Source organism: Denticeps clupeoides, chromosome 1, assembly GCF_900700375.1.
Source record: "Denticeps clupeoides chromosome 1, fDenClu1.1, whole genome shotgun sequence".
Taxonomy (NCBI): Eukaryota; Metazoa; Chordata; class Actinopteri; order Clupeiformes; family Denticipitidae; genus Denticeps; species Denticeps clupeoides.
In genome coordinates this window covers 243,902-315,990 of record NC_041707.1, presented here as the reverse complement: position 1 = coordinate 315,990, position 72,089 = coordinate 243,902, and the positions used below count along the sequence as shown (strand labels likewise).

At 45.4% G+C, this 72,089-nt stretch overlaps 3 protein-coding genes and 1 long non-coding RNA gene across 5 annotated transcripts in view; 2 read left to right on the top strand and 2 right to left on the bottom strand.

The window, feature by feature from the left end:
* LOC114788421 (FERM domain-containing protein 6-like) overlaps positions 1-3,042 on the bottom strand; it is a 13,775-nt gene extending 10,733 nt beyond the window's left edge. The window contains exon 1 of one of the 2 annotated variants that reach the window (XM_028976982.1): positions 2,911-3,042. The gene's annotated coding sequence lies outside the window, so the exon portion shown is untranslated. The other variant, XM_028976992.1, reaches the window with a different exon arrangement.
* Positions 3,043-23,378: 20,336 nt separating this feature from the next.
* On the top strand, positions 23,379-45,362 carry LOC114791042 (uncharacterized). The gene is made up of 3 exons (XR_003749896.1): positions 23,379-23,504; positions 23,653-23,893; positions 45,251-45,362. It is a non-coding gene; the product is annotated as an uncharacterized LOC114791042 (long non-coding RNA).
* Positions 24,917-31,432, bottom strand: LOC114791036 (thioredoxin-related transmembrane protein 1-like). Its single transcript, XM_028981543.1, has 8 exons — positions 31,195-31,432; positions 26,911-27,026; positions 26,784-26,829; positions 26,578-26,706; positions 26,380-26,425; positions 26,200-26,301; positions 26,060-26,123; positions 24,917-25,884 (listed from the first exon to the last, which is right to left on the bottom strand). The coding sequence occupies exons 1-8, from the start codon at positions 31,341-31,343 to the stop codon at positions 25,676-25,678; spliced, it is 861 nt and encodes a 286-aa protein (XP_028837376.1). The 5' UTR covers positions 31,344-31,432; the 3' UTR covers positions 24,917-25,675.
* A 1,545-nt stretch (positions 45,363-46,907) lies between the features above and the next one.
* LOC114797420 (E3 ubiquitin-protein ligase TRIM9-like) lies at positions 46,908-71,661 on the top strand. The gene is given in 12 exon segments (XM_028992381.1): positions 46,908-47,821; positions 59,588-59,683; positions 61,039-61,161; positions 66,423-66,533; positions 66,616-66,769; positions 66,953-67,059; positions 67,061-67,099; positions 67,762-67,900; positions 68,718-68,756; positions 69,164-69,467; positions 69,572-69,734; positions 70,772-71,661. Coding segments are annotated over 12 exon segments (2,160 nt in total). The 5' UTR covers positions 46,908-47,014; the 3' UTR covers positions 70,850-71,661.
* The last annotated feature ends 428 nt before the right edge of the window (positions 71,662-72,089 follow it).

Here is a 72,089-nt window from a genome sequence, read left to right as displayed (position 1 = left end):
CCATGAGGGTCCCCGGCTGGACGCCCCACAACTGTGGCAGCTGAACACTGACCAGGACTCGGTGGTATTATTAGGTGGCCTGGCGGGTTCCACACTCGCCTGAGAACCAGAAGACCCAGGTTCAAAACCCACTTACTACCATCGTGTCCCTGAGCAAGACACTTTACCCTGAGTGTCTCCAGGGGGGGACTGTCCCTGTAACTACTGACTGTAAGTCGCTCTGGATAAGGGAGTCTGGTAAATGCTGGAAATGTAAATATAATTACAAAAATACAGATATTTAAAGGACATAATCTAGAAGAAAAAATCCAAAAGTATACCAGGACATACCGGCTCAAACCTGCCACAAACACCAACTCCGACGGAGGACATCTCCGAGGGACACAATCTGGCTCAGTCAAACTAATTACAGGCTAATTATGTAATGAGGTTATTACCGTTTTACATCATTATACATTTATACTGATTCTGAAGCTGGCTGCGCGCACCGGGAATTCTGGCTTGGAATGTTGGGAAACCTGTTGGCCAGATTGTGGAAAGCTCCTTCCTGTTGAAATGAATCGTATAATCGGTGAACCGCGCCGCGGACGATTCTGCATGGATGCAGTGCAGAACATCATGGATTACATCGTACCGGCGTTGCTCGGCGGTTTTCTAGATAAAAGTAGTGCCGGTAGGGCCTGATCTGAGAACAGTTCGGCGAGTCTTAACGGCATTCCACTGGCGTTTAACACTCGTGGCGATTTTGGCAGAAATGAACGCCGTCCGTTCACCTGAACATCCGGGTGAACGAGACCAAGACTCATGAAACCGTAACACCAGTGAAGGTTCACGCCACCGAAACGTGAGCACTCCGGTCTGACTGCAGCGCGGCTCCAGTGGGCGAGGAAGGCCGTGGTAACCGTGGACGCGACCGCCGCGGGGGCGCTCGATCGGAAGGTACGAAGAAGCTGCTACAAGGAGTAAATAGCCGCAGAGTGCTGCCGGGCCCATAACCCAGAGGTCGGTGGATCGAAACCATCCTCGGCAGTGGTGGCCTAGCGGTTAAGGAAGCGGCCCCGTAATCAGAAGGTTGCCGGATCGAATGCCGAGTCGCCAAGGTGCCACAGAGCAAAGCACCGTCCCCACACACTGCTCCCCGGCGCCGGTCATGGTGCCCACTGCTCACTCAGGGTGATGGTTAAATGCAGAGGACACATTTCACGCTGGACATCTGGACAACATGTAGGGCACAAAGTCAGAGGGACAAAAACACGGCCTGGCATGTTGGAACAGAGCTGCGGTTCTGCGCACACGTGTGCGCGCACACACACACACACACACACACACCGAGAGAAACCTGCCGAAAACCGGCCTAATCTGTTTCATCCAGCTAATCCAACTGAAAACTCCTCTACTTACTCGACTTGGGAGGATTTAGACGAGGTCAACTGCTGCTTAGCCAGGAAAACCGAGCGAACGCCCCAAACCCGGCGTAACACGGCGGTTTAGCCGACCTTTCTTTATCAAGCACCGTAACCGCTGCACGAATTTCATACTAAATCTGCCCATTTCGCACGTTCCGTTTTTTTCTAATATTTTCCTGGTTGTATTTGTATATTTAAAATCACTCATATATATATATATATATATATATATATCTCCCTTGTTAACACACACACTGTGTGTGAGGAAAGCAGCTGGGATATTCCACAAAAAGCAGATACACAGACCACGTTATTCCCTGTCCCCGCCTCCCACGTGAGAGGGACAGAGAGATAGAGTCTTACATATACTCAGAGCTGCTTGGATATTTAAGTGAAAAATGACAGATGACCGGAGGGAAAAAAAAAAAAAATCACCAAAAAACAGATCTTCACCCAACATCAGCCACAGAGTTCTGAATCCCGGTATGAAACGTCCCTCCTTCCTTCAGGCAGGAAATGACTGCCGTATGAGGAATTTCAGGATACTGGCCAGAAAATATGAATCTCCCCTCCTGATGCAACAAGTCAAACCCGCACATGCGGCCTCGAACCTGCGACCGGGCCTGGTCTGGTATTAAAGCCTCGAACCCGCACACGCGGCCTTGAACCTGCGACCGGGCCTGGTATCCTCGAACCCGCGGCCTCGAACCTGCGACCGGGCCTGGTCTGGTATTAAAGCCTCGAACCCGCACACGCGGCCTCGAACCCGCGACCGGGCCTGGTCTGGTATCCTCGAACCCGCGGCCTCGAACCTGCGACCGGGCCTGGTCTGGTATCCTCGAACCCGCGGCCTCGAACCCGCAACCGGGCCTGGTCTGGTATCCTCGAACCTGCGACCGGGCCTGGTCTGGTATCCTCGAACCTGCGACCGGGCCTGGTCTGGTTTTAAAGCCAAGAAAGCAGGAAAAGGCCAGCATTCCGGGATCCCGAGACGTCCGTCCGGATGCAGGAGGACTGATGACAGGTCGCTCCCACACTTTCTAGAGGAAACCCAGCGGTCAATAATACCTAATATGAAAAATTATTTATTAATAACACGCAGCAGTTGCCTTTCTGGAGGTCCTGATTTTAAATATATATTTATCAAAACTACTGGGAAAAATATTAAAGAAACTATTCCACAAATATTTAATCATTTTGCATGAAGTGGCCAAATGAGATGTAACCAGTAAGCTCGACACAGTTGAAATGTATTATTCCACTGCGCCATGTGGGAAATGAAGCGGCTGCTGGAACACCGTTTTCCGGCTAAAAACGACACGATTATCGGGCACCTGAAGCCGCTTCTGCACCCGTCCTGACTTTTCCCGACTTTCCGGACGCTGGTTTGAATATTCCCGGCGGAGAATCGTCTGTATTCTGCGGTTCTGGTAAAAGTCTCCTGTGCGGCCCGGATCTTTTTAAAAAAGTTGCTCCGTCTGGTCCTCAGGAGAAAAAAACTCACCTCCGGCAGCCCGCAGTGCGGCGTAATCCGTGCGAAGCGCTTTTCTCGCCGATATTCCGCTAGTTTTAAAAATTCGCAGCGTGGCGCAGGGGCAGCGCGGCGCCTCGACTGAACTGGACGCGGCGCTGCGTGTGGAGCTGGCCGCCGGGTCCGACCATTCTGCCCGGAGAGAGGGGTGGCTCCGCGTCCAGACCAGTAAACGTTCACCGCTCCGCTTAATACGAACACACTCGCACGTTATTATTACAGTTTACTTCACACGCCGAGCAGTTATAAACAGTCGGTCCGCGTCGTCTCGGCGCTTCCGATCGAGCCCCCCCGCGGCGTCCGCGGTGGTCGCGTCCACGCCTGCCTGTCATGCCTTCCTCGCCCGCTGGAGCCGCGCCGCAGTCATTTTGGGAAGCGGCCTGGAAGAGGCGAGTGCGGTTTTAAATGCAGCGTTTATTTATGATTTGTTCCCAGGAAAGGTGACGAAAGACGTCGTTATTAATAGTGTGGACATTTCAGGAGACGATGATGTGCTGACTCCCTGATTCTTTCATTTTAGTAACAGATTAACTGTCTCGACAACTTTTTTAGTGTTCCTAAAATATTCAGTAAATGTCGAAATACAGTAGGCTGCATTGTAAATATGAGGAGCTGAGAAACATCAGTGTAGACTAATCCACAGAAACATGGAGGCACGGAGCGGAAAGTCCTATAAACGCACATAAACGCTCCCATATTGAGGCTTATTGTGGTTCATCTGGTCTGAGAACCTCGTCCCCCCACGTACGTGAGATGGCAGATGAAGGTGGGACGAGGAGAACAGTGTCCAGCTCTGCTGAAGAAGTCTCTGTTGACCACACTGGGCCTGGTGCAGGGAGGCTTTCTTTTGAAAGATAACCCCGTGGTTATCTTTTCTAAAAGGTTCCAAGATAGACAGAACAGGAACACACATCTGTGGCTCCTTCAGACGCCATACGCAACCAATAAATCTCACTAATTGCTCCTGAAGATGTTTGCCGCGTGCAGCCAGGAAGGACACAGCAGCCTTTTGGGATTTTTAAAAACGTGGAACGGCCATCTTTTGTCCCGGCAAGCGGCATGTGTCGCGATCCGGTTTCAGCGTGTGTGTGCGGCGCTCTGGTTACACATCTCTTGGGAAACGTGATCTGCTGCAGGAACTCCTCCAGCGTGTTCCCATGTTCTGAGCAGAGAACAGAAACAGAGAACTTTTCTTCGTGGCCCCCACAGGATCCATGTAAACTAGGAAAACCGGCCGCAGAGGCATGCGCACGAACCCCAATATTCCAGTCTGTGAACAGCAGGACCGAGTGGAAGCAGTTCGTCAGAAGGACCGTGGGGAATGGCAGGAATTTTAAAGGACTGCGTTCTGCTCCAAATCACCTTTGACCCCATTGTTGTCGTTCTGATATGTGACAAACTGGAAGGATCTTGTAAAAATGCGGTGTCCCCTAAAGCAGCAATTTGTAAATGGGGAATGGACGTTAGCGAAAGTTAATCTGGATTAGACAGAGACGGGGCTCAGAAGATCTTTCTCTGCTTACATCCCTCCCTCTAATTCTCACCCCGTCCAGCATTCGTTACAGAGCCAAACATGAAGTCGCAGGTTCAAACCCCGCTAACTACCAACGTGTCCCTGAGCAGTGTCTCCTGGGGGACTGTCCCAGTAACTACTGGATAAGGGCGTCCAGTAAATGCTGTAAATCTGCATATTTAGCATGTTTTACACCCACCTCTGCGCCCATTAACACATCAATATATTGAGATTGTCGCCGTTAACGGGTTCATTAAAATGGTTATTTGTAGAATTAACGCGTCCGGGTTCCTGGTACCACTCCTGCAACCCTGCTGCAGTTCTGGGTTCCGTTCTTTGTCTGCGTCCCATCCCCCCTTGCCACATACTGTCAGCCTGTTCCTCCTGACCTTTTGTCACAACCTCTGTTTGATTGTCCCCAACCTGTTTGTTCTCCACTGTGTCCCCCTCCTTGTCTGCAGTTGACCAGTCCGCTGGTCTTTATTGTTAATGGACTCAACAGATTCGACAGATCCTGTCCACCATCTATCAGGCTGGTGTGACATTCTCCGTCCACAGTAATGTCCCATGTGAGGACAGGAAAGAGTTCTGGGTTTCAGGAAGGATATGGACACAAATGCTGGTAACTACAGAGAACCTTCGTTATACGGCGCTCAACTCTCGTCTGACCAGGTTTACTGGTCTTACTTTAACAAGTAGGTGGTAGTAGCCTAGTGGGTAACACACTCGCCTATGAACCAGAAGACCCGGGTTCGAATCCCGCTTACTACCATTGTGTCCCTGAGCAAGACACTTAACCCTAAAATTGCTCCAGGGAGACTGTCCCTGTAATACTGATTGTAAGTCGCTCTGGATAAGGGCGTCTGATAAATGCTGTAAATGTAAATGTAAACAAGTTAATTCATTTTCTGTTCAATTATAATATTTACGACTGTTCAGACATACAGGATACGTTCTTTCCAGATGTTCCTTGCCAGTATCACTGCTTCATGGCTTTCTGCAGACTTGGATGAGGGTCTTCAGAGACAGAAGGCAAGTTCTGTAAAAAGGGTTGCATTAAAATGCAATTCCTCGACTATGGCTCACCATGAGGCTTCGTAATTCCTCTTCCCTTTTTCTGGATCATGGGGTGACCCTCTGGATCCGCTCCTTACCGTCATCCACCGAGAGAGGTATGGGAGGTCATCAACATTCCCACAACCGGAATTATAATGCAGACTGTCTACATGAAACTTCCAAACTCCACCAGGATTTCTTTTTTTATGATCTTGTAATCTAAAAAGATAAAAAAGAAACTCAGCCTTTAATAAATGTGTTTACTGATTTTAAGAGTATAAGATGAGCAGTGGAGACCTTCAGAGTCAGTGATTAGACACACTGGACTTATCCACTTACCACAGCAACACATTTATTTCATTACTTGTGTGTGTGTGTGTGTGTGTGTGTGTGTGTGTGAGAGAGAGAGAGGAAGCACTTTGTCCGGGTGGGACGAGTCTAATTGAAATGAGCCTCCTCCATCTCCCCAGAGAGGCGGTGGATCGAAGCTGAAGACCCCAACCCACCCACATCTCACTCCATCAATACACGTGCATCATTTATTACAACCAGAGAGAGACATACAGAGGTAAAAAAGAGAGAGGGGAGTGAAAGAATGGATGTTGGGGTCAGAGGTTAAAATCACGCCACTGCTGTTCCATCATGTTCTAGAAGCAGAAAAAAAACATATAGTTGGCTGATGGTGGTGAAGAAGAGATGTTCTCTTGATCAGACATACTGTTGCCCGCCACCCATGCAACACGGTTCAAATAAAACCTCTGAATATTCGATTGAAAAGTTTGAGATGTGAAAATGAAATTGTGAAATGTGAAATGTGATTGTTTAATATTAAGTGAGACAGGGACCAGATGAAAGTCCAACCAATGTTACTGTTGTGGTGCTGCTTTTACACAAGACTGTTCCTGATCCGTATCGCCCCTCGCTTTGAAATGGGATCCGTGGAGTCTGGGGGAGTCAGATGGTGGAATAATTACAGCTTGCTCATCCTCCATCTACCTTCCCGCGTCTCTGAATCTGAAGAAGAACCGTGAGAAAGCCAGACAGCGGTGCGAGGGCAGAGGTCACACGCTTTTACACTCTGTTCGCGTTCATGGTGGTCCTTCAAACGCAGATACCGGCCAGATGAACCCAACACAGACCTGTATATTATCTCATCACATCATGACTGCTCCTCTTCTATCTGCAAGCGTTCGGTTATTGTGCTGCACCGTCATAAAAAGGAGGAAAAAGGAGTCGTACCTCTGAAAGCCCGTCTGCCGAGATGATGTGGCAGGCGCCACCAGCCTCGGAGGAGGATGATGGATACCAAGCAGTGAGCCCAATGCACCATGGAGGATCTGAGGAGGCCTGAGATGTCTCTGTTCTGAAGGAGGAGTATTGGAACTTTTTGTTTGTGGGATACACTGTCATTTGGGGACAGATTTTTATTTTGAGGGCTTTCAGGATTTCCACAAATCATCTACACCTAATCGAAGAAATGTTCAAATGTAATGTTCCACAAAATAATTCAGTTTACACCCCTACCTTCTTTACATGTTTGTGTGTTGTTGTTGTTTTGAAAAGGACCACGCAGGACTGGAGGGCGGGGCTGCGTCTCCATGGCAACCCGTCTCTGCCCCATCGACCAGCTGTCACGCCTGGCACAGGTACCCGGTGTCCATCTCAGGCCTCTCCCAGCATGCACTGGGACGTGCCAGGCGCTTGGTGGGTCATGTGACCGGCTGGCGCTGCTGGCTTGTGTTTGGCCACCCAGCGATTGTTGTGGCTGCGACTCGGGGTCCCCAAATTACAACCGCTCCGAAAGACATGTACATTTACAGCATTTACCAGACACCCTTATCCAGAGTGACTTACAGTCAGTAATTACAGGGACAGTCCCCCCCTGGAGACACTCAGGGTTACGTGATCTGCTCAGGGACACGATGGCAGTAAGTGGGATTTGAACCTGGGTCTCCTGGTTCAGAGGCGAGTGTGTTACCCGCTAGGCTACTACCCCCCTAGGACATGTGGTGGCCTAGCGGGGGGCAGTGGTGGCCTAGCGGTTAAGGAAGCGGCCCCGTAATCAGAAGGTTGCCGGGTCGAATCCCGATCCGCCAAGGTGCCACTGAGGTGCCACTGAGCAAAGCACCGTCCCCACACACTGCTCCCCGGGCGCCGGTCATGGTGCCCACTGCTCACTCAGGGTGATGGGTTAAATGCAGAGGACAAATTTCACTGTGTGCACCGTGTGCTGTGCTGCTGTGTATCACATGTGACAATCACTTCACTTTAAACATGTTACTGACTCAGTTTTTAAACTGATGAATCAATGAAACGAAGAAAGATTACACAGTTACACCAAAAATGATGGCATTTATGGTAAAGGAGTTTGCTTGTATGACTGGATTCATGTTCTGCTGATGTGGAAGTTGTGTTTCTCTGGGAGCTGGAAGGAGGACATTGTGCCACCAGTCATTTCTGCCGTCCTGCAAAAATCCTGCCAGCAGCCGCTGGCGAGACGCCCCGGTGTGAGACATGCAGGCTGCACGCACACACACACACACACACACACAAACACACGCATGTCTAAGCAGGGCGTGTGCTGCAAAATTCACATTAGAGTCCCGCCCGCAGCCGCAGTCCGGGCCCGGATCATCGCGGCGTCCGCCGCATCCTCAGGCTCCTCCCACACCGACCTGCTTCAGGAAAAATATGAACCTGCGCCCATGCTGTGGGTGGGGCGGCTGCATTCATCCCCCTGTGAAAACGGAAACTCCCTTCTGGCACCACAGGGGTTTTCTGGGGGGAGGGAAGTGTGTGTTTGGTTAACCACAGTGTGTGTGTGTGAGTGTGTGTGTGTGTGTATACAAGAGAGAAGTCCAGAGAGAGTGTGTGTTTGTGGGTTTGAGGGTATTTTAAGATCTTCAGACAAGTCAATGTACACAGGACCCAGGGAGGGGTCACATACACACACTCACACACTCACACTGAATAGTAGTGTGCAGAAATGTCAGTGTCCAGGCAGTGTGTGTATGTTGTGTGTGTGCGTGTACGTTCAGGGGAAATGCTGTATGTCAGTGGTCATTGTGAAGACTAATCTTTCCCTGCCATGCAGGCCACACACTCACACTCACACCCCGGACAGGAATGTGTGTGTTTGTTTTCTTTGCTCCTCATTGTCAGAGCCTGAGGAAACACACACACGACGGGACACACAATTCAGCACAAACACACATATGCATGTATCCTGAGAGAGAGCAACATTAACCCTTCATACGCCATTCAAAGCAAATGTTTTTTTAAATGTAGAGGACATTATTTATTGATTAAAACATAACATTTTGTAAGCATTTAGACTTAAAATATATTGTCCATGGTAACAATGTAGGATGTGTGTATTTCCATTCAGATCAATAACTCAGATGGCAATCTGATTATTTATTACTAATCTACATAAAATCATATAAATCAATAAATCTTTACATTTACAGCATTTACCAGGCGTCCTTATCCAAAGCGACCTACAGTCAGTAGTTACAGGGACAGTCCCCCCAGGAGACACTCAGGCTTAAGTGTCTTGCTCAGGGACACGATGGTAGTAAGTGGGGTTTGAACCCAAGTCTTCTGGTTCATAGGCGAGTGTGTTACCCCACTAGGCTACTACCACCCAACTATTACATTACATTATGTATGTTAGAGCTAATTATTTCAATTAATTTTATATTATTTAATGCGTTATTAAAAATGCATCTTGTGTTCAACACTCACACGTACACGTCTTATCAGCAGCAGACTTATTGGCCAACACTTTCAGGAAAGTTGCATGAATTGATTTGATTGGCCGACACGTTCAGCCGCAAGCAATGCAAAGCTATGCAGCCACAATTCCGTTCAGAATTCTATTCAAAGTTCCAGAACAGCCTGAGCCTCTTTCTGGAATCCTGTTCAATAATATAATCAGCTTCAGTCTTAAGAATTAATTGTGATTCACTCTTTGCTAAATACTAGTTGGGTTTAAATACATGAAACCCAGTAAAAAACGGAATGTCATCATCAATTTGATAGCTGCCTTCACACACACATACAATCCTCTAGTGTCAGAAGAACTGAGAGAGACAGATGAGGCAGGTGCCTGCTGGTGAACGTCTTTATGTTCGGTGAAGGTGACAGGCCAAAGGACCTCAGCAGGTGATAACTGGCAGCTACACTTCCTCCAGCGTAGCATGGGATTAGAAGCAGCAGTAATACACATTCTCTCTCTCACACACACACACGAACAACCTCACACCCTTGACCCTCACGGGGTGTTGTGGTGAGGGACAAATGAACACTCCAGGATATTTTCCTTCTGAACCGACAGTCTGGCCTTCAGAGATTACAGTGTCCTCCAAAACTCACTCTACGCTGCTTTAAATGGGCTTTTAGAAAAAAAAGTGATAAATGAACATGTGACTCAGCGGACACTAAACTGGGAGAGTCAACCTTCACTAACTAACTCCAGGAACCTGGCAGCATGTCCAGATACCCAGGTGCTGCTTGAAAAATTGCCTAATGTCACAATTACATGCTGGAATTAAAGCGCCTGATAACCTGCATGTTGGTGTTGGTAGTGGGCGTGGTCACGTTGTCTGGAATTAAAGTGCCTGATAACCTGCGTGTTGATGAAAGTGAAGTGACTGTCATTTTGAAACACTGCAGCACAGCACACGGTGACACGTGTCCTCTGCATGAACGCAGTCCCACACTTCCAGAAATTATGCAGTTGAGATTCCCACATTTGGGGAATTCGCAGGGCTCAGGTAGTGGGCCATTTTGGTACAACTTTTGGAAGTGGGCGAGGTCACTTTTGTGTACAAGGATATTAGGAGTGAAGAAAACGGAGTTGGATGCTGTGCTACACCTGGGCATGTCACATATTGACAGGAGGGGTTAAATCCTCCAGAATGAGGAAGCACCATTAAACACCATTAAAGTTCATATTCTGGAAATAATTACACACCAACAAAAAAGTTCTCTAAACACATGGCCTGTTTCTATCTGTTTATTTCTACAGATGGAGAAGACAGCAGCAGACCTCCATGTGGCTGGACTGAGAAGGTCCTCTTCCTACATGACGTTCAGCGGTATGTGAGCGGCTGGAACTCTTGACGACTTTTTCACCTTTACGTGGGTTATATTTAGGAGAGGAAGAGAGAGGAGCTGCAGAGGGACTTTGGGTAAATATTTGACTTTGCAGCGTCAGTGTTTGGGTTTCGGTATTCGTTCCAGAGTCCAGGGAGCAAACGGGGGACATTGAAGTTCTACGTCACGCAATATCTTCAATGTTCTCAAAAAAAGCCAACATTTTAATTTACTAGTTAACTCGTTGTAAGCTGGGTTTGCAGCAGTAATACAATTTTTTACAAATGTACTACATGCTTTCCAGTCGCTAAAATTTACAATGAAAGTAATTATTAATGTAAAATTTTTATAATACAAAAGCAACAAGACAGAAAAGGCTCAACAGTATACGTAAAAAAGAACATGCTTCTCCAGAGCATTAACGCAATAACATCTCAAAACTTGCACCTCTATATTCCGATCTAAACATACCGCCCCAAATTGCAATAAGATCATATACTTTAATATCTTTCTCTATATCTTCAGCCATATGGTGAGAAATTAGTGCATGACAGTTGAAAAAAGATGGGATAAAAAGTTTTATCACTGTCACAGTGAAATGTGTCCTCTGTATTTAACCATCACCCTTGGTGAACAGGGGACCTCAGTGGCACCTTGGTGGTTCGGGATTCAAACCCACAACCTTCTGATTACAGGTCCGCTTCCCTACCTGCTAGGCCACCACTGGCTAAAGCATTGAACTCATGGAGGTGAGATGTTGAATTCCCTGCACAATCTTCAATGGGAGTAAATTATATCTGGCATTTACTGAACTACATGTTTTGTATCTAAACCATCCAGACACGATCCGTAATCTCCATCCCTAATTCATCCCTGTGCCTGTTAGAATGAATCTGCGGGAAATTGTATAGTTGTGGCCAAAAATATTGAGAAAGACACAAATCCTGGTTTTCACAAAGTTTGCTGCTTCCGTTTCTATTTGGCAAGTTGGATTTAGTCCAGAATGTACTGAAGAGCGATCAGATGATTGTAAAGTTCCTATTTTCCCATTTCCCCCTTCATTCCAGCCCTGCCATAAAAGGACCTGCTGAGATCGTTTCAGTGCTCCTCTTCTTAACACAGGTGAGAGTGTTGAGGAACACAAGTCTGGAGATCATTCTGTCCTGCTGACTGAGTTAGAATAGCAGACTGGATGCTTTAACTACTAATATTATGCAATTTCCCACTTGTGGGACTAATAAAAGGTTTTCTTATCTCTTATCCTATCTTTCCATAAACTTGATGTATTTGAAATAATTATACTTTAATACATCACAGAAGCAACTGACAAAAAGATCTAAAAACACTGAAGCAGCAAACTGCTTGCAGGACGGCAGAAAACCTGGATTTGTGTCGTCCTCAAAATGTTTGGCCACGACGGTAAATGAGTGAAACACTGACTGTGTCATATGGATTTATCGAAATCAGTCTGTCCATAGTCACATATTTAGGCTTCAACTCACATTGGTGAGTTTTCAACTTCAAAAAGCAAAAGGAAAGCTAAATGTAAAAACGTAAACCCTAACGAACCAACGACTGGTGAACAGTGAGATGTGTAACGCGCCCTCAGCCACGCGGCGTCGGGCGCGGCCTGTCGGGACAGGAGTGAGCAGATCAGGATCGGGCCCCCTCCTCTGAGTGTGTGAGACACCGTACGCAGCTGCTTTCCCAGGAGTCCACACCGCTGCCTGCTGCCGTGTCCCGTGTACGGAGTCCAACCTTGACAGATAGGAGTCCAGACTAAACAAAAAACATCCAGCAGCACTGATCTTAATTCTCAGATGACCTGAAAACAAGGTTCCACCAGCACACACACACACGAAACATGGAGGTCCTCGTGAGGCTTACCCCCGGCAAGACCTCTGTTATCTCCTGACCCGGTGTGGTGCCTGAGAACAAGATGTCAGCAGCAGATCCTTTAAGTCTTGTAAATTGTGTGGTGGTGCAAGTCAACAAGCTGAAGCTTTTATCGTTTTTATGCGGTGCGGTAGGGAGGATTGTCCAATGAAGGCATGTAGGTGGTATGAGAACAAAATCTATCTGTTTTACGGCAAACGAGAACATTTTCTGTTTTTTTTTCACTTGTGCTCTGAAAGAAGACAGACCTTAGAAGATGGACATGAAGATGGGCGTCTTATAACCTTCATATGTCAGTGCTGAGCTGAACTGTCTTTCATATGTTGTTCAGTTATTGATAAGATTATTGATCAGATTATTGATTCAGTTACTGATGCTTATAGTAGATCCAGAAGATCGACACCAGATATACGTTTTACGGCCTGAGCAGATTGTCGATGAGATGCAGCTCCGTGGTGGAAATCTCGTAATTGTACACGAGCGTTTCTCAGCCCAGACGTCTGGAATCACTGCAGCACCGTCTGGGGGTGGTAGTAGCCTAGTGGTTAAGACGCTCGCCTGAGAACCAGAAGACCCAGGTTCAAATCCCGCTTACTACCATTGTGTCCCTGAGCAAGACACTTAACCCTAAGTTGCTCCAGGGGGACTGTCCCTGTCACTACTGATTGTAAGCCGCTCTGGATAAGGGCGTCTGATAAATGCTGTAAATGTAAATGATGTTCGACCTCGGCAGAGGGATTTGTCAAATACAAAAATAAGGATAATCTTCTTAATGCTGAAGACACACACACTCGCTTCTCTTGAGTTTATCTGCTGTTTAAATGTAAATGCCTGAGAGGCACAAAGCAGCAGAGAAAGAAGAACAAACGTTTATTAAAACCTGGAATCACATGGAAGAAGCAGGAATGAGTTAAAAACGAGGTCCCCAAAGTGAAGTGAAGTGAAGTGAAACACAGAAGCACAGCACACGGTGACACAGTGAAATGTGTCCTCTTTATTTAACCATCACCCTTGGTGAGCAATGGGCACCATGTCAGACGCCCGGGGGATCGGGATTCGAACTTCTGATTACGGGGCTGCTTCCTTAACTGCTAGGCCCCCACTGACCCATATCTACATGCATATATGACTCATGAAAAGGTCTCCATGCGGTGCTCATGGTGCGGGGAACGTTGCTTCATTTAAACCCCATGGAGATGTTCCAGAAGATTCTTCCTCCCTCCGCGCCTCGCTGGCTGTTCCTCGCTGGCTGTCTGCGGTCCCGCACCGTAAACAACGCTCTCTGTATAATGACAGTGCAGATATGAATAATGCAGGGGGGTGCATGGGACGGGCTGATGCTGACTGGCACGGATCGCCGCATATCTTGTGGTTCTTTGTTGACACAATGATGCATTGTGGGGGATACTGGCAGCAGAAGGAGACACGGGAGCGGGAAAAAAAGAGTTTTTATGGCAGGCAGCGAGTCTTCCAGCCCCTTTGTTTCTTTGTTGGTTCAGGCAGGGTGAACAGAACGGCATTTGTCTGTATGTGTGTGTGTTCTCTTGGTACATTTTAATGTAAGAACAGCCACCTCTCTATTCTGCTCTACTGATGTCATGGTGTGTGTGTGTGTGTGTGTGTGTGTGTGTGTGTTAAATGGTTCAACATTGCATGGTTCAATCTGTGTATGTTTGTGCATTAATTACCTGTGCGTTCAGATACAAATCTTTCACCATCACAATTAGTTTACTTGATGCCAATTATACAGCACATACCTAACAAAGCAAATCAATTCTGAAATATCATATTTCACCAGGACGATTAAATTAATTTAACAAGATTCATCAGTACATGACTACACCTTACTCTGCTCAGCTCATTTCAAGTAGGACCACAAGCAGTCATATCAACCAGGACTTTTCCAGTTCTTGGACAGAAGACCTCCCAGGTCTGTGTTGTGTGAAATTTGCTTGCTCTATACTTTGGAAACTTAAGCAACACAAAGCAATGGACCCACAATTCACCATCCCACACTTGTCTCTGTCACAATTAATTAGTAAAAATAATGATTAATTAGTATCTATCTATCTGAAAGAAAGTGAAATTTGGCCTCTGTATTTAACCATCACCCTGACTGAGCAGTGGGCACCATGACAGGCGCCCGGGGAGCAGTGTGTGGGGACGGTGCTTTGCTCAGAGGCTCTATCTATCTATCTATCTATCTATCTGTCTGTCTGTCTGTCTGTCCGTCCGTCCGTCCGTCCGTCCGTCCGTCCGTCCGTCCGTCCGTCCGTCCGTCCGTCCGTCCGTCCGTCCACACTACTAATCAATGTTTGAACTAATTATTTTTTTTTTGTTTTGTTTACAGGAAATGACGTGAAAGAAGATGTGAAAAATATCACACAAAGCAAAAAGTTTCTGTCTCTCCAGATCAGGGAGTTTTTTCTGTGATGCAGGATTTCACATTCTCGTCTTCTCTCCACCACGAGGACGGTTTCCAACAGTCATGAAGGTTTCTGCTGAACACTTTTTTATCATTTACTCAAGACACTGCAGCACAGCACACAGTGACACAGTGAAATGTGTCCTCTGTATTTATCCATCACCCTTGGTGAGCAGTGGGCACCATGACAGGCATGAAATGGATTCCCTCTGCTTTACTTTATTTGTGTTTCTGTAGGATGAAAAATACACTCAGCTATCAAGTAAGTAATGTAGAAACGTGCTGCTGCTTCCACTGAAAGAATCGTCCCTCGTCCAGGGCGTCGATAGTCCAGCCCTCCCACAGCGCACTGCAGCAGCTGCTCTAATCGAAAAGCAGTCATTTAAACAAATGGGCTGTGAGAACATCCACACACACACACATTTCACCAGAAACACGGCCATGGGAGGTTTTCAGAAGGCTGCTCGCAGCTGTTTCTAGAACAGCCCAACTCAGAAAAGAAGACTTTTTTTTTACCCGTAAGAGAATTCTGTACAGATTTGCTCCTCATAAAACAAAAAAAATATCATAACCTGAAAGAAAATCAAATATCGAAGAACCCTGGTTCCGTAAACCTGAAGGAAAGCAGTTTTAGAACAGGTCTACACAGCCTGGAGACATCTGGGTCAGCGAAATTTAAACAGGAAGTGATGTCATGTGTACAACCTGCAGCCTGCAGCACATCAGTGGTGTCTGGAAAGAGAAAGAGCCTACATTTTTCCTCTGTCGCCTTTTTTCTCCGTGGACCTTTGTCCTGTACCATTTCTGTATGTGTGCAGGAAAAATACATTCAGTTTTATGTTACAGCACGATCCATATAGACAATAAAACAAACACAATTATTCCTTATAAAGCCCATAATCACATACAGTCTGTCTCAATGGGCCCTACAGTTGAGACCCAACACACTTGACCCTTATGCACACAAGGAAAACCTCCACTAAAAACTTTCGAAGAGAGAAAAAAAGGGGGGAATAAACGTTGGGAAGGAGTGATAGAGAGAGGGACGCCCTTCCAGGGTAGAGTGAGCAAGTGGTATCAGTGCAGGGTTGGTGATGATTTGTCCAAGAAGAGAAAAAGTCCTACAGTTATAGAGGTGGACAAGTCCAAAGTGTAGTATAGAACCTTAAAAAAATGCATGTCCACATTAACTGAAAGTAAAGTGAAGTAATTGCGAGACGCTGCAGCACAGCACACGGTGAAACGTGTCCTCTGTATTTAGTGGTGTCCTAGTGGTTAAGGAAGCTGCCCCACATGGTGGTGCTTTGCTCAGTGGCACCTTGGTGGTTCGGGATTCGAACCGGCAACCTTCTGGTGACAAATCCGCTTCCTTAACTGCTGTTTTTGACGCCTTCTCTTTTCTGGTGTGTCCGTGGAGGAGGGTTCTGGTTTCCTGTGTAACATGTTCGGTGGTCACCTGATCTTCTTGGCCTGAGGTGTCTCCGTCTCTCATATCAGCTCAGGTAACGTAACGCCACATGTGATGCATGTGAAGAGACACAACACTCATTGTCTTTTAGCAAATATCACGTGGAAAAAAAATACAAAACCTTGAAAATGAGCCGCATGATTTGGAACAAGCCAGACGTCATGGCGAAACTGAAGACCGCTGGAATTGTGAAGAACATGGTGGCTTCCTCGCTGATGGGTGCGTGATTGTGTGTTCTGGTGTTTCTTAACCTTTTGGGATTTAACGTGTTTAGCCGACAGTGGAGAGAACAGGATTAATGAATCGCCGGCGACCTCCTAAAGTCCTTCAGTCCAGCACCGTTCGCTGTCTCGTTTCCTGAATTAAGGCTTTTTTGGGGGGGAAATGATTGGTTTTATTTTGTTGTGCTCTTCTGTTTTTCAGGCATCCAATCTCAGCTCTGCATCCCACTGGTAAAACGACGCAATAGCAGAATATGTGCAAAACAATGACATAAATCCAAATGCAGCCAGACATCTGAGACAAAAAGAACAAAACCAAGGAAAAAACATCATCAGCAAAACCCAAACTGTAACAGTTATACAGGAAATGAAACTTTTCAGGCCATTCATTGGTTGATTGACCTCTGACCTCTGGCACAAACACACACACACTGAACCTTTTCAGCAGAGATAATAGTAGCGCAATAATGCAGCAAATACTAATTATTACAGTGGAGTAATAAATGTATTATCGCCATGTTTGTTCCACATGTTGGATCATTTCACGAAATTCTCTTTTTCACATTCCCATGATGAAGGGCTCGAACCTCCACGTGACAAGCAGCCTCATCCTGGTGAGATGGTTGATGAGAGTTGGGGGAGATTCATGGTAAACGTACATAAATGTCTGTATCACTTACAATTCACACACGAATCTTTCATATTTCTCATATGAACTTGAACTGCGACCATTCAGCTCGTTCATGTCTTCATATGTGATCTTTTCCCACTTTCTTCCATTTCGTCCTTCTTCACCTCCCTGTACGGAGGAGTTCTGCGGTCTTTGGAACAATGTGAGATCCGATCACTGGTCCCTAAACAGAAGCAGATGTTCTACCCTGACTGAACCCAAGGACCGGAGAGATCTGCCTTCTCGCTCTGCTCTGGATGGACGTGTGCAAATGTTGTCCAAGTGACAAACAAGCCGCTGAAGGAAAAGGAAGGATGGAAGAAAGAGGATTCTGCTCCCTGCGCGCCGTGAAGTCTGTTCTCACACTGCTCTAGCCACCCTAGAACCATCATCATTCTCTTTAACCACCACCGATGGACACTACAGGTCCCGGAGACTCCTTCAGGACGTGGGTATTCCAGACACACCCTTCCCATGATGCTCTGCTGGAACACAGTGGTGGTTCTTACAGTCTGTTCCCACTCATTATTCTCCATACAAATGAAGAACACATTTCAACACAATGCCGCTTGTTCGATAACTGAATGAAGCATCCTGACAGCCAGACACCAGCAGACATTCGACCATAAACTGCTTCATCTTTTATTGGTTTTCCTGCTTTGGCTGCTGGCAGGGTGAGTTTGGGTCAAGTTCTAGAACCAGATCTGGTACGTCTCTCTCTCTCTCTCTCTCTCTCTCTCTCACTGTTACATAAGCTGATTCCTACATGACAGTCTTGAGTTACTCTAACCCAGCCCGCCACTGGGGATGCCCGGGTACATGGGGAGAGGCGTCCATCTGATGTGACAGCCCATCATAATCCCATCAAACATTTTTGTGGTATTTTTGTAGGCTTCACATTAATTAAATGATTTTCTGCTCTTAGCTGTGTTCTGGAAGTCAGAGGTCAGAAAGTCAGGGTGCTAGTAGCCTAGTGGGTAACACACTTGCCTATAGCAAGACACTTAACCCTGAGTGTCTCCAGGGGGGGACTGTCCCTGTAACTACTGACTGTAAGTTGCTCTGGATAAGGGCGTCTGGTAAATGCTGTAAATGTAAATGTAGAAGAAGATGGAGACCACGGAACCCAGCTTGAACATGGAGCTCAGATGAAATGCTCTCCTCTTAATTATTCATTAAAACATTTTACTGATGCAGGGATAAGTTGGACTTCTTCCTAACGTTCTTCCTAACTGCGCTCGTCTTGCGAAACCTGCCAATAATGTGTGGGTGTGGCCTGTTACTGGTGTCCAGGGCCACCTGCCACCATGTCTCCAGACATGGAGGGCGTAGCTCCATAATGGCCCAGCCACAAGTGGACAGGCCATAATGCCCTGGCATCTCCGTGGTGACGGCGCCAGCGTGGATGTTATAAACTGAGAGCTGCTTCCAGAGAGGAAACAACAAATTACAGCCGGAGTTTTTTATTTATAACTCTGTGCAGATTCTGAGAAACAGTGTGTGTGTATATTTGCATGAGTTGTGTGTGTAGAGGGTGTGTGTGTGTGTGTGTGTGTGTGTGTGTAGAGTCCCATTGAGACATACTGTATGTGATTTTGGGCTATAAATGGGAAATAAATGTTGTTGTTGTTGTAAAGAGTGTGTGTGTGTGTGTCGAGTGTGCGTGTTTGTGTGTAGAGTGTGTGTGTTTTGTGTGTGTCGAGTGTGTGTGTGTGTGTAGAGTGTGCGTGTTTGTGTGTGTGTAGAGAGTGTGTGTGTGTGTGTGTGTAGAGTGTGCGTGTTTGTGTGTGTGTAGAGTGTGTGTGTTTGTGTGTGTAGAGAGTGTGCGTGTTTGTGTGTGTGTAGAGTGTGTTTGTGTGTGTGTGTAGAGTGTGCGTGTTTGTGTGTGTGTAGAGAGTGTGCGTGTTTGTGTGTGTGTGTAGAGAGTGTGCGTGTTTGTGTGTAGAGTGTGCGTGTTTGTGTGTGTAGAGAGTGTGTGTGTGTAGAGTGTGCGTGTTTGTGTGTGTGTGTAGAGAGTGTGCGTGTTTGTGTGTGTGTGTAGAGTGTGCGTGTTTGTGTGTGTGTGTAGAGTGTGTTTGTGTGTGTGTGTGTAGAGAGTGCGTGTTTGTGTGTGTGTAGAGAGTGTGTGTGTGTAGAGTGTGCGTGTTTGTGTGTGTGTGTAGAGAGTGTGCGTGTTTGTGTGTGTGTGTAGAGTGTGCGTGTTTGTGTGTGTGTGTAGAGAGTGTGCGTGTTTGTGTGTGTGTGTAGAGAGTGTGCGTGTTTGTGTGTGTGTGTAGAGTGTGCGTGTTGTGTGTGTGTAGAGTGTGTTTGTGTGGTGTGGTGTGTGTAGAGTGTGCGTGTTTGTGTGTGTGTGTAGAGAGTGTGCGTGTTTGTGTGTGTGTGTAGAGTGTGCGTGTTTGTGTGTGTGTAGAGTGTGTGTTGTGTGTGTGTGTGTGTAGAGTGTGCGTGTTTGTGTGTGTGTAGAGTGTGTGTGTTGGTGTGTGTGTAGAGAGTGTGTGTGTGTGTAGAGTGTGCGTGTTTGTGTGTGTAGAGAGAGCGTGCGTGTGTGTGTGTGTAAACAGGAAGTTGAGTGGGTGGGTGTGGTTAAATGTGGTTCTCCGAGGGAGGAAGTGAGCGACTGAATGAATCTGAATCTTTGGTCAGGAGAATCACCGTCACCGTATTCCTGTCCCATCACGTCACGCCGGTGCAGAGGCTCACGCCACAACATATAAACATATAAACATAGAAATTGTTGCTGAAAATATGTCCAGAAATGTGTTTTGTTTATTTGTAAAAAATAAATGTATAAAAAAAACTGCCGTGGAAAATGTAGCCTGAACTGAATACAAGTTGTTGACTTTTATATTCTCCAAACCGTGAATTTGAATATGAATAAATACTCCTGACTGGGCCTGTGATTAATTCATCTGGTCGTTGTGTTTTTTATGTTCAGTGTGTGTTACTGTTACTGAAAACCCCATTTTCTATTGTGTCCTTTTTCAATGGAATGAACATTGCTAATTTTTAAATAATATTTCTTGTGCAGACAATTTAGTATAATTTGAAGCCCATAAACTCTCTCCACTCCCTGTTACCATCTTTGTTTAGGCAGGAGGAACAAGTGAGTCTTTATTTATTCCTCTGTAATATCAAATAAAACTCCAATAAAATGTATCAATAATTCATCTTCTGGTGGCCTGTAGAGTCTGAAATAACAGTAATTAGGCCGTAATGACGACACACACATCAGGGCGTGTCTCGTCTGGCCAGTTATACACACACACACAAACGCACACACACACCCACACACGCCAAAGTTCTCCATCTTTAACCGAGAGCGTTTTAACGCAGTAACCGGACGTAAACCGGTCTTCAGTCGGTCACAAGCCTCCCAACAGCCACCATCCTGTCTGGCGACACACACGGACGAGTCCTCACACGCTGCAGCAAGTAATGAAATAACACCCTTCATCATGCTGACACACTCACCGATGCCCTATTGTTCGTGTGTGTGTGTGTGTGTCAACTGGTGTGCTTGGTCTGCACGTCCCGGCATGTTGGGATGTTCCTTTAAGTGTGCTGGCTCATCTCTCTCTCTCTCTCTCTCTCTCTCTCTCTCTCTCACACACACACACACACACACACCATGCTCTTATTGGATTGAAATGAAGCCTGCGAGGGTGAATAATTCGGTAGAGCGTCAGACATTTAATCTGAGGGTCCAGGGTTCAAGTCCCTGTTTAGGCAAAGAAGTGTTGCGTTAACACTGAGAACAGAAAGAATTGTTGGCAATACTTAAGGTAGGCAAACTTTTGGGGGTGCAGTGGCCTAGTGGGGTATTTTTTATTTATATTTATATATTTATATTTTTATTTTTACTCTCAGCCACACTTTTTTCCACTTTTTTTATTTGTATGTTGAACGTTGATCTTATCTTATATGTTGCTGCATAAATCAGGAGCAGGGAGTCAAAACACAAACTCGGACCCACTCCTTCCTCTCACACAGCAGGTCCCTCCTCATCCTCTCACAGCATCAAGTTCTCGTCTCAAACCTCCTCTCATCAGCAAGACCTGCATCCAGAGTCTTTTCATCAATGGTGGAACCGACTTCCTGTTACGGCCGAGTCCCTTCCCATTAAATACAGGTTCTCCATTACAAAAAAACGAATAAATGGTTAATTATTTTTTTGCCTTAATCAGTTTTGTGATGGTATGTAACTCAGCGATTCAACAGCAGTTAAAGATCAGGTATGAAGATCAGATATGGACACAAAGCTCTGATGTAAGCCACTCAGCGTCTACATCAAATGTAAAATCTTAAAAGCAGATTTGAAGAAATTCCCTGAAATTTCCTTGAGTTTTCAGCATCAGTTCATTTGTAAAAGTTCCCTTCAGAAAAGTACATTTGAAAGAACGGGAAAGAAAAATGGACCAAAAACACTGGAGTCTATGTAGCATCTCCAGAAAATACTGGGACCTGAGCTGGAGTTTCAGAAAGGTCACCAACAGGTCAGGCAAAGGTCATGGGAGAGGTCAGGGTCACAGTTTCGAGAGAATCTGAGGATATGGATCAAAAGGAAATGCTGGTGAACACATGGCCCTTACAGACAGGTTCTCATAACCACACACACACACACACACACACAAGCTACTGATATGTTACAACGTGGTGTGTGTAAGTGTAGTGTTTGTTATATCAGAGCATGTTGTAATTACACACATTTCTCTCCCTTCAGCAACTGACGGCCTCTGGGCGGAGCCTCCATTCAACGCAGAGACGTTGCCATTCATCGATGGTAACTTGACTGCAAGTTGTAAGTCGCTCTGGATAAGGGCGTCTGCCAAATGTCGTAAATGTAAATGTAAATGTAAATATAAGACCTGCCGCATTGTGTGTGATTGTTATGGCTTGACTGTCCGTGGCCTAATATCTGCTGACGGAGCGCAGTGCTGCGAGGAACTGGCCCGGACGTTCAGCTGCTATAAACTGGCAGCAGGCGAGATCATGCAGGATGACAGGCACAACAAATGTGAACCGTATATTCAAGCACACTTTGGATAAAAGCGTCTGCTAAATAAAGTACGTGCACAATCGGGGCGGCGGTGGCCTAACGGATAACAGACTCATAATCAGAAGTTTTCCGGTTCGAATCCAAGGGGCCACTGAGGTCCCCTTGATGAAGGTACAGTCCCCACTGCTCCCTGGGAGCCTGGGACTGTAACAGGAAGCACGGGGACTGAGACAGGAAGTGCGGGGTCTGAGACAGGAAGTGCAGGGACTGAGACAGGAAGCTTGGGGACTGAGACAGGAAATGCAGGGATCGAGACAGGAAGTGCAGGGACTGAGACAGGAAGTGCAGGGATCGAGACAGGAAGTGCAGGGACCGAGACAGGAAGCGCATGGACTGAGGCAGGAAGTGCAGGGACAGAGACAGGAAGTGCAGGGACTGAGACAGGAAGTGCAGGGACTGAGACAGGAAGTGCAGGGACTGAGACAGGAAATGCAGGGATCGAGACAGGAAGTGCAGGGACTGAGACAGGAAGTGCAGGGATCGAGACAGGAAGTGCAGGGACCGAGACAGGAAGCGCATGGACTGAGGCAGGAAGTGCAGGGATCGAGACACTTCCTGCCTCTGTCCTTGCATCTACTCAGCAGAGCGTGGAGCAGGGTAGATAATTACAGGACCATCACCGCACCGCCACAGCTCTGTCTGCCCTAATTGCAGTGGCGATTAGCCGCGTGTATTTTGGGGCTTTGGCTGGGACGTAATGCCTGGTTACAGCACGGCTCCGTATGAAAGACGTATTTAACTCTGTGTGTGTGTCTGTGTGAGTCTTGTTTTGTGACCTGGTTATAGTTCCTGCTGTACAGCATCATGTTTATCTTCTCTTTTCCTCCGAGGTTCTGACACCCGTTCAACTCGGGTCACAGGGTGGTGCAACACACACACACACACACACACAAACTCTCTGCCAATTTATTATATAACACCATTATTACCGCTCCTGGTAATAATGGTGTAGAGATGTGCTAGAACGATCTCCTACAGATGGAGAAGAAGAAATCGTTCTCGGGTTTCATGCATGACTTTAACTGGGAGGGTTAAAGGTTAAAATGCAGGAGGAGAAGCCCCCCCCCCACCCCAGTAAACACACACACACACACACACACACCTACCTTCATGGACCCGTGACCAGGCAGCGTTCTGAGTGTTAACGGATCAACCTAAAAATGTGAGTAGTCTTTACTTTACTTAACTTTTTACTTTACTTTACTTGGCAGGCGCTTTTCTCCAAAGTGACTTACAAGAGGAAAAAAAGAACATGCTGGGAATTGTTAAGTGCTTGACGAAAAATAATATATATTTTTTTGTTAATTTAGTGCAGTTTGTGTCGAATGGAGCAGAGCAAGTTGTTCCACCAGCCAGGGACAGTTCAAAATGAACCAGCCCAGGACAGGGACAACAAAGGAGAACAGAGTCGATTGGATTGGAGACCCCTCTAATCACACACACACACACAACACACACACACACCACAAACAAGACACACCACAAACACACCACACACCACGGACCCGTGACCAGGCAGTGTTCTGAGTGTAAATGGAGCAACTTAAAAATGTGAGTAGACCCCTCTAATCACACACACACCACACTCCAACACTAACAACACACACCAACAACAGACACACACAACAACACACACACTCCAAAACATGTACACACTTACGCATCTTCACGGACCCGTGACCAGGCAGCGTTCTGAGTGTAAATGGGCCAACCTGAAAATGTGAGTAGGCCCCTCTAATCACACACACACACACACACACACACACACACACACACAGAGAGAGAGAGAGAGAGAGACTAAAATAAGTGTGTGGTGCCCATACTGAATAGCACACGATCTCAGCTGCATGAATGAGTGGACGTTGGTAATAAACACGGCACGCTGCGTAAAAAGCAGCAGAGGCAATTTTAGCCCACAAACCAGATGTTGCTACGCCGTGGTTTTGTTGTGTATTATGTTCATACATTATTCATATAACACACAGATCTGTTATTGATATTCACTCCAAGGCTGCATGTGGGTCAAATAGAGCATAATTAGCAATATATCTCATGGTAAATTATTATGTTTAAAGTTGGTGTCCTCTCCAGTGTCATGGAGAACGGATAGAGGTTAATTCGAGGAAATAATAATAATAATTTTTATTAATATTCTCTGAAACGATAAGAGCCGATGAAGTGGCCGGGTCACACAGAACAGGTTTTCATTTCTTTATTGGGGTCGTTCTTCACCAGTCCTTTTAGATGAAGACACGGCGCCCCCTGCTGGTCAGGAGGGTGGAGAACGTGTGTGACCTGGTGCAGAAAGGTGAAGCCAAGCAACCACGTGACTTCCCCTCAAAAGCAGTTTAGAAACAGAAAGAAAGAAAACAGAACATAATGAAATTATTTAAAATAAAATAATACAAGTTGCAGATTATAGAATTGAAAGGCAACTACAAAAAAAAATGACCAAGCCCGGGGCGGGGCAGGGCACCTGCTCAAAATAAACGACATCCACATGCCAAAGAACGCAAATGGTGACACAAGACCCTGTTCCATCCCGCCGGTCAAAAATTCACCAAATACACAAACTGATCCAAGCATCCGCTCTTCTGCTTTATTTCACCGCAATACACACGTCCAGAACACTTATTACTGAAAAGAGAACCAAATCTGGCCCAATCTTGACCAAAATTATAATTCATTCAAATTTGAAAAACGACTTCAAGACGTTTTGATGAGATTTGATTTTCCAGCCGGACAGAAGTAAACATCTGGATAAAAAGCCAAGCTGGACGATGGCAGATGAGGTCAGATGGGGTTCAGAGGTCACGTCAGCTGGACACAAACGGCCCTTCAACAGGCAGCAAACTCCTATAATATTATATTATTCATTATTATTATGGAGGAGAAAGGTCAGGTCAACAACCAATCCGAACATCGTTCATGTAACAGATTCCACTCCAGACGTATAAAACCAGTGCAGCTCTCTCACACTCTCACACACACACACACACACGATGCATTTAAAAAACAAAGCCGGTATTAGTTAACATATGTGGGGCAGACACATGAATATTATGTAAAGATAAAATATTAACAAACGCTCGACATCATTCCACATGGACCCTGCAGGGAAATCTGTGGGTCACACTGAAGTCAGAGATTCCGGCACATTCCGGCCGTGGCTGACGTAGACAGGGAATACTGAAAAAGTCCAGCGTTGCCATGGTATCATCAGCTGGTTGCCAGGGGTGATACCAGCTTGTTGTTTCAGGGCTAAGCTCCGCCTCTTCAGTCCCATGCTGCCGACTGGCGTTGCCGTGGTGACGAGGCATGTCCGACCCGCCTCTAGGTGTCCTCCTCTTCCTCTTGCCGGGCGGCCAGGACCCTCTTCCTCAGAGCTTCATCAGCAAAGCCCTCAGGCCGTCCTTCTCTACCCCACAAGCCATCCCTCACACCACACTCATCCTCGTCTTCATCATCGTCCTCCTCGCCGTCCGCCTCCTGCTCATCGTCCAGCTGCTGGATCGAACGCGCCTGGTCAGGTGAAGGTCTCCCTGAAACAGATGCAGCACAGTCGTCACTAAATCCTGCAGACTAGATTCATTCGGAATAAGCACAACAAGACGGCCAGCCAATCCGGATCAAGCATCAACTAGGCCACAGATTTCACCTGAATACATGATCTTTTATTCAAACTAACACACTAGAAGATGATGAGAAGCCTCTTACTCTGGTGGTAGCTGCTCTGGAAGCGTCGGGAGGGGAAGACGAAGTCTGCGACAAACACTAGGACCTAAAAAAAGATCCCATGAGCGGCTTGCACAAGTTAAATAACACACTTGGTGTCAGGGTTTTTTTGGGGGGCTCACCAGACCCAGGGCCAGTCCAGAGGACAGTGTGGCCAGAGCGAAAATCACGTACGAGCCCCAAACAGGGATCCCCAACTGCTCCGTCATGTAGTTGTGGCAATGCTGCAGAGGGCCCCGAAACACAGAACAGGGATTAATGTTGATCTTCTACACCGGGGTCACCACTGTGGAACCACCTACCCGAATAAACATGGAGAGCTTGAAGAGGGCAGACATGGTGTTCATCCTGCCAAAAAAATCAGCACAGATTCATACTCTCAACTTCCATTTCACACCAATACATCTGACCAGTCATCATTTTCATTTATTAATATTAATTTCTTTCAAACATTTAAATGGCTTGCGGTGTTCAAACCGTACTCACACACGCTCACTTACATGAAGGAGGACGGGCCGAACCAGGAGGACACCGGCTCGATGTTCTGCCACTTCTTCTCATCAATGAAACTCAAGAAGTCGTCCTTATTGCGTGGACCCTGGTACCTCCGGAACACTCCGTCTTTACAGCTGGAACACACAGGAAGTCTCTTAGACAGAGACAGTCATACATGGACTTTCAGTTCCACATCTCAGGATCTACTCACTGGTAGATGGTCGGTAGGGCCGTTATAATAAACCTGCCGCTTAACCCTACAGGAGAGAAAGAGAACAGGAAGCAGGACGACTTGCATTCTGAATATGAATAAATAAGTTGGACCAAAGGAGCGATACCTGGCTGCTCGGTGACGTCCACCTTGGCGATGTTCACACCCATGTCGTCCCCCCACTCGGCAAACTCGCTCCACACAGGCTGCAGCTGCCGGCACGCCGGGCACCAGGGAGCGAAGCTGGAAAAAACGGCGAATAATTAACGATGCGGCCTGACACGACACGACTAATACAATTTATTATTATTATTATTAACGATGCGGCCTGACACGACACGACTAATACAATTTATTATTATTATTAACGATGCGGCCTGACACGACACGACCAATACAATTTATTATTAACGATGCGGCCTGACACGACACGACCAATACAATTTATTATTATTATTAACGATGCGGCCTGACACGACACGACCAATACAATTTATTATTATTATTATTAACGATGCGGCCTGACACGACACGACTAATACAATTTATTATTATTATTAACGATGCGGCCTGACACGACACGACCAATACAATTTATTATTATTATTAACGATGCGGCCTGACACGACCAATACAATTTATTATTATTATTATTAACGATGCGGCCTGACACGACACGACCAATACAATTTATTATTATTATTAACAATGCGGCCTGACACGACACGACCAATACAATTTATTATTATTATTATTAACGATGCGGCCTGACACGACACGACTAATACAATTTATTATTATTATTAACGATGCGGCCTGACACGACACGACCAATACAATTTATTATTATTATTAACGATGCGGCCTGACACGACACGACTAATACAATTTATTATTATTATTAACGATGCGGCCTGACACGACACGACCAATACAATTTATTATTATTATTAACGATGCGGCCTGACACGACACGACTAATACAATTTATTATTAACGATGCGGCCTGACACGACACGACCAATACAATTTATTATTATTATTAACAATGCGGCCTGACACGACACGACCAATACAATTTATTATTATTATTATTAACGATGCGGCCTGACACGACACGACCAATACAATTTATTATTATTATTATTATTAACGATGCGGCCTGACACGACACGACTAATACAATTTATTATTATTATTAACGATGCGGCCTGACACGACACGACCAATACAATTTATTATTAACGATGCGGCCTGACACGACACGACGAATACAATTTATTATTATTATTAACGATGCGGCCTGACACGACACGACCAATACAATTTATTATTATTATTATTAACGATGCGGCCTGACACGACACGACTAATACAATTTATTATTATTAACGATGCGGCCTGACACGACACGACCAATACAATTTATTATTATTATTATTAACGATGCGGCCTGACACGACTAATACAATTTATTATTATTATTATTAACGATGCGGCCTGACACGACACGACTAATACAATTTATTATTATTATTAACGATGCAGCCTGACACGACACGACCAATACAATTTATTATTATTATTAACGATGCGGCCTGACACGACACGACTAATACAATTTATTATTAACGATGCGGCCTGACACGACACGACCAATACAATTTATTATTATTATTATTATTAACGATGCGGCCTGACACGACTAATACAATTTAATATTATTATTAACGATGCACCCTGTCACGACACGACTAATACAATTTATTATTATTATTAACGATGCGGCCTGACACGACACGACCAATACAATTTATTATTATTGTTATTTACGATGCGGCCTGACACGACACGACTAATACAATTTATTATTATTATTAACGATGCGGCCTGACACGACACGACCAATACAATTTATTATTATTATTATTATTATTAACGATGCGGCCTGACACGACTAATACAATTTAATATTATTATTAACGATGCACCCTGTCACGACACGACTAATACAATTTATTATTATTATTAACGATGCGGCCTGACACGACACGACCAATACAATTTATTATTATTGTTATTTACGATGCGGCCTGACACGACACGACTAATACAATTTATTATTATTATTAACGATGCGGCCTGACACGACACGACCAATACAATTTATTATTATTGTTATTAACGATGCGGCCTGACACGACACGACTAATACAATTTATTATTATTAACGATGCGGCCTGACACGACACGACCAATACAATTTATTATTATTATTATTAACGATGCGGCCTGACACGACTAATACAATTTATTATTATTAACGATGCGGCCTGACACGACACGACCAATACAATTTATTATTATTATTATTAACGATGCGGCCTGACACGACTAATACAATTTATTATTATTATTATTAACGATGCGGCCTGACACGACACGACTAATACAATTTATTATTATTATTATTAACGATGCAGCCTGACACGACACGACCAATACAATTTATTATTATTATTAACGATGCGGCCTGACACGACACGACTAATACAATTTATTATTAACGATGCGGCCTGACACGACACGACCAATACAATTTATTATTATTATTATTATTAACGATGCGGCCTGACACGACTAATACAATTTAATATTATTATTAACGATGCACCCTGTCACGACACGACTAATACAATTTATTATTATTATTAACGATGCGGCCTGACACGACACGACCAATACAATTTATTATTATTGTTATTTACGATGCGGCCTGACACGACACGACTAATACAATTTATTATTATTATTAACGATGCGGCCTGACACGACACGACCAATACAATTTATTATTATTATTATTATTATTATTAACGATGCGGCCTGACACGACTAATACAATTTAATATTATTATTAACGATGCACCCTGTCATGACACGACTAATACAATTTATTATTATTATTAACGATGCGGCCTGACACGACACGACCAATACAATTTATTATTATTATTATTTACGATGCGGCCTGACACGACACGACCAATACAATTTATTATTATTTACGATGCGGCCTGACACGACACGACTAATACAATTTATTATTATCATTATTATTATTAACGATGCGGCCTGACACGACTAATGCAATTTAATATTATTATTAACAATGCACCCTGACACGACACGACTAATACAATTTATTATTATTATTATTAACGATGCGGCCTGACACGACTAATACAATTTATTATTATTATTAACGATGCGGCCTGACACGACAAATACAATTTATTATTATTATTATTAATGATGCAGCCTGACACGACACAACTAATACAATTTAATATTATTATTATTAACGATGCAGCCTGACACGACACAACTAATACAATTTAATATTATTATTATTAACGATGCGGCCTGACACGACACAACTAATACAATTTAATATTATTATTATTAACGATGCGGCCTGACACGACACGACTAATACAATTTATTATTATTATAATTAACGATGCACCCTGTCACGACATGACTAATACAATTTAATATTATTATTATTATTATTAACGATGCGGCCTGACATGACTAATACAATTTAATATTATTATTAACGATGCACCCTGTCACGACACGACTAATACAATTTAATATTATTATTATTATTAATGATGCGCCCTGTCATGACACGACCAATACAATTTATTATTATTATTATTAACGATGCGGCCTGACACGACACGACTAATACAATTTATTATTATTATTAACGATGCGGCCTGACACGACACAACTAATACAATTTATTATTATTATTAACGATGCGGCCAGACACGACACAACTAATACAATTTAATATTATTATTATTAACGATGCGCCCTGTCATGACACGACCAATACAATTTATTATTATTGTTAACGATGCGCCCTGTCACGACACGACCAATACAATTTATTATTATTGTTAACGATGCGTCCTGTCACGACACGACCAATACAATTTATTATTATTAACGATGTGATTGTCAGTAAAACACTGCAGCACAGCACACGGTGACACAGTGAAACGTGTCCTCTGTATTTAACCATCACCCTTGGAGGGCAGTGTGTGGGGACACCTCAGTGACACCTGAAGATTCGGAATAATAATAATAATAATAATAATTCGCCGTTAGTCGTGTCGCGACAGCCCGAATCATTATTATTAACAATGATAATAATAATTCACCGTTAGCCGTGTCGGTCAGCCCGCATCGTTAACAATAATAATAATAATAATAATAATATTAAATTGGGATTAATGATAATAATTCACTGTTAGCCGTGCCGCGACAGCCCGAATCATTATTATTAACAATGATAATAATAATTCGCCCTTAGCCGTTAGCATGTGGAACTCACAACTCGATCATCCACTCCCCGCTCAGGATCTCCTCCCAGTTGCTGTCGGTGATCTCCTTCAGCTTCTCCTTCGTGGCCGCCGGCAGCGCAGCCAGGCAGGCGAGCTGAACCGCCGCCCAGAGCCGCAGACACGATCTCCAGGGCGCCATGATCCGGTCACAAGCGGCCGCTCGGTGCGACCATGTTCCGCGTCGGCAAGACTTCTTCTTCCCCGAAAACAGCCGCCGCGCCGGCGCTGCTGACTAGCGGCACCTGGTGGACGGGAGTGAGACCCGCTCACCGCACCAGAGACGCCAGGGCTATTTACAGGCCGTCATAAGAGAAGGAACCTGCTTCACTAGAACCCCAACCTTTCTCTCCAGGAAAGTAACCGCGTTTAATCCGGAACTGTGGGAATGGGCGTGGCCGTGGGGGTATGACGTATGAGGGCGGGGTCAGGAAGTAGGCTGGGAAGATGCTGAGGGACGATTCTAATAACACAAGTTCCTTTATCCCCATAACTAGTGGTCAGAACTATGAGCGAGTGTGACGTGTATGTACTACTTGTGCTTTACTACTGGCTACTACAATATAAACAGGTTGAAAACGTAGAAAACTAGTCTCACTTGTTAAAACCAACTTCCACAATAAAACTAAAAAAAGCGTTCAGACAAAACTATTGCACCAAATATTTCAGTGTATAATGGAAGTAAAAACTGTGCAATACTTCAATAAAATAATGTTTATGTAAAACTAAAATGACCAAGATGGTGTGACGTCACTGGTCTAAAATAAAAAAATAAATAAAATAAAAAGTGAAGTGATTGTCACATGTGATACACAGCAGCACAGCACACGATGCACACAGTTAAATTTGTCCTCTGCATTTAACCCATCACCCTGAGTGAGCAGTGGGCAGCCATGACAAGCACCCGGGGAGCAGTGTGTGGGGACGGTGCTTTGCTCAGTGGCACCTCAGTGGTACCTTGGCGGATCGGGATTCAAACCGGCAACCTTCTGATTACGGGGCCGCTTCTTTAACCACTAGGCACAACCTGCACACACTCTCCCAGGCCTCGTCTTGCCACCCTGAGTACTCGTTCGGGCTGTGGAACTGTCAGTCGGCGATCAACAAAGCTGACTTCATTCCCGCTTTTGCAACAGAACGAAACCTCCAAGTGCTCACACTGACTGAGACCTGGATCTGCCCCCCACGACTACACCTGCAGCCCATTCTACAGACTTCTACTTCTCTCATACCCCCCGCCCCACTGGTAGGGGAGGGGGCACAGGCTTGCTCATTTCCAAGGACTGGAAATTCACTCCTGTTTCTGCTACTCAAACAACCAGTTTTGAATTCCATGCAGTAATTATTACACACCCAGTAAAAATGTCCATATTTGCTGTATATCGTCCTCCAGGTCCGCTGGGGAACTTTGTAGAGGAACTAGACACCACTCTCTCCACCATTATAGATGAGGAACTGCCCCTGGTGCTACTAGGAGACTTCAACCTCGATCTCCTTGAGCCACAAACAGCAGACTTCCAAAATTTAATCTCTTCTTCCAACTTCACACTTCTCAGCACGCTAGCAACCCACAGAGCTGGAAAACAACTAGATCTAGAAACATCGTTCATTTCTCTACATCTATCCGATCACTCTTTTATTCACTTCAGACTTTCCCCCCTGGCACGCACCACACCCACCTCACACTTAACACAATTTCGCCGCACCCTCTCCCCTACTCTACTGTCTTCTGTTTTTCCTCTGAGCTTTCCCCCCTAGTCATCCTCTCTATTCAGGACCCTAACTGTGCCACAGACATCCTCTGCTCCACACTAACCTCTTGCCTTGACAGACTACCATTGTGTCCCTGAGCAAGACACTTAACCCTAAGTTGCTCCAGGGGGACTGTCCCTGTAACTAATGATTGTAAGTCGCTCTGGATAAGGGCGTTTGATAAATGCTGTAAATGTAAACGTATAATAAGGGCTCGGAGGTCGGATGGTGGAACCCCATGTTTGGCTTTGTAGGCCACCATCAGTTTTTTATATCTCAATTATCTTAAAAATGTTTTGTATAATAATACATACTGCAGTGGTGCAGTGGTGGCCCCATAATTGCCGGTTCGAATTCTGACCCACCAAGCACCGTGTTCTGTTCACTTCAGTTCACTGTTTCTGATGGGAGAACTGGTGAACGTGACAACCGGCAGTCGTACATCTACCACAGTTTATCACTACGACGTATATACAGGCGTCTGAGTGAACTGGCAAGACACGCTGCACCAGGCAGGGACATCAGGTTATTAAAAAAGACACGCAGCGTGGAACCAGGAGTCAGAACCGGGAAAAGGCAGGTTTAACCAGTCCTGCTATCTGAAGGAACAGGACGGCATGAAAACGTTTTACAACTTTGTGGATCTGCCTGGTAATTTTTCTTGGTACATTGTAAGTTCTCAATATACACTCGCTCACTTGGTCACATCATCCAATCACATGGCTTCTCCTATCACTCTTATGCTGATGACACCCAGCTCTATCTGTCATTCCCACCAGAAGATGCTACTATAGCAACAAAAATTTCTGCCTGCCTCTCAGACATATCGGCATGGATGTCTGAGTGACACCTCCAACTCAACCAATCCAAAACCGAGATTCTGATCTTTCCGGGCAACAATTCCCCTCAACAAAACCTTTCAATTCAAATTGGCTCGCTACTGTTAACACCCACGGCATCTGCAAAAAGCCTTGGAGTTTGGATAGATGACAAACTGAGTTTGAACCATCATGTTGCTGCGATCTCCAGATCCTGCAGGTTCACTCTCTACAAAATTCGCAAGATTCGGCCTTTTCTCTCACAACAGGCTACGCAGCTCCTCGTCCAGGCAATGGTCATCTCCAAACTCGACTACTGTAACTCTCTCCTGGCTGGAGCCTCTGCAGTCACCATAAAACCACTCCAGATGATCCAAAATATGGCAGCCCGTCTCAACTTCAACCAGCCAAAATACACCCATGTTACACCTCTTCTTACCTCCCTCCACTGGCTCCCGGTAGCTGCTCGCATTGAGTTCAAATCCTTGATGCTGCCTACAGGGCTGTAAATGAAACTGCGCTCTCCTACATCAACACACTACTACCTAGCTACACCCCTGCACGCTCTCTCAGATCTGCAAACGAAAGGAGACTAAAAATTCCTTCTTCACGGGGTCTCCGATTCCAATCATGTCTGTTCTCCGTTGTTGTCCCTGGCTGGTGGAACAACCTGCCCTCCTCCACACGACTAGCCGAGACTATCACCACTTTTAAGAAGCAGGTGAAAACCCTCTTGTTCAAAAAATATTACAGACAAATCTAACACTTACACATGCACATGCGTACACATTGCACAAACAATACAAAAATATATAAATACATTATAATTTTTCTTCGTCTAGCACCTAACAATCTCTGAGCATGCTCTTCACTGACAAGTTTGAGCCTTATCAGGGCTCTTAGTTTGTAAACTCAATATTCTATAGAAATGGAACGAGAATCGCTGGTGTCTTCCTCTTGTAAGTCGCTTTGGATAAAAGCGTCTGCTAAATAAAGAAAAGTAAAGTAAAGTAAGTTGCAGAGGAGGCACCAGATGCACCCATGAAGGCTTTTTGGATGTTGACTCCTTATTAAATGCTGCATATGATGAGTAATAAATTCTTTTACAGGTTTATTGTAATCTCACCAGAACTGTTCTAATGAGACGCTGGCATTTTCTTAATTGCTGTATGTGGGCGTAAAAACACTCCAGACACTCACCTTCATTAATATACATGTAGTACATTCAATAATCCACAGTTATTAATATTATACCTGCATACACACACTGGATTATTCTTAAAAATAACCATATAAATCATATATATATTTATTAATGCTATCAATTTTAGTATTTTAGTATTTTTAGTTTTTAGTTTACTAAAGTTTACTTTAGTATTTAGTTTACTGTCTGTTTGTAAGCTTAGATGTAGTACTGTGTAGAACTATCAGTTGTGTGGTGTGTATGGGGCAGTGGTGGCCTAGCGGTTAAGGAAGCGGCCCCGTAATCAGAAGGTTGCCGGTTCGAATCCCGATCCGCCAAGGTACCACTGAGGTGCCACTGAGCAAAGCACCGTCCCCACACACTGCTCCCCGGGCGCCGGTCATGGCTGCCCACTGCTCACTCAGGGTGATGGGTTAAATGCAGAGGACAAATTTCACTGTGTGCACCGTGTGCTGTGCTGCTGTGTATCACATGTGACAATCACTTCACTTTAATTAATTAATTTTTTTATTGAAAGATAGATTGTGTTTAAGCAGCACAAAGTGTTGCCATCATTATCTTACTCAGCTGGTCAATCACTGATAGTTTCAGGTTCCCTGAGGTGTAAATTAGGGGGCAGGACTTAGGGATTTATAGTGAAGGTCACTCACACGGTAAAGCAACAGCTGTCAATCCAAACCTGGCATCTTTCCTTAATCCTCCTTTTCCATTTAGCCTTTTACTTCACAGTAACAATGTGTCTGAAACATATTCCAGGGCCAAGAGAACATACTCATGCTGCAGAGGCTCTGTTACAAACAACCTCATCTACCCCAGCCTGTCATCTACTTCTCAAACAAGAGTGGTAGGTGGGCTCTGGAACTGTCAATCTGCTGTTAAAAAAGCTGGCTTCATGTCTGGCCTCACTACTCTCCACTACCTAGACTTCCTGGTGCTAACAGAGACCTGGATGTCCCCTCAGAACACGGCTACACCTGCTGCCCTCTCTCCTGCCTACATGTTCTCCCACACTCCTAGAAAAACTGGGAGAGGAGGGAGTACTGCCTTTTAATATCAAGAAATTGGTCCTTCACACCAATGCCTCTCCAACATCTTAAAATCTCTTCTTTCTCAGTCTCAGTTTCTTCTCCAGTGAACATCCTTGTCATTGTCATATATTTAACCATCACCACTTGGGACCTTTATTGATGAATTGGATACTCAGATACTTTTATCCTTAGGCACACCCCTAACTATCCATGGTGACTTCAGCCTTCCACCAGTCAAACTCCAATCATCTTGCCTTCTTCCCCTTCTCCACTCTTTTTCCTTGACCAACAGCAACATCTGTCCTGGACCTGGTCTTCAGTCGTCCTTCTCCTTCTTCTGACCTTTCTTCCACTCACCTTCACATCTCTGACCACCACTTCCTGACCTTCACACTCACTCTACCTACAGGATCCACAACTGTCCCCCATCCATCCTTCATTCGACACAACCTTCACACTGTCTCACCTTCATCTGTATCTTCCTGAATTCTTTCACATCTCCCAACCTCTGATTCATTCTTCTCCTTACCACTAGAGACAGCTACTAACTCTTTCCTCAACTCACTTTCCCTTTCCATGGATCACCTCTCACCTCTATCAACAAAACCCAAAAGGACTTCTCCCCCTGCACCCTGGCTCTCCGATACATAGCGCAGCAATCGAAGAGTACTTCGAGCAGCAGAGAGAAAATACAAGAAATCACAGCTTTACTCAGACCTACTGTATTACCAGAACCTTCTGCGCATTTTTTATACTAACCTCACTGCTGCTAAAACTGCTTTTTACAAAGCAAAACTGCCTCTGCCCACAACCCTCAAAAACTCCACAACATCTTCTTTTCTCTACTCAACCCTCCGACTCCCCCTGCCCCATCGTCCCTAACAGCTGATGATTTTGTCAACTTCTTCACAGGGAAGATTGAACAAATCTGTGAGACATTCTCCACCACAAATCCTACTTTACCCTCTGAAGATTCTACAACTACTCTAAATCAATTTTCTAAGATCACATCTGATTAAATCATTCATATAATATCTACAGGCAACCCAACCACCTGTCCACTAGATCCAATCCCTTCTGCAATGCTTCAAACCATCTCCCCTGACCTCGTCCCTTTCATTGCTTATATCATAAACAGCTCAATATCATCTGGCCATGTACCATCTGCCTTTAAAACAGCCAGGGTTCTTCCAATCCTAAAGAAACCCACTGCTGATCCTACAGACATCAACAACTACAGACCAGTTTCTCTGCTCTCATTTCTTTCTAAAATCCTTGAGCGGTGTTTCTACAATCAGCTATCACTTCATCTATCACAGAACAACCTCCTGGATCCTAACCAGTCTGGCTTCAGAACAGCTCATTCCACCGAGACTGCCCTTTTGGCGGTTACCGAGTAGCTACATGCGGCCAGATTGGCATTTCACACCGTTAACCACAAGACTCTCTTGTCAATCCTGAAGAGGCTTGGAATTCAAAGCTCAGCATGGCAGTGGTTTGCTTCCTACCTTGATGAGCGATCTTACCAAGTGACTTGGAAAGGATCCTCCTCTACCTCACGTAGACTCTCCACTGGTGTCCCTCAAGGCTCAGTGCTAGGTCCACTCCTTTTCTCCCTCTACACAAGATCACTTGGTGAGGTCATTTCCTCAAATGGATTATCCTACCACTTCTATGCCGATGACACACAACTCATCTTCTCTTTTCGTCCCTCTGATCTACATGCTGCTTCCAAAATCTCTGCATGTGTAACCGACTGCTCATCTTGGATGGCAGCCCATCACCTCAAACTCAATCCCACCAAAACTGAACTAATATTCATTCCAGAAGATTCTTCACCACATCAGGATCTTGCTATTTACCTGGACAACACACAGCTCTCTCCTTCTACAACAGCCTGCAACCTTGGAGTAACAATAGACAACCAACTCTCCTTCTCGACTCACATAAGCAATCTTTCCCATTCCTGTAGATTCCTTCTCTACAATATCAGACTGGTTCAGTCCTTAGTAACCTCATGACTGGACTACTGAAACTACCTTCTAGCTGGTCTACCTCTACCATCTGACCTCTACAATTCATACATTACATTTGCAGCATTTATCAGACGCCCTTATCCAGAGCGACTTTTGTATGCTGCTGCATACAAAATGCAGCAGCACGACTGATCTTCAACCTTCCCAAATTGTCCCACACCACCCCTCTGCTACGTTCCCTCCACTGGCTCCCAGTAGCTGCACTCATCAGGTTCAAAATACTGATGCTGGTCTACAAAGCCAAACATGGAGTAGCACCATCCTACCTCACAGCCCTTATTACACCTCGCACTGCACCTCGTATACTCCGAGCCTCCAGTACTGCTCGCCTGGTCCCTCCATCTTTATTAGTAGGGTGGTAGTAGCCTAGTGGGTAACACACTCGCCTATGAACCAGAAGACCCAGGTTCGAATCCCACTTACATTTACATTTACGGCATTTATCAGACGCTCTTATCCAGAGCGACTTACAATCAGTAGTTACAGGGACAGTCCCCCTGGAGCAACTTAGGGTTAAGTGTCTTGCTCAGGGACACAATGGTTTTAAGTGGGGTTTGAACCTGTGACTCTGTAGTCTTCTGGTTCATAGGCAAGTGTGTTACCCACTAGGCTACTACCATCCCACTTACTACCATTGTGTCCCTGAGCAAGACACTTAACCCTGAGTTGCTCCAGGGAGACTGTCCCTGTAACTATTGATAAGGGCGTCTGGTAAATGCTGTAAATGTAAATGTAAATGGTAAAAGGAAGACGTTCATCTAGACTCTTCTCCGTCTTGGCCCCTCGGTGGTGGAATGAACTTCCCCTCGAGGTCAGAACATCTCAGTCACTGAGTACTTTCAAACGACAGCTCAAGACCTTCCTCTTTAGAGAATATTTAGATGAACTTGTAACCTTCTTATTGTCTGAATTGTGTACAGAATCTACAACAGAGTGAATTAAAAGATTGTATTCATAGTTGGGGTATTCATAGTTCACTTCATCGATGGTAACTTGAAAGCACGTTTTCGCTCTGGATAAGGGCGCCTGCCAAATGCCTTAAATGTAAATGTAGTATTAATATAGAGTATGTAAGCATGCTCTACGTAGGGCAGTGGTGGCCTAGCAGTTAAGGAAGAGGCCCCCATAATCAGAAGGTTGCCGGTTCGAGTCCCGAGCCGCCAAGGTGCGCCTGAGGTCCCCTTGATGAAAGTACCGTCCCCACATGCTGCTCCCCGGGCGCCTGTCATGGTGCCCACTGCTCACCGAGGGTGATGGTTAAATACAGAGGACACATTCCACAGTGTGCTATGCTGCAGTGTCTCACAATTACTTCACTTTCACTTTTCATGTATACTTATTTATTAAATGACTTGTTCATTTTTTGCTGCTTGACTTGGAACATCTGTTCAAATTCCAGGTTTTTGTGATTAAAAAATGACAATAAATAATTTTGAATTAACAACCTGTCATGTGACCTATAATCTCTATGAAAAAAAATGTGTAGCTCCTTAAACTAATTCTCTGTTAAAGGTTTGAATGTAAGAGATGGTTTTTACATGCTGCCATGATTTTGATAATAGTTTTTAGCGCTGCTGAATACCCGACACCGTTGATCTAGTCCCACTGAAATCGCGCTGCTGGGTTTTTTTTAACAGCCTTCTCGACAGTTTCGGCTCATTTGCCACTAATTGCTTTTTGTCGAGCTTTTAGCAGCGTGAGCTGTGACTGCTGCTAACCACTTCACATTAATTTCTGCTGTGTGTGTCAATCTAAAGATCAAAATGAAATGTGTGGTTTTACTGTACACTTTTTTACACTGTAATTCACAGAGCTCACAGGCTGTATGGAAATGGTGCATTTAATGGTAAATTGACATTTAATAAAACAACGTTTTTTAGTTTTTTTTACCAATCACTGAACCAAATTTACACGCAGCGACTCGTATGGAAAGGTACTATAGACCGGACGTTCGTATCTGTGCTCATTAGAGCAGAGCCTAGAAGAGCCTGACCAAAGGAACACATCCCCACATTTATATTATGAAAAAGCTGAATATTACAAATGCTTGCATGCATGCATGCAAATGACTGGACATGCATTCATAGTTCCAAAGATGCTAGTTGGTCCACGTCCACCATTTCAAATGCTTGATTTACTGAGACAGAATTCTGACTGGCGAACTGCTGAACATCTTCCCAGCCAGTGAGACCTGTGTCACTGTGTCACCATCACTTCACTTTCACTTTATTATCTCCTCATCCTCACTAGGTGGATTGGTGGCTCTAAAAATCCTGCCAAATGTCCAGGGATTTTACTTTGGATTAGAATTTTTGGAATTTTGGATTAGAATTTTTGGAGTTATGGATGGCAAGTGAACATAGAATCAACATTCTTGTCCCTTGGGTCCCTGAAAGACCAATCATTTGTTGCAATTATGGTGTGCTGCATGTTTTAAGTCCCTCTGACTGGGGGAAGGAGTTGCAAATAAATTCTATTCATGTTTATGGCCATGTATGGATATCCTGCCTCTCTCATCTCTGCTGACGTCTGACCGGTGAGAGCCGCCAACGGGTGGGAAGATTGGAGGGAGAGGGTGGATGGCGGAAGGTGCAGGAAAGCAGGAAACAGAATGAATGTGAGCAGTGGGGAGTAAAAATAAAAATTCCCGGCCCTCTCACACAGAAACACAGTCACGCCGAGAGAAAAGCAGCATCGACTCATTGTTATGTGTGCATTATGCAAGACGCTCGTCAGACCCAAATTGGCCCGTTCCTAAAGGCAGGATGAGAGGAGGATTGTCTTTTGAACACGAGCGAGAGGCGAATCCTCCTGTATGATGCATCGCTGCTGGAGCCGGAGCCAGAATACTGGGTTCGTGCGTGCGTAAAACCATCCAGTACAATAAATTAGTTATATCAGCACCATTAGAGCACCCTAAGAAGGTCCTTAAAAAAAGATCCACCCTAAAAAGTATTTCTTAATGACATAAAAGCATACATGCAGGAAGTGGACAGCATCTACCAATGGGAATGCAGGATATGAATTCAATCAGGTCAAATCATCAGTAAAAAATGTTCATTATTCTTATTCTGCTGACCTTGTACACTCGCCGGTCTGCGTGCAGTTTTAAAAAGATCTGCTGGAAAGCGTGGGAGATGCACAGACAACACCAGCCGTGATATTGCAGTGTGTTTTACTCCATTTCGGTGTCACGCCGTCAGTTGTCAGCAGAAATAGCTCAGAACCACGTTCCTTCCTCACTGCGCCCTGGTTCTGGTACCCGGTTCTCATGCTTGGTGCCTACAGACACACACAGGAGTGACATGAGCTCTTGTTTTCTGGTTGGCCTGATAAGGAGGTTTACGAGGCATCCTCTCGCTCTCTCTCTCCCTCTCTCTCTCTCTCTCTCTCTCTCTCTCTGTAATATTCAAAGCCCTGCAGTTATCTCTGTTTATTAGGCTAGAAAATAGGCCAAGGCCACACAAAGACGCATACAGAAGCACTTACACACTCAAACCCTCAAAACACTCAATAAACATCACTGGCAGGTAGAAGAACATGTGTGTGTGTGTGTGTGTAAGAATAGTGGAAGCCTGCTGCCAATACATGCATTTCCTTTAAAGTCAGTGGGTTTTCACACGATGGACGAAACCTAGTGGGTAAGACGTCAGTCTATAAACCAGAATAGGACAGAGTCCATTGTGTCCCTGAGCAGGACACTTAACCCTGAGTATCTCCAGGGGGGACTGTCCCTGTAACTACTGACTGTCAGGTGCTCTGGATAAGGCCGTCTTGTATGGAATCAGATTTGTGCCAAAAATTTGAAACAAAACTTTTCTAATACCGAACAGAAAAAGATGTTGGAATTATGACATCTCACATCTTGCTCGTCTTTTCAGTTTCACTGCTGGCTTTTCAGTTGCTCCACCAGTTGGCTGGACTTCTGGCACGATGTTCTCTCATGTGGGCGACATGGTAATAGATCTGTATAATGTGATCTGGCGGGATATGGCCACTGTGGTACAGGATCCCAGGCAGGTTGGACCTGAGGGAGACCACTTCCTGCTGTTCTAGTCTGGATGGTTCCGGCTGGAACTGGACCTTCTGTGTTTCATGACGGATGCGTATGAAGAGAGGAGAATGGCGATCAATTCTGGAGGATGTGGGGAAGAGAGAAAGATGTGTGTGGGTGTGTGTGTGGGAGGGGGTTTAATAAATCTTTTTTTTCATCCCTGATGGGCATTTCCTGCTCTGTGTCCAGTGATGGAAACCCGAAATGAAATATTCATCTCATTTTTCATTTCTTTCTCCCCTTCACTGCTTTTTGTACCCATCTATCATCATGGTCATACCTTGTGTTTGTGTGTGTGTGTGTGTGTGTGTGTGTGTGTGTGTGGTGTGTGTGTGTGTGTGTGTGTGTGCGTGTGTGTGACTGCTCACCCAGTTCAGTGTCCAGTTCTATTACACTTGTCATAAAGAGGGTTGGGGAAGTATGCACCTATCATACACATCAGATGAGAAGCAATATAGCAGCAAGTCTTAATTTAGCTGAACGTCCAACATTGACCTGGTCTCCAATAGTAGCTCAATCTTCTAAAACAAAAGGTTGATGCCATTTTAATATTTAATATATTGTGCAAGGTGGCAGAAGAGGTGAGATTCCAAATGTGAGACCTCTGTAATTGTTCCTGTACCAAATATTAAGTTATGTTTTATCAAATGCATATTTTATGCAATACAATTCAAAATTATTTAAAAACTCTACAAATATGTCAGCTTTTGACAGTTGAGGTGTGTGTGTTGGTCTGTGTATGTGTATGCATGTGTGTATGTGTGTGTTGGTGTGTGTGTGCGTGTTGGTGTGCGTGTGTGTGTGTGTGTATGGGTGTGTTGGTGTGCGTGTGTTGAGGTTGAAGTTGAGGTTGAAGTTTATTGTCATATGTACAAAGTACAGCGTACAGGGCACAATGAAATTCTTACTTGAAAACCTCTCCCACGTAGACAGAACATAGAACATGATACACAGAAGGCAAAGTGCAGCAGCAATAAATAATAAGTCACAGAAGGGTGAATATATATAAGTTGCATATGAAAGTGATTGTGCGTAATTTAAGTGCAGTGCATACTATGTGTTGTATAGCCTGATGGCTACTGGGTAGAAACTGTTTCTAAATCGTGATGTGCGTGAGTGTGTATATATATATATATTTCCTGATGGCAGGAAAGTAAAAAAGTGTGTGTGTGTGTGTGTGTGTGTGTGTATATATGTGTGTGTGTTGGTGTGTGTGTTTGTGTGTATATGTGTGTGTGTTGATGTGTGTGTATGTGAGTGTGTGTGTGTGTGAATGGTCGGATGATGGATGTTTACTTCTCTGTTCTCATTAGAAATTAACTGCCTTTGCTCCCAGTGGAATTCCTTTTGTTGCCACACTGGTGGTTTTCACTGTCTTTCACTCACACACACACACACACACACACACACTCAGCAACCTCAGCATTAAGGAATTTATGACCATGGCCGTAAAAATGGTCTGATTCTGTAGAATGGACCTTCAGAAACAAAGATGGCTGTGTAAGTCCACGCCCACCCCAGCTGAGGAAACCCCTCCTCCATTTTTCTTAATCAGCTGGTTCGCGGCTTTATATGCTAATGAACCGAAATCGGAAACTCAGAATTCAGATTGTTCCAGTGGGGAAAGTCAGATACAAATACACTGGCTTGCAGAGCAGGGCCATTAATGTTCATCCTTCCAGAGCTGTGTGTGTGTGTGTGTGTGTGTGTGGTGTGTGTGTGTGTGTGTGTGTGTGTGAGTGTGTGTGTGTAAAGCAGTCATTGACATGAAACCAAGGCACTTATGTAAACTGGCCCAACCGCTGTCCGGCAGCACAACTTTCCAGAAGGTGACGACCTGTCTTCTCACCCCCACCGAGTGGGGTTACGAGGCCGGCGGGTTTCTGTGAGCGTGGACACATGAACGGCTTCGCGGGAAAGCTTGTAACCCCCGAACCTGTTCCGCTCCATCAGAATAAAAACCATTCTGCAGTTAATGAAGCGCCAACTCCCCCGCAGAGACGTTACAGAGAGAGAGAAGCTCCTCCACCGACACGCACTTCCCAGCTCACGTGGCTCGCACACTCCCACACACTCAGCTCACGTTCTCTCCCGCTCGCCGCGGGTTCCGCTGTTTCTGTTTTGATTGCGGCCCACGGTGACCTTTGACCCAGGACCACCCTGTACTTATTGAGCACAAAGACCCACAGATTGAATAAAAGAACAAAAAAATATCACAAAGGACGGCTGACGTTCGCGATGGAGCTGAATCCGCAGACACAGCGCTGTCATCAGGGTCAAAGGTTATCAGCAGAAACACTAATATTACTTTAATGCAAGTGTTTTTAGAATAACCATCAGTTCAAACAATGCACTTCATGGTTGCCTAGCAACATATTAGCAAAAGCAATAGAACAGCTTCTCATTGTGCATGATGCTGTCACAAGGGTGCGATTCGCCCATTCACACTCTAATTTGACTGATCAATAGTCATTTGTGCAGAGCGATGTCAGGCGGCGTCGGTGTCGCTCCCTCGCATGGATACCCTGATAGACGCGCTGTTTATTATAACTAACGAATATTATTCAGCGCAGCACAGCATGTCTACACAGGACTTCTTCACTGTACAGGTCCAATTACAGCTCAGAACCTACGAAATAAAAAAGCAAATACCTCGCTCTCACAACACACACACACACACACACTCACACAAACACATACACAGTGCTGAAAGGTTTGCGTAAAATACACACACACACACACACACACACACACAGTACTGAAAGATTTACCTAAAATACACACACCGAGAGAGACAGAGGTGTCAGGCCCAAACAAAAGCAGGTTACCATGGTTACACCAACCAGACAGGCACCTTAAGATCGACGTACAGTAATGCTGCACCGTGGCTACCACGCATGGGACAAGGTTGGGCCACCATGCAACTTCCAGCATCTTTTAAAATGACACCTTCACATGCGCCCAAGAAATCGTTTTTATTTAATTGTGGATACTGTGCTGCACTGTGCAGCGCTAACAAAAATGATATGTTTCCCTCAAGGAAATAATTTCCTTTTACTTATAAGTCCAAAATGATGTGGCCAACAGTCCAGATGCCAGATGAGATTTCTGCAATTCAAACATTTTTCAGTAATTTTTTCATTTTTCACTTTAATAGACTTGAACATGAATAGTCGCAAGATGTGCCGGTCACCCCCTGTGCCCTGGTCCTGCTGTCAGATGACCCTCCATGTGCCTCCATTCCCAAACGAAATCCCGGACCGTCGTCAGTGCTGGTTTGTAGTTTCATTTTTCTCACTGTGTGTAAAATAAATGTTTTCTGCTCTAATATGTCAACTGATGTAAATACAGATGATTAATGCACGGATACAGAAAGCTTCACTAAAAAGTGAATTTTCTCCTTCGTCTGTCCAGACGCCTGCAGCTGCCGCCACTCGGTATTCCTGCCACAGACTGGACTCGAGGATTATTTAGAATCTAGTCTGTGTCTTTTATTTTGATGAATTGTCAGTTTTTGGGTCAGCCTACCAGTCATGAAAGGCTAACAAGTAGAGCATATTGAGGTGGAACGTAGATAAACAAGATTCGGCCCTGATATTACATTATATATTATATAATAATAATTTTATTTGGTTCCGATTGTGACTCAAGAAACCACCAGTCTGATAATTATTATTTTTTATTATCCCACCGTGATACAATGTCTTTGGTCAGGATGTAATGTGACCAGCTGCTCGTTCAAGAAATGTCTTAATTAAACCCCTCCCCCATCAGCAGCTTTAATAACCTTGTGATGTTTCTCCTCCACACTCCCGGCCACTGGTGGAGGTCGGCGTACGTCAGGTTGAACAGCAGCGTTTATTTGAGGCCAAGACAACTCTCACCAGAGGGATAAACCGTCCTCTCCGCGTCCTGCCAGATCCCTGCCAGATCCCTGCCAGATCCCTGCCAAGTCCGCTTTCGGGCGAATCTCGGGAGTCCATGCCGACGTAAGAAAGGATGTGGTGGTTCGCCTGTGAACTTCAGAATATTACAGAGTAGTGTCTCTGGTGGCTTTGTCTCGGAGGCAGGGCCCACCGCTCTTCTGCCTCGACTGGGCTCTGGTTGCCATGGGAGCCATTTTCAAATAGCAGGGTGCTGGAAGAGGAAGAGCTGTGAGAGAGAGAGAGAGAGAGAGAGAGAGTAAAGACATGAGTAGTTTTTGTGTTGCTGCACTGAATAAATGATTTCCAGTCTCCAAAATTCTTATATTTTTTCATTGTGCGTCACACACGTGCTGCATGCACACTTCCACCCACAAAACAATTCTTTTGAGACGGTGCACTTACAAATGCTGCTGCTGCTGCCACCGTGTCTCTGACGTCACTTCAGATCATTCGAGCCTCAATGTAATGCATGTATTGATTATAAGCAATTCTCCTTTCATTGATTTGGTGAGTACAATGATTTGTCCCATAATGCATCATTTTACTGATTCCTGATTATTAGTAACACACTCGCCTATGAACCAGAAGACCCAGATTCAAACCCCACTTACTACCATCATGTCCCTGAGCAAGACACTTAACCCTGAGTGTCTCCAGGGGGGGACTGTCCCTGGAACTGCTGATAAGGGCTTCTGGTAAATGCCGTAAATGTTTAATGTTTATGCTGTGATGGTGAGGGGCTGCAGATCAGAATCGTTACCTTGCGTCCCAGATACGGATCTAATCATCGATTATATCGATGGACGTGGGATGTCCCTGCGATTGGCTGGCCGCTGCGAGGCGCTGCGTCATCTCGCCCCGCCCCTCTGATAAAAGGCTCCGCCTCCTGCGCGCCGCGCTCAGAGCGCACGACCGGCGCGCATCTCCAGCATCTCCAGTTTCTCTCCAGCATCTTCAGCGTCTCTCCAGTTTCTCTCCAGCTTCTCTCCGCAGCCATGGAGGAGATGGAAGAGGAGCTAAAGTGCCCGGTCTGCGGCTCCTTCTTCCGGGAGCCCATCATCCTGCCCTGCTCGCACAACATCTGCCAGGCCTGCGCCCGGAACATCCTGGTCCAGACGCCCGACGCCGAGTCCCCGCAGAGCAGCCGCGCGTCCGGCTCCGCCGCGTCCGACTACGACTACCTGGACCTGGACAAGATGAGCCTGTACAGCGAGGCGGACAGCGGCTACGGGTCCTACGGCGGCTTCGTCAGCGCCCCGACCACCCCCTGCCAGAAATCCCCCAACGGGGTGCGGGTCTTCCCCCCGACCACCCCGATCCAGCACCACCCGCCCCCGGTACCCCGAAACTCCTGCATCACCTGCCCGCAGTGCCACCGCAGCCTCACCCTGGACGAGCGGGGGCTGCGCGGCTTCCCCCGGAACCGGGTCCTGGAGGGCGTGGTGGACCGGTACCAGCAGAGCAAGGCGGCCGCGCTGCGCTGCCAGCTGTGCGAGAAGAGCCCGAGGGAGGCCACCGCCATGTGCGAGACGTGCGACGTGTTCTACTGCGACCCGTGTCGCCTGCGCTGCCACCCGCCCCGCGGCCCACTGGCCAAACACCGCCTGGTCCCCCCGGCGCAGGGCCGCGTCACCCGCAGGACCAGTCCACGCAAGATCTCCACCTGCACCGAGCACGACCTGGAGAACCTCAGCATGTACTGCGTCCAGTGCAAGAGCCCGGTCTGCTACCAGTGCCTGGAGGAGGGCAGCCACTCCACCCACGAGGTCAAGGCGCTGGGGGCCATGTGGAAGCTGCACAAGGTGAGGTGGACCCTGTCCTGTCCTGTACTGTCTCGTCCCGTCCCGTCCCGTCCCCTCCCGTCCCATATGTCTGGAGGAGGCAGCCACTCCACCCATGAGGTCAAGGCGCTGGGGGCCATGTGGAAGCTGCACAAGGTGAGGTGGACCCTGTCCTGTCCTGTACTGTACTGTACTGTCTCGTCCCATCCCGTCCGGTCCCGTCCCGTCCCATATGTCTGGAGGAGGCAGCCACTCCACCCACGAGGTCAAGGCGCTGGGGGCCATGTGGAAGCTGCACAAGGTGAGGTGGACCCTGTCCTGTCCTGTACTGTACTGTCTCGTCCCGTCCGGTCCCGTCCCGTCCCATATGTCTGGAGGAGGCAGCCACTCCACCCACGAGGTCAAGGCACTGGGGGCCATGTGGAAGCTGCACAAGGTGAGGTGGTCCCTGTCCTGTCCTGTCCTGTACTGTACTGTACTGTTTCGTCCCGTCCCGTCCCGTCCCGTCCCGTCCCCTCCCGTCCCATATGTCTGGAGGAGGCAGCCACTCCACCCACGAGGTCAAGGCGCTGGGGGCCATGTGGAAGCTGCACAAGGTGAGGTGGACCCTGTCCTGTCCTGTACTGTACTGTCTCGTCCCGTCCCGTCCGGTCCCGTCCCGTCCCATATGTCTGGAGGAGGCAGCCACTCCACCCACGAGGTCAAGGCGCTGGGGGCCATGTGGAAGCTGCACAAGGTGAGGTGGACCCTGTCCTGTACTGTACTGTCTCGTCCCGTCCCGTCCCGTCCCATATGTCTGGAGGAGGCAGCCACTTCACCCACGAGGTCAAGGCGCTGGGGGCCATGTGGAAGCTGCACAAGGTGAGGTGGTCCCTGTCCTGTCCTGTACTGTACTGTACTGTCTCGTCCCGTCCCGTCCCGTCCCGTCCCGTCCCGTATGTCTGGAGGAGGCAGCCACTCCACCCACGAGGTCCATGTGGAAACAGCACAAGGTGACGTTGTGGGGTACTGTGTGTGTGTGTGTGTGTGTGTGTGTGTGTGTGTGTGTGTGTGTGTGTTGGCGTGTGTGTGAGGTTGAACAGATGAACAGGTCACAAGGTGACCAGAATTTTACCTTCATCTTAGGCAGAGCCAGAAAGGACAGAATGACGTTGTATTGTACTGTACTGTGTGTGTGTGAGGTTGATGACTTGTCGCCATGGCGACATCCAGGCTCAGGTAACCGGGGATTCCCCTGACTGGCAGGTGTGTTGCCCCGCCTCTTTTTTTGGAACTGCTCAGCTGTCCGGGAGAATTCAGCGCACACTTCACAGAGCGGCTTAAACGTAACCCTGCATCCAACTGTTGGAGAGTTCCAGAAATAGCGATAGGAATTTTCACCAAGCTGCCCACACACACACACACACACACATTCCACATGCATCTGATGTGATCGTGTCTGTGGCGCGAGTCTGTGTAGGTCTGGTGTCCTTCTTTACTTTGACCCTGTGGGGTCACGTTTGGTACAGCGGCACCCTGACCTGTCAGGCGGAGCCTACCGATCCAGACGTGGATGACAGATGGAGGCCTACACTCACACACTCACACACACACACACACACACACACTCACTCACACACTCACACACACACTAGCAGAAAGCTGGCATGTTATTGATGGGCATCTTGCAGCACCAGCAGGAATTCCTCAGGCATTTCATAAAAAAATTAACATTCTTTACTGCACACGTGTTTTGTACATGCGTCTCTTCAAGGCTGTGATTGGTTCTCATCCGTTTTCTTGTATCCCGTATTTCCTGCAGTATGGACTATAAAGTCTTTCTTTGGTAATTGAATTTTTTTTGTAATATACAGTTTTTTTTTGCTTAAGCACGACTTTCAAAACAGTACACACAATTAGCACAACTACACACCCAATTAGCACAACCACACACACAATTAGCACAACCACACACACAATTAGCACAACATTACAGATCATTTGCATAATTAAACACTCTTGAAAAAACTATACACTTATGTTTAAAACCACACTTTTTTTACCATAAGAAACACACGTTTCACATTTATCATACTCTGTTTGCACGGGTTATACTCTGCTGTGATAAATCTAAAACACTATTTAGCACTTCTACTTCCCTATGATTAGAGGAGGCTGCCATCAACAAAGTACAAATATAAAGTAAAGCCACCAAACACTACACAAGACCAATGTTGCACACTGAAGAATCTCATTTATTTCTCAAAATGCCCAAAATGTTGACATAGAGATTTGTAGTGCTGTAACAACATGTCACTTTTTAGGTATTGTGCTGTAACAACATGTCACTTTACGTATTGTACTGTGACAACATGTCACTTTACGTATTGTGCTGTAACAACAGGTCACTTTACGTATTGTACTGTGACAACATGTCACTTTTACGTATTGTGCTGTAACAACATGTCACTTTACATATTGTACTGTGACAACATGTCACTTTACGTATTGTACTGTGACAACATGTCACTTTACGTATTGTACTGTGACAACATGTCACTTTACGTATTGTACTGTGACAACATGTCACTTTACGTATTGTGCTGTAACAACATGTTACTTTATTATTGTGCTGTAACAACAGGTCACTTTACGTATTGTACTGTGACAACATGTCACTTTTACGTATTGTGCTGTAACAACATGTCACTTTACGTATTGTACTGTAACAACATGTCACTTTACGTATTGTAAAAAAAAAAAAAAAAACACTAGACATGGTCTCTTCGCCTAGCTGGATCCTGCCAGAGAATTTCAGGCAATGTTGTCATTAACAAGACACCTTGGAAAGAAACGTTTTGAATGACGAATCCATCCTTGTATTGCTGTATTTACCTCCATCTGGTCTCTGGCCTCCTCCATGGCTTTGATAGGGGTATGTCAGCCTGGAAACGGAGATCGTATACCTTTCACCGCCATGCCGAGAAAAACTCTTCTATAGGGTTGAGGAATGGAGAGTATGGTGGAAGATATAGGACGGTGAAATGTGGATGTTGCTGAAACCAGTTCTGAACCCGAGCAGGGGGGTGGAAAGACACATTGTCCCAGACAACAACGTATTGCATATGAACGATTTGCTTTGCTGCTGTTATGTTGTGCAATTGGTCCAAGAATGTAAATATGAGTGCTGTGTTGTAAGGGCCCATATGGGCATGGCGGTGGAGAACCCCATTCTGTGTAATGGCTGCACAGAGTGTTATATTTCCCCCACGTTGCCCTGGGACATTGACTATAGCCCTGTGGCCAATGACGTTTCTTCCCCTCCATCTTGTCAGGTTGAACCCAGCCTCATCTACGTAAATGAACTCATGCTGGACCTCCTCTCCATCCATTCGTAACCCTACCTGAAGAACAGTGTCAGGCAAAATTGTGTAGTTCAGTGTACATGTAGTATACATATTACAGTACAGTAAAAGATTATGAGACAGTATGCAAGATCACACTGCTAAAGTGAATACATACCTCTGCATAATCACGCCACAGTCCTTTCACCCTTTCAGAATTGCGCTCAAAAGGCACTCGATATTCGAATATGTTTTTTTTTTAGGATGCGTGCCAGTGTTGATGTTGAGACCTGATGGATATCGTTGAAACTGGCATGGTTATTGATAGTGTTAGCTTGGAGCTGTTTGAGTGTAATAACCATGTTTACTATCTCCCTCTCTTGCTGTTCTGTGTTGTTCCTGACCCTCAATCAATGTAGAAAAATACAGTAAAGAATAGTTCAGTACTTTCTCAGGACAAGGTAGCAGAAGAGCTGATACTGCACAGAATATAGTACTGAATGCAGTTACTGAACCCATGCAGATGGTTTTGATATGGTGATATTTTACTATTACTTACTATTTTCCAGCCAAAATGTTCTCATCACACTTGCCACTGTGTATCGGCATAGATTTGGCTGTACTCGCAGCCCAGCGTCCCTCAGCATCAGGTCGTGGTTGACAACGTGGTCAACCAGTGTTGCGCGCATCTCATTTGTCAGATTCGGTTCTCTTTGAGCACCTTCTTGTCTTCGTCTTCGTCTCTTTCTACCTCCTGCATGGCCTCCATCTCTTCATCTGCCTCTGTTGATTCCTCTTCTCCCCTTCCTTCTCCTCCTTCTCATCCTCCTCTTGCTTCTCCTTGTTGTCCTCCTCGATGGCCTCCTCGTTGTCTTACTCTTTCTCGGACTCTTTCCATTGTGCTTGAAGACCGATGAACTCACCTGCTGCTTTTTATAGTGCTTACACACCTGATTGGTGATGTCTGTGTTGAACCGATTGGTTGGACGGTGCGGTAATTTGACAGTCAGTGCTTTGGTATTGCAAGGAAGTGACTTCATGATAGATTTTTGTGTGTAATGTATGTTAAGTGTGTGTAGAGTTTTGCAACAAGTGTGAGGTTGACAATGTGTTTATGGTTGTGCAAATATGGGCTGATATTTTGCTGCTTGAGTGTAAGGCTAATAGTGAATAGTGAACGTCTTTTAATTTTAGTGTGTAAGCAATCCAAAAAAACACCAGTAAATTATCAATCAGAAAATGTCCTTATTATTTCCATCAGTGTAAAAATGCTGATATGAACTGATATTCATCTGTTCTGAATATGTTCTTTATTTATACATGGAAGTAGTAGAAACGAGTGTAACCCACCATGATATATCCACACGCACACACACACACACAGACACACAGAAACATTTTTCAAACCAGAAGCTCTTATCACCACTGTGAAACTGCACAAAGCCGCTGAACTTCTGCACATGATGCATGCATAATGACCTTTGACCTTTATTATATCACTTCGAGCAGTTCAGCACAGTACACGGCCTTTCCGTGGAGAGGGAATGTGTCATCAGGCCTGGTGGCAGCAGCAGAGCGGGGAGGAATGCCCCGCACTCGGCCTCTGACTGGGTCAGAGGTGGCTTCCTTCACGTATCGTTAGTAACGTCATGATTGTATTTATCTGCGTGTCGGGCTGATGACCTCTCACACGTGGATGGGACGATTACGTTGAACGCGCGAGCTGCTTTACATCTAAACCCCCGTCCAGACGAGGATGCTTTTCTCTAAAACGGGTGTCCTGCGTCCACGCCCACGCTCTCCTTGTTCGGCGTCTAGTTCTCGCTGTTGTTCTCCAGCCGCGGAGGAAATGTGCAGCGTGGAGACGATTTCTTTTAGATGAACGTGTTATCCGCCATTGTTGTATGTAGGACACGTTTGGGGTTAAAGGTCGGGCTGATACATCAGTGTATTCACACGGATACGTGGAAAAGAGAAATTCACTCTGGAATCCGTATAACGTTCTGGGTCCTCCGAAATGCTGTCTCAGTGTGGACACCAGAAATTTTCCACATTTTGAGTAAAACGTTTTCGTGTGGACGGGGCCTAAATCCACTCCAACTTGTCTTCAGCAAAAATCCCACGATTACCAGGCCAAAAAGGAAATTCTCTGCACTGCTGCTGAACGGTGTGTGTGTGTGTGTGTGTGTGTGTGTGTGTGTGTAGTGTGAGTGTAGCCAGGCGGTGCCGTCTCCAGCTGTTTCCGTCCTGCCCCGTGTTTTCCTGTGCATGAACACACACACACACGCACACACTCACACTGGGATCATTGTGCCATCAGCCCTCAGCTGTGTTGGTGTAAATGCAGCTGATTGTGTACATTGGATGTGGACTGAGGACAGAAAGACAGCGGTTCTGGAATTTTGATAGCTATGGATATTATTGGATTTGGTGACGCTGCCATCAAGCCATCAGCTGCTTCTGTCACCATGGGTGTGAGTGGAATGCAGAACCCAAGGTTCCCAGCTGGAGAACCACAGCATTTCAGAGGGCTTGTTGTAACTGTTGAGTGAGACAATCATCCCAAACTGGGCCAGCGAATGTCCAGATGGTGTCCTGTGCAGGCTCTACTGTACCCACAGTTATGCCTTTGGGGGAGGAATTGTTCTACTTTTCTCCATATGTCACACTGTAGAAGAGAAAAGATGCGAGCCTTTATATAACATACATGCAGCCATATAATAAATAGGAATTTTATTAAAAAAAAGGTATCTCCACCAGTGGAGTACTGAATATGGAACATGAAATATAAACCAATATCATTTACATTTACGGCATTTGGCAGACGCCCTTCTCAGACGCGACTTACAACGTGCTTCCATGTTACCATCGATGAAGTGATCAGTTCTGGTGACTGAGCTCAGTACTCAGTAACTGAACTGTTCTGACCTCCAGGGGAAGTTCATTCCACCACCGAGGGGCCAAGATGGAGAAGAGTCTAGATGAATGTCTTCCTTTTACCTTCAGAGATGGAGGGACCAGGCGAGCAGTACTGGAGGCTCGGAGTATACCAGGTGCAGTGCGAGGTGTAATAAGGGCTGTGAGGTAGGATGGTGCTACTCCATGTTTGGCTTTGTAGGCCAGCATCAGTATTTAGAACCTGATGCGTGCAGCTACTGGGAGCCAGTGGAGGGAACGTAGCAGAGGGGCGATGTGGAGAACCTGGGAAGTTTGAAGATCAGTCGTGCTGCTGCATTTTGTATGAGTTGTGGAGGTCGGATGGTACATAGTGGTAGACCAGCTAGAAGTGAGTTGTAGTAGTCCAGTCGTGAGATTACTAAGGACTGAACCAGTATCTGGACAGATAAGGATGGATCCGTCTGATATTGTATAGAAGGAATCTACAGGAATGGGAAAGATTGCTGATGTGAGTTAAGAAGGAGAGTTGGTTGTCTATTGATACTCCCAGGTTGCGGGCTGTTGTAGAAGGAGAGAGCTGTGAGTTGTCCAGGTAAATAGCAAGATCCTTACAAGGGGAAAGAAATGGAAAGGGATAAAATTAGTTTTCCACACATCCGAGAGAACGTCTCCAGCTGGCTTTTAGTGCCAAAATTAAACATATAAATACAGAAATAATTATTTTAAATTGTAAAATAAAACATAATTGATTAATTCAATATGACATGAATAATAAAAACATGATTACTTCATAAAATGTGTCATATTAAAATATTTGACAATTTTATTTATTTTGGGCACATCCTGCGCATCATGAATTACTTCCATCTTCAGTCTGACCAATCAAAGTGGGCGGGACTAACACAGGCTCTCCTTCCCAGGTTTAGTGGTCTTAAGTTGTGGTGGGGTCACTATTAATATGAATACATTTTAAGATGAAATTAGCATTTTATTAATGCAGGGACATGGAAGGACATGGAAGGAGACGTGAAGAAGTGATTGGAAAGTTTAAAATCTAATTTCACAGCCAGATAAAGAGCAGTGCGGGGTGGTGCTGTGGGTGACTTACGATCTGCGTAGCAGAAAAGAACACGGTCCTTCAGCGTCCTTTAGTTAACTGCTGTTTTGGCCTACTTCTTGTCACCGGTTACTGTATAAAAATGTATAAACGTATCCCGGATGTGTCATGTCCTCGTGCGCTCATTGCCCGCCCGTCTTCTTTCCCTTGCATTTAGGAATAAAGATGAATATCATTTGGCTACTAATCATTGGCAGTGGTGGCCTTCACCGGGGCAGTGGTGGCCTAGCGGTTAAGGAATCAGAAGGTTGCCGGTTCGAATCCCGATCCACCAAGGTACCTCTGAGGTGCCACTGAGCAAAGCACCGTCCCCACACACTTCTCCCCGGGCGCCTGTCCTGGTGCCCACTGCTCACCAAGGGTGATGGTTTAATGCAGAGGACACATTTCACGGTGTGCACCGTGTGCTGTGCTGCTGTGTATCACATGTGACAATCACTTCACTTCACTAATGGGCTCCATATCTGTGTGTGTGTGTGTGTGTGGCACTGATTGCATTTTGAATAACACCAGGCTTGTATATGAACAGAGAAGCTGCTGTCATATGAAAGTGTGTGTGTGTGTTTCTTAGTTACATTTCCATTTCCGTTTTTATCCAGAGTGTCTTACATTCAGTAGTTACAGGGACAAGGAAAGAGTGTGTGTGTGAGTGTGTGTGTGTGTGTGTATAAAACGTCTAGTTATCTATGGAGATGAGGCTTGTGACATCTTCTTCATTGGTGCCTTTAAAATGAAAAAAGAAGCAGGATTCCCCGTCATTATCCACTCAGCAAGGTCACCTGAACCGAGTGTGGCGTGATGTTATTAATGAGACCCTGGTTGACTGACCCATGTCACCCATTTCTAAATCCACCGCGGAACTCATGAGTCCCTGCAGCCTGATACCAGGAACCCGCTGTCTGGTCTTCTACTGAAGTGAAGTGACTGTCACCGTGAGACACTGCATTTAACCATCACCCGTGACAGGCGCCCGGGGAGCAGTGTGTGGGGACGGTACCGAGATCAAGGGGACCTCGGTGGTTCCGGATTTGAACCGGCAACCTTCCGATTTTGGGTCCTCTGGGCCACCGCTGCCCCACTACTTTGTTTCTATCGGGGCCACGTTGGAGAAATAGTCCCCAAAACCGAAGCATGACAAGGACACAAATACAAGCGGAACAAATCAGAGTGAAGTGGAGGAGGTGAATCTTCACAGCAGGAAGAACAGAGAGAAGACAGGAGAGGAGGAGGAAGACGGTTATTCGCCCCGCCGGCAAAAACTGTGAACCACTTAACCGTGTTGGCATTCTAATGAAGAGCGAGAGAGCGCGGAACAGCAGGGGAGACCTGGGTAATATGGAGGTGGAGAAGAGGAGGAGAGATGAAGATGTTCAGCCACCGCGACCCTCACAAACTCCGCCCTGCATCCACATTTCCACGAAAACATGAAAAACATCACACAGTAAGCATTCTCCTCATCTGTCCCAGGTTCGAACCTGACTTACTACCATCGTGTCCCTGAGCAGGACACTTAACCCTGAGTGTCTCCAGGGGGGGACTGTCCCTGTAACTACTGAGTTGCCAAGAAACTTGAAAATCAGAGTTCTGAAATGAAGATGGAGACGGACTGTGTAAACGTGTGTTTTAGTAAATGGCTTCGTGGCCGGCGTCGTCATGGTCTGTCCAGCCAGGACACGATGCAGGACACACACATGAGTCAGCTACAGTCAGCCTGTGTGTGTGTGTGTGTGTGTGTGTGTGTGTGTGTGTGTGTGTGTGTGAGACATTTCCCACATGCTAAATTCGAACTGTAAAGTAGGGCAGAACAGAGAGCGTCCTAAATCATACCCAGACGTGGAATAGCAGCTGTTTTTTTTAACTGTGTGTGTGTGTGTGTGTGTGTGTGTGTGTGTTTAAATGGTTCAGAAGGGACCAGAAGCTTCTGTTCACAACCCAGATGTAAACTCAATGTGATGTTGGCAATAACATGGATGAGGGAATATTAAGGCCTGATCAAGTTCCTCCATCCAGACCTTTTTTAAATGTTACGGTCAGTTTGTGCATCCAATTGTTAGTTTTCTCTACTTGAGGTTGTAATTATCAGAGTGTGATCCAACACAACTTCATTATGGAAGTTTCGGGCGAACAACCGCTTCTCTCAGAGCCCAGAGGATAAATTCCACTTCCAAATCCCAAAATGAGGACATGCTGCTAATTAGGGTTATTTCCTTGTTGCCCGTGGAGCTCTGTGTGTTTTCATGCCTCATACCTGAAACCTACGGGGGATGGAGCTCAACTCATATCTGCTGTGAACACACACACACACACACACACACACACACATATGCACACACACACACACACATATACACAAACACACTCCAACACACCACACACACACACACACACACATATACACAAACACACACCAACACACACAGGCACAACACACACACACCAACACACACACATAAACACAAACACACTCCGACACACACCAACACAACACACACACCACACACATACACAAACACACACCAACACACTCACATACACCACACACACGCACACACACATAAACACAAACACACTCCAACACACTCCAACACACACACACACACACACACCACACACACATATACACAAACACACACCAACACACATACACAAACACACACCAACACACACATACACCACACATATCACACACACGCACACACATATACACAAACAGACACACCAACACACACACACGCACAACACACATACACCAACACACACCAACACACACACATACACCACACACACGCACACACACATAAACACAAACACACTCCAACACACACACACACATATACACAAACACACTCCAACACACATACACCACACACACACACACGCACAACACACATACACACACCAACACACACATACACCACAAACACGCACACACATATACACAAACACACACCACACACACACGCAGGTACACAATACACACACACACATACACACACACACACACACACACACAGATGTCACACAAAAAAATCATGTCTGAGTGAGACCATACTAAGTTAAAGAAAGACAAGAAGAAAGTAGAAACTGGACCGACGAGGGCCAGAACAGAGTGTGGATGGGTGGAGCATGACAGATGACTGACACTGAATACTTCTGAATACTTATTATCTGTGTGTGTGGGTGTGTGGTGTAGTGTTGATTGTTTGTGCTTGTTGTAATGTCTCTGGGTTCTTGTAAATGCTTCACTAATGTAGTGAAGTGTGTGTGGGGCAGTGGTGGCCTAGCGGTTAAGGAAGCGACCCCGTAATCAGAAGGTTGCCGGTTCGAATCCCGATCCGCCAAGGTACCACTGAGGTGCCACTGAGCAAAGCACCGTCCCCACACACTGCTCCCCGGGCGCTGGTCATGGCTGCCCACTGCTCACTCAGGGTGATGGGTTAAATGCAGAGGACAAATTTCACTGTGTGCACCGTGTGCTGTGCTGCAGTGTATCACATGTGACAATCACTTCACTTTATTTATTACTTTATTAAAAGGTTGAAGGTTATAATATTGTGTGGATAAGTGGTGTATGTATGAGCGTGTTGTTAATGTGAGTGAAATGCAAGGAAGGTTACTTCTACATTACGTTTCACTGTGTGTCTGTGTAGAATGTGCTCTTAACTCAACTCTACTCCTTTCCCATCATGCACTGCACTAATGTCAATGGTCTGTAATACTTTCCCAAAGCTTGGGGTCAAAGGTTAACCCCCTTCTCTAAAAGAATGGCTGCTACCGAGTGTGCGTGTGAGTTTGTGTGTGAGTGTGTAAGAGGAATGCAGTGTATAATGGGAAACCCGTGGGAGGCGGGTGGTGGTGTGTATGTGTGCAGTCTGAGTGTGTGAGTGTGTGTGTTTCTGTAATTCATTCCCTAAAGATTTGAATAATTTAGATTTCGGTGTATAGAAACATTATCAATGCTGGAATTATGTGGAATAATGATGTGTGTAGAATATATTTATTAAAATATTGAATGTATGAGTGTGAACACAGTTGTGTGTCCATTCCCACGCAGTGTCCCTCAGCACATGACCTTTCCTCCAAACGCGGCCATTTTACGTGTCCTCACACAGCACTGGGGCGGCAGTGTCATTTCCTGTCACACGACCGTCGAGAGGCAGCATTTCACTCCCAAAGATGCCGCATCCTTGGAAAGCCGGTCCTTTAAAAGGTCCTTTATGGTCGAGATGAGGACCTGATGCTTGTGTCGGGCTCGGTTACTGCTCTAATACGAGTCCATTGATCTACTTTTCCAGTTGTGAAACTCGCACCAAATTTACTGTGTTTGTTCTACTTGGTTTCTTCAGTGTTGAAAGTGTCTATCATGGCTGATGTTGTACGTCTGCACAATGGAAGCTGCCTGGCGTCTCTGTTTCTCACGATGGCCTCTTCATCTCCTCTTCTCTGCAGGGCCAGTTATCTCAGGCTCTCAACATCCTGTCTGATCGAGCCACAGAGGCCAAGGAGTTTCTGGTGCAGCTTAGAAATATGGTGCAGCATATTCAGGTATAGTTCACACACACACATTTACATTTACATAACACACACACACATACACACAGAGTTCAAAGTTACATCCTGGCATTAACATACAGTTCCATGCGTTACTGCAGTCCATATGCATGTAGTGTTTGTAGTGGTAGTAGCCTAGTGGGTAACACACTTGCCTATGAACCAGAAGACCCAGGTTCAAATCCCACTTACTACCATTGCGTCCCTGAGCAAGACACTTAACCCTAAGTTGCTCTGGGGGGGGACTGTCCCTGTTACTACTGATTGTAAGTCGCTCTGGATAAGGGCGTCTGATAAATGCCATAAATGTAAATGTAAATGTAAATGTAATGTAAATGTTTCACTGTAAACATGCAGATATTCTCACTCTCCGAGAGGGTTTTTTAATTGACCGAGCACAAAGACGCAGACACACACACACACACACACACACACACACAACAACAGGCGCACAACATCAGGGCATCGGGAACTTCAAACTGCGGCCTGGAACCGGACATGACATTTACATTTTATATTTTCAGCATTTACCAGACGCCCTTATCCAGAGCGACTTACAATCAGTAGTTACAGGGACAGTCCCCCTGGAGACACTCAGGGTTAAGTGTCTTGCTCTGGGACACGATGGTAGTAAGTGGGATTTGAACCTGGGTCTTCTGGTTCATAGGCGAGTGTGTTACCCACTAGACTACTACCTGCCTTGACATTCTGTCTAAAAGCGGGCGGGGCCATCGCTACCGCGCTCCAGATCGTGTCTTGTGGCCTACATACAGAGGTGTGCTGCTTCTCAGGTCGCTGGATGAAGAACACTATTCAGGACACGGCCCACGTGCCCCGCCCGCATGTTCTGGTTAGAAGAGTTCGTTTGGAAGAAAGCGGTCTTGAGAGAATCTGGGCCTTTTAATTATTTGTGCTGCTAAACTAGCGACCTGTAAGTTGATCTGATTGGTTCTGTCAGCTGGAGGACATGTTCATGTAGGGCTGGTGGACGATACGATCCCGATCAGGTCCCTTACAACGATAAGATTTGGAAATATTTACTGCCAGTGAGCGTACACTTACAAATGCATCTTTATAAAATTGTTATAGAAATCGCTTTCCAGCCAGACGTTCAACTTCAGTGTTAATTTACATTTACATTTACCAGACGCCCTGATCAAGAGCGACTTGCTTCCATGTCACCATGGATGAAGTGGTCAGTTCTGGTTCACTAGGACCCCCAACTATGAATACAATCTTTTTATTCACTCTGTTCTAGTTTCTATACAGAAGTCAGACAAGAAGTAGGTTTCAAGTTCATCTAAATCTTCTCTAAATTAATTAATTAATTGTGTGTGTTTGTCCTGCAGGAGAACGGTGTGGAATTTGAGGCCTGTTTGGTGGCTCAGTGTGACGCTCTGATTGATGCCCTGAATCGCCGCAAAGCCCAGCTGCTCTCTCGCGTTAACAAGGAACACGAACATAAACTCAAGGTGAGAAGCACCTTAACTCAAGCACACACACACTCGCACACTCGCACACACACACACACACACACACACCGCCTCTTTTCGTTCCTTGGCTGCATATTGTGTCACTGCTGGTCCTCTAGATGACTAGATAACTAGATAACTAGATGACAGTGTGAAGTGGCTTGATAATCGTTTCCCTCGACTGCCGGCTAAGTTTGTTCGTCTTTCCAACGTGTCGCTGTCGGTGTCGCAATTGATGTTAAAACTGAGCGTAGTCATGTTAGGGAGTTATCACTGACCGTTATTTTGCCACACGCACACACACACACACACACACACACACGCACACACAGGCAGATTTAAGTGTTTGTTTTTTTAAGATCGTTGTATAACAGGAGAGAAGTGTGTGTGTTTTATGTTTCACAGAACACAGACACACTTTCCTGTTCACCGATGTGTGCATTCGGATTAGTGAACAATCATCTGAGTGTGTGTGTGTGTGTGTGTGTGTGTGTGTGTGTAATGCAGTATTTGTTAAGATTTAATGCCCTGTTTAGACTGAACCAAAAAATAAGCAGATTAGACAGAATGACTGACTTCAATTTCACACCTGAAATGAACACACACACACACACACACACTCCAGGATTAACTTGTAAGCAGTGTTGATGTGTGTGTGCTGTTCTTCACCCTCTCTGATCCCTACGGACTTCATTAAAGGTTTGTATGTATACACTGTACACACACATTCACATTTTACAACAAACAATCGCTCCATACACATGCATATAATCAGTTGTGTATTCAGACATCAGAGAACTGATGAGAGAATTAGAGCAGGTTCCCGCCCCCATTTTCTGTCTCCGCCTCCAGGGTTTATTAATCACATCAGGGGTCTCATTGTGATCCCTGTGAGTGTATCTGTGGTTCTTCTAGCTGTTCAGATTGTCCCCAGCTTTCTTCTCCATCAGACACTGTGAAACCTGTGATGGGCTTGTTACCATGGAAACGGGGGCCGTTTCTTAAATGGTGGCAGGGCGCTGAACAGTGAGTCCCCCAAAACCCCACATCCTCACACACACTGTACTTTTTCTTCATCATTGTGAGAACCTACATGAGGTCAGCAATCAAAATGGTGTTTAAATGTATTGAATGATTTTTGGTTCCAACTGAGATATATCCAGGACCTATTGCCTAGATAAACGTTTGGTGGGTTCCTCATATGTTCCCCCTGGGTGTTTCTTTTTAGTTTAACGTGGCATCCATGAAGACAAAGTGGCACAAGAGTCGCTGCAGATTCACTGAAGTGAAACGTCAATGCACCAGAATAATCTCTAATGTAGATCTTCATCACTCTCTCTCTCTCTGTTCTGCACGTGTCTCAAAGTTGACACGAGGGATCCACAGAGAATGTTCCAGAACAAAAATGCCAGTCACTGTTCTCACCGAGGTCACATTGATTAAAATCTGTTCTGATGGATTTGTCCAGCCAAAGTGCTCAGTGGTGTGTGTGTGTGTGTGTGTGTGTGTGTGTGTGTTCTTTGTTTAGTTTAGAAGTGTTGATGATTGTGTGGCTGACATTGAAACTGAACATGTATTTTGAACATGAATATTCATATGTTGTTTTAAAAGGCTGTACATTGTACCATACAGACCAGTACAAGCTCCTGTGGTCCCTCTATTATTAGCTCTTGCTTATAAACCAGTAACGTTCAGCAAGAATTGAGGTGAACATCCCAACGGGACTCCCATTTCTTCCTGCTTCACTTCCTCTACACCGATCCAAACGTTACAGAAGGGTCACAGGGTCATGGCTGTATGGAAATGCTTCAGTAAAGTTGGAGTCGAGAATGGCTGACAGTGTCATTTATTTAAGTGCACCACATGGCATAACAGTGGAGTCAAACTCGACTTTTTACAGCTCTAATATAGACTAACAGATGAAGAAGGATCAGCCATTAGGCACGCAGGTCCAACCCACTGACACTGACAGACAAAGTCATTCTGATGAAAAGTCGCATTATGAAATAAAAAGGCAATCGTGGAAAATCGGGGAAATAAAAGGCTGACCCTGGGATGGAAAAAGGACATTAATTTCAGCAAAACTGCTGAAATTAAATAAAAGGCCTCTGAAATAATCTGTGTTGCTTTTCTGTATTATTTCACAATAATAAGTACATTTATTTAGCAGAATGCTAAATATGTTTCACAATAATGAGCTGTGTATCAAAATGTGTTTTACAATTATTTCACAATTTTATGTTGCTATTATACATAATTCTCTTATTGATATGGTTATATATGTCATTATGTCGTATTTATTTATTACATTTTGAACACTACCATCGCTCCACACCTCCGTCATGTTATTAGTGCAGATGCAGTTTGGTACTCGACAGCTTTAAACTTTATGGGGGTTTATTTATATCAACGGCGTCTCTCCTCAAGGAGAAGGTGGAGCTCTGACTGTCTAGGAAGGTGGAGCAGCGCCCCACCCTGGGAGAACGCTCATCTATTCACAGGGAGGATACAAATAGCCAAACCAGGACAGCAAGTGGAGATGTAGCCTGAATAGGTGTGGGCAAGAGTATCCCACAATGCACTGCTTCAATACCAGACACTATTCCCAACAGTTAAACATCCATGCTTAAAAGATTCATATTACCCTGTACTTCTGGTAATATTTCTGGTACAATGGTCCTTCTTTTATTAGTAGAGATGTACAGAGGATGTGTGTAGACTCTAGGAGTGTGTGTGAGACTGTTTTTTTTTCTGCGAATGTGTGTGAGCTGCTTTGTAAGCAGACGGTGTTGCCAGTGCAGAGGCTGTCTGGAATGTGAACCGTGTGTGTGTCTGTGTGTCTCTGGGTTTAATGGCCTTTTTTGTGAAGGTGTGAATGGTCCTGTATTGACCTCCATCTCTTAACCACACACACCCTTCAGGCAAAGTCAAGCTACAGTCTGTTTATTGTGATAATTAATTCAAAGTGAGTTAATCAGAGTGAGTAACATCCCATTATATCACTGCAGCTTGTGTGTGTGTGTGTGTGTGTGTGTGTGTGTTTTGTACAGACCACTGAAAGGTCGAGGAGAAACTCTCATATCATAATCCCCTGTAAATCCACGCTGAACTATTTGCAGTCCATTAAAAAGATGAAGCGTCCTTATATTTCACTGCTGCACGTAAAGCACAGAAAGAAAAAGACCTGGAGGTGCAGAGCTGGATCTGACCTGAGCTTTGGGTTTAGAAACTGAAATGGGACAAAAACTGCAGGATCAGATAAAGGACGATTCTCTATGGGATGCAGGGGAGTTCCTTTATCCCCATAACTAGTGGTCAGAACTATGAGCGAGTGTGACGTGTATGTACTACTTGTGCTTTACTACCAGCTACTACAATATAAACAGGTTGAAAACAGAGAAAACTAGTCTCACTTGTTAAAACCAACTTCCACAATAAAACTCTACAAGCGTTCAGACAAAACTATTGCACCAAATATTTCAGTGTATAATGGAAGTCAAAACTGTGCAACACTTCAATAAAATAATGTTTATGCAAAACTAAAATGACCAAGATGGTGTGACGTCACTGGTCTAAAATTTTAACATATGGTGGTCAATGTTGTGCACTGTATGATTCACTATTCAATATAATATATATAAACTGAACCTTGAATGTCTTGGTTATGATTATAATTTGCATTGAATTTCATTGAAATTAGTAAAAATTTTACATTGCAAGAGGTAACCGTGTTTCAGATGTCTGCAACATTTTTTAAAACATTGAAATGAAATGATGTTCCACATTATCAAAGTACCCATATTAAATATTAGGACAAGTAGAATTTACAGATATTACAGAAATTGTTTAGTATTTGTGATCGGTGATTGTCACATCCCAGCCACTAGTGGTCGCCACCAGTCATTTACATTTATGTCTCAGTTGAGGGTCGGGATCCTTCGTGGACCAGGTCCTTGGAGGACATGGTATTTTATTTAGAAATCAGAGCACATAATAAGCCATTTCTGTGGAACTTTTCTTTTTGTATCATTATTTGGAAAACAATGAAAACCGCTAGATGGGGAAAGGAAATCATCAGAATTGGAACAAATTTAACAGCCCACTACAGTTCTTGTCTACGAATGCATCTTCTGGTTTTGGTTGGGTTGTTAGTGACCAGGTTCCATCCTCAGTGTTCTAATAAAGGATGGAACGTTGTCCTCTGTAGGATTTGATTAGATGTTTAGTGTTGACACCATAGCAGTTGGGTGTTGGGAGGTTTCCTCTATTCTCCTCTTTAACAGCATGAGCAGCAACGAGCCACTCATGCAGTTGCCTGGCAACAACATCTCAGCCCTGAGAGGAAGGATGTGACAGAGAGACAATGATGAATGAAGAAATTCACTGGATCCCCGCCGACAAGCCCCGCCCCCACCCCTTTATCCATCTCTCCGTGTTCCTGTCATTCATCTTTTTTGTACACGCCATGGTTTCTGTGCCATCACATTTCTCCATGGAGAAAAGGACCATGTTCTCTTCTCACTGCGCATTTCTGCCGTCAAGGTGTAACCCGAATTCTCCACCTTCCCCACCAGCAATGGTGGCCTAGCGGTTAAGGATCCGCAAAGGTGCCACTGACTGCTAGGGTGGTTGTAGCCTAGTAACACACTCACCTATGAACCAGAAGACCCAAGTTCAAATCCCACTTACTACCATTGTGTCCCCCCAAGACACTCAACCCTAAATTGCTCCAGGGACTGTCCCTGTAAATACTGATTGTAAGTCGTTCTGGATAAGGGCGTCTGATAAATGCTGTAAATGTAAATGTAATGATGCAAGAATCCTTGTTCTTTAAAGTGAAGTGAAAGTGAAGTGATTGTCACACGTGATACACAGCAGCACAGCACACTGTGCACACAGTGAAATTTGTCCTCTGCATTTAACCATCACCCTGAGTGAGCAGTGGGCAGCCATGACAGGCGTCCGGGGATCAGTGTGTGGGGACGGTGCTTTGCTCAGTGGCACCTCAGTGTCACCTTGATGGATCGGGATTCAAACCAGCAACCTTCTGATTACGGGGCCGCCTCCTTAACCGCTAGGCCACAACTGGCATGAAAAAGTGTACAAAAGTTTCACGTACATGCAGGAAACCAGGGGAGTGATCAGAAGAAAGCATGGAGGAGCGTCAGGTGCTGGTGTCCAGAAGCGTGTTCTGGTGGTCAGTGATGGCCTCCTGGTGGGTCCCCTCACCACCCATTTCATGATGGTCTCTGTCTCTGTAGGTGGTGAGGGACCAGATCTCCCACTGCACGGTGAAACTGAGGCAGACCACGGGCCTGATGGAGTACTGCCTGGAGGTCATCAAGGAGAACGACCCCAGCGGTTTCCTGCAGGTCAGGAGGACGTGTCTCTTTCTGTCTATCGTCTTGGTCTGAACATCAGCTTCTTCTCTCACCGTGGGTCCGTGTCTCTCAGATCTCCGATGCTCTGATCCGAAGGGTCCACATGACGGAGAGTCAGTGGGGTAAAGGGACGCTCACCCCCCGCATCACCTCCGACTTCGACCTGACCCTGGACAGCGGACCCCTCCTGCAGACCATACAGCAGCTGGATTTTGTGCAAATGAAAGGTAACGTGTGTGTGTGTGTGTGTGTGTGTGTGTCCGTCCGTCCGTATAAAATAGCATTGATTTCATGAATCACGATTTTGACAGACGGGGGACAGAGGTGGTGACAAACAAACAAAGTGCCTCCATCAGGGGGACAGGGCTATTCATATTTGATATATTGTTTGTGTGTGTGTGTGTGTGTAGTTCCTGCTGCCCCGATCCTGCAGTTGGAGGAATGCTGCACTCAGAACAACAGCGCCACGTTGTCATGGAAACAGCCTCCCCTTTCCACTATTGCTGTGGACGGGTACAATCCTGGAGCTGGACGACGGAAACGGGGGAGTGTTTAGGGTGAGTACACACACACACACACACACACACACACACACCTTTTGTGTCAGCTCTCCCAGTGACTGAGTCGCTATTATTGTAGGAACACAATAGCAGGGGGTCTAGATGAGACACCTGAACCTCTGCGAGAAGATGAGAACTTCATTACACACACACACAAAAAGAAGAATGTATAGAATTAAAGGACATTTTACACACATTTACGAAACTTCAACTATATCACCACATACACCGACACAAACACCTACACATCACACAGATTACACACATATCAGATATACAAATGTTCTACACACTTCACATGAACATTGTTCCTGAGCTCATGATTGTCCTCGAAGCTCCTCCAGGCACGATGGAGAGACTATTTTAAACCTGGCGTGGGAAGATGTTCTTCTCCTTCTCCACCTCTCTGTGGTCTCACTTTCAGATCATCAGTATTTTATAAGCGTCAGTAGTATTTTAGCAATAAGAAACGTTTCTGGTTTTCATTTCTTTGCTCGATGCTGCTCTGCTTCTGCTCTGATTGGGAGGAGACGGCATTTCACTTGTTCGTTATTGCGGAACGTTGGTTCCAGTGGAAACGAGGATTTACATGAATGTGCTGTGTGGTGGGTGGGGTGTGTGAGGAACTGTGAATGTGACGTGTGTGTGTGTGTTCACAGGAAGTGTATGTGGGCACGGAGACCATCTGCACTGTGGACGGGCTTCACTTCAACAGCACTTACAAATCACGCGTCAAAGCGTTCAACAGCAGCGGCGTCGGGCAGTACAGCAAGACGCTGGTGATGCAGACCTCTGAAAGTAAGAGGACACACACACACTGTACTTACTGTACACAACCTGTTTTTAAAGAAATAGTTCGGCCATTTTCAACAAATCTTCCAAAATGTATACTGAAAATGGCCAAACTGTTCCTTTTAACCCCTTAAAACCTCCCTGCCCCGCCCTGTCCACGTATGTTAATATTTAAACAAGATGACGGAATGTGTAATGTGTGGTTTTAAGGGGTTTTAATAAATAAATATACAGTAGAACACTGCTTATAATGGCCTTGCGCTGGCTTGCTTCTCCATCAACTGGTTGGTGTTGGCGTGTGTTGAACAGGGACGCTTGTGACGGTGCAGCCAGGCCGCTGGCACATGCCACTTGACGATGGTGTCCGAGGGTCTGAACCTTCATGAGAGATTTACTGAACTGCAGATATAATGGACAATATTTATATTTGTTACAATAAATTCCTATTTTTTTACATGCGTACAATAAAAAACACATAATTGATTAAATTAAAGAACTTGTTTGCTAGTGTATCTTAATTTAGCCTTAGGGGTTTTATGGCAAACTGGACTCCCAAAATGTCTTATGGTGGACTGGAGTGTTTACTTCAACGCCATCACAAGCCACAAGAAATGCAGAATAAAGAGCGAAGGGTCCGTTTCCACAAGCAATGAAAGAGAGGCACGTTTTACCGGGACTTTGTGGTAAATAATGTGGTAAATAACCATGGCCCTGGCGCACCTCTTCTGAAGAGTGACCTGATCCAGCTTCCCTCATGAAATCTGCTTTTTCCCTCTTTCCTCCTCACTCCTACACTGTCTGCTTTCTGCCGTTCTCTCATCAGCCGGACTCCCACCATGCGATATTAACTCTCTAGCCGCAGGTACGAACACACACACACACACACACACACACACACACATAGTCTCACTGCGTCCTTCAGTGCTTGGTTCTTCTGAACGCCTTTGATGTTTCTGCTTGACAGCATGCATCTCTGCATTAGACCACAAGGTGGCAGTACTTCACATATTGCATCCAATGTCTCAAATTCAGAATAAAATTGTAAATGTTTAAATACATAATCACCGGGGACCCGTTGTGTTGCCATGGCGATATCCAGTGCAGCGTGTGTGAGTGTGCGTATTGCATGTGGTGTGTGGGAGTGTTTTCACGATTTCACTCCTAGCTGGAGTCCTGCTTGCCGTGCTTCCATGTCCGGCCGCTGAAATAAACATTTATTTTGAACGCTTTATGCCTGTTTAGTGTTTCATAATGCACGTGTGGTTCCAGTTGCCTGGTTCACCTTTGACCCCGTGTCGGCCCACCCCGACATCCTCCTGTCTAATGACAACCTGACGGTGACCTGCAACAGCTACGATGACCGGGTGGTCATGGGAAACACGGCTTTCTCACGCGGTGTGCACTACTGGGAGATGACCGTGGATCGCTACGACAACCACCCGGACCCGGCGTTTGGGGTCGCCCGTGGCGACGTCTTGAAGGACGTGATGCTGGGGAAGGACGATAAGGCCTGGGCCATGTATGTGGACAACAACCGCTCCTGGTTCATGCACAACAACTCGCACACCAACAGGTGAGAGGTGGCGGTTCCATCATTTCTATAAAAAAGCAGCGTACCGCTGTACCACTCGCCGGCTGGCCGCCTTTAATCCTCCTATCGGTTCTATATCTGTTCAGAACGGACGGAGGCATCGGTAAAGGAGCGACGGTGGGCGTCCTGCTGGACTTCACGCGGGGCATCCTCATCTTCCTCATCAACGACGAGCAGCAAGGTCCTGTTGCCTTCGAGGGTGTGGAGGGGCTTTATTACCCTGCCATCAGCCTCAACCGAAACGTCCAGGTAACGCAAACGCAACCTTTCCCGCTGTCAAAAAGTATAACTTAGCACGGCAAGGACACGACCCAGCGCGCCCAGCATGAATATTTACCAGCAGCTTGCTGATGCAGTGACATGGACAGGTGGCGAGCACGACTCCCACCTACTGTGCCAACTTCCTTCACTGTATAATGAAGACAGGGTAAAAAGCTAAGAACAATAAGGCAACTTATTTCACTCTAAGTTTTGTGTTAAGTCAACTTGTAAGTAATACATTTAGTTTACTGATTACTTAAACATTTAAGTTCTTATAATATAATGACTGTCCATCAAACTCAATGTATTGAGTTCTTGCAATTAAAATGGCATTGATCTTAACATAACATTTTAATTGTACTAATTTTAATTCTTTCTGCTAAATTTAAAGAAGTTAATCTCATAAATTGTAACTGTACAACAGAGTTAAATAATTGGAGCCAATGCCAGCATTATTGTTCAGGCTCTACTCTGCTAAATTAGCTCTGTCACTACTTTATTTTAATAGCAGATGCTGACAAAGCATCATTTAGATTATCTATTTTCAGGTATGAGGCCTTTTTCTAGATTTACTCTCATACACAGATAACAACAACTTGCAAAAGCAGCACCAAAAGAAACAGTTTTCTGCTAGACAGTGGCTAACAGAATTAAAAGTCCACAAACAATAATCTACTAACAGATAAAAATAAAGTTTCACCCTCGGAACAACTCCTGTTTTCCCCAGTTTTAAACTGCGTAGTATTGCCCCGGAGCATTCTGGGAAGCTCCGCTCCCTACAGCCCTCTAACTTATATTTGGAAAGTGGACAAAATGGTAACTTTGTACTGAAACATTTAAGTAAAAAACGCTTGTTTGTTATCCAATTTAACCGTTTTTGTTGAATGTACAAAATTTTCTTAATTTATTCCCAAATGTACACTTTACAGTTCATTTTATTCAATAACATTAATTCACATTAATAACATTCACAGTCATCACAATATGATGTTGAATGGCCATGATAACTGGTTTCTGTTCGGCAGGTCACCCTGCACACGGGGCTCCCCATCCCAGACTTCTACACCCCCGGAGAGGCCGACCCCACCAGCTCAGCCTGTTAATGCCCTAATCGGCTGGCACCACCCCGACCCGCTTCCTGCTACCCCCTGCCAGGTCTCGCTCATCAGCTTCTGACCCCCACACCTCCAGAGGGGGCTACAAAATCCCAAAACCCCCCACCTCTTTCTACACCCTCGAGATTATCTGTGGAATGTGGACTTGGGACTGACGTGTGGGAACTGGAATCGGCGTAACCTCAGCGAATGAGCTGCTTGGTTTTGTTTGTTGAGCTGTTTGTTTTGCCAGGGATGACACTTCTGTGACAATTTACAGATGTGGCATCTACTCACTCAAATACCGTAGAAAAAGATGTGCTTGAATGGCTGTGCATGGAATGCCCTCTTCCCATAAGACGGGGTAGGTCCCACCGAAACAAACTTCACACATTACAACTTGTTCCTTACTCGACTTGCCATGAACTTTTACAATAAACCCTAACCTGCAGGATGTTAGCATTCAGGAGCCATGGCTGCCTACCCCCATCCTTAGAACTGTGGTGCTATTGCGCAGCGTGGCCACCAAGGGCGCCAGAGAGAAATCAGTGTGTCCTCGTCCCCTCATTGCCATTTACTGAGCCCAGTTTTAAGCAACATGAACAAATGGACATGGCTGTAAGCACTCGGATCCCTTGTTGAATGTGACAATGTGATCAAAGTCTAATGCTGTCTGTATTGGAGAGTCCTTGAAGAGAGCGAAGAGTGTAGAACTGTGGTAGAACTGTGCACAAGGAGTTTATCAGCCATCTGTACCTGTGCTTGTTATATTTTAAAGCAATTTTATATTTATGTAGAGAACATAATGTAAGCATATTACTATTATTAATTATAATTATCTAGTGTCATGTCGGCACAAGTCTCATATGGTGCTGAATGTGTGGCACTTTATACAGAGTGGCTCTATTGGCATGGGTTACAGTAGGTAACTGTGGTCGTATTAAATGACCGTCTGTACAATATCCCATGATGAAGTTTTAATGTGTTCTTCTTTTAACAAACATATAAGTGACATGCACTTTCATGCCCACTCACACCTCAACTCAAGGTTTTTCTGTCGCGAGTGTTGTGTGCGTTCCTTTCCAAGAACTGGAAGTATTCGACTTTCTCAACACCCGTAGGCTGCTTACGTATAAGGTGCTATCCACACTCGTACACTAGTGTGCCTCCACATCACAGCACAGCAACACTGGCGACAGGACTCGATCTCATTCTTTCCTCAACTGTAATTACTGCTTTCTTTTCGGTT

Excerpts from the sequence above, each read along its gene's own strand:
- LOC114791036 (XM_028981543.1), bottom strand. The coding sequence starts at position 31,343 with ATGGCGCCCTGGAGATCGTGTCTGCGGCTCTGGGCGGCGGTTCAGCTC. Across the intron at positions 26,830-26,910 it reads GGACGTCACCGAGCAGCCAG|GGTTAAGCGGCAGGTTTATT; the intron begins GTATCGCTCCTT and ends TCTCTCCTGTAG. Across the intron at positions 26,124-26,199 it reads CTGGACTGGCCCTGGGTCTG|GTCCTAGTGTTTGTCGCAGA; the intron begins GTGAGCCCCCCA and ends ATCTTTTTTTAG.